This window comes from Hevea brasiliensis, unplaced genomic scaffold (genome assembly GCF_030052815.1).
Source record: "Hevea brasiliensis isolate MT/VB/25A 57/8 unplaced genomic scaffold, ASM3005281v1 Scaf7, whole genome shotgun sequence".
Lineage (NCBI taxonomy): Eukaryota > Viridiplantae > Streptophyta > Magnoliopsida > Malpighiales > Euphorbiaceae > Hevea > Hevea brasiliensis.
In genome coordinates, this window is record NW_026615250.1 from 1,373,236 (window position 1) to 1,442,692 (window position 69,457).

Here is a 69,457-nt window from a genome sequence, read left to right on the forward strand (position 1 = left end):
ATAGTTTTGGTTATTCAATGGTTGCCAGCATTACGAAAAGAAAATCAATTTAGTTACTGGTGCATGAATATATTCTTCTATCATTGGCAAGCATTCTAAACTTCGCAACACCCAACCCAAGACAAAGAAAAAGGTTTTATCCAGTTCTTGTTTTACAGAGAGGAAAGTCTAAAGATAGTCAAATCCCCTGCATTTCCACTCAAAGCAGCTCTCTCGCACGCCAAACCCATAACAAGCCCAAGACTCTCATCATTGCACTATACAATGGCTTCTATACATTATACAAACCAAAAAAAATGAATGCACATACTGAGACATATAAAGTATGTTAACCAAAAGTTTGCCCATCACATCCATGTTACATGATGTGCTGAGCTCGAAGTCACAAAGCATACAATTCATACACAAATCAACCCAAGAAATTAACACAATTCAATGTCAAATTCTACTAAAATTTAATCAGAAGACACCCGTTGCTTGTTACTTAAAAATTTGCCAGACATGGAAATGGGAAAGAAAAAATATAGAAACTTCACATAAAAATCAAAAGATATCACCATACCTTTTCCTTTTCCAACATTTTCCAAGTAACCAAACTCTAGTCATATATAAGAGAAGGGTATAAGTATGTACTATATTGAGAGAGAGATTATGATTCTTCATACCAGATTTCCTGTAGCAGACGAGATAAAAGATTGGAACCGAGAAAATTGTAGCTGGTACAGCTTTGCGAATCGTTTGCACCTACAGTCTACAGGCCACAGTCTAGACTTAATGGGTATGATTGGTTGCTTCGTGTGACATACTCCAGTTTTGGAATAAGAATGTCCCAGATTAAGGTCCTTTTCTCCCTTTTTTAGGTAACTAATTAATAAATAATTATTATGTTTGTAATTATTATAAGCTCATTAATTATATATATATATATATATATATATATATATATATATATATATATATATATATATATTATTTAATATTATATAAATCTAATAGCAAGTATTTGATCTAAAAGTCACTGAAATCATTCTTATACAAAAACAAGCTTACAATAATTATAACTTTAGGATATTATACACTCAGTCATATTATTTTAAATTAAATTTAATATATTTTAATTATAAAAATTTCAAAAAAGTCAAATTTTTTAAACTTTTTTTAATATATAAAATATTTAAAAAAAAAAATAGATTGAAACCACAATCCTGAACTTGCCATTAACGTAATTGGCTTGTAAGCAAAAATTTTTCTACATGATATGTTATGATTTTGGCTACAAGATTCTAACAAAAGATGGTAAATTAGTTATGCTATTACTACAATAATGAAATGCAAACTCGAAACCCTGGAAGATACCCACTCAGAAAGCTATTTGTATTTAGCTTAACGCAAGATCCTAAACAAATAAAATGCTCTTCCCTTTACTTCTTAGTCAAAATCTTAGTAGAAATTCAGCAAAAGACTTGCATTTTGCATTATGCTTTCCAAGTTGTCAGGTCTTGGCACCTCACACAAACCTGAAGCCAGACCAGACATTTTCTTCTGCTCATGGTCTGGATCACCATCAGCGGTTTTCTCTGCTTGTTCTCTCATTTCTTTCCCATGGCTCATTTTCTTGCTTTTGAAGACTCTTTGATAAAGAATGAAAGAAGGAAGAAGAAGAAGAAGAAGAAGATGCATCTTACGTTATGGGAACTACGTGTACTTTTAACTTTGCATCTTAGCCCTTGAGGCCTAAACCATCTTCCCAGTAAACTTTTAACCGTTCACAATAGCAACGATGGAGCTTTGACCAAACCCATTAAACAGCGAAGGAGTTGTGATTTAAACAACATTTATAGAGTGTTATGCTATGGGATTTCTGACAGGCTCAAAGTCTCCAACCGAACTATTCTTCCCATATTATTACCATATAGATATAAGTGTCTTCAAAGCCTTGCCTAAATGAATTACAACAGCATCCACAAGTGTTAACTGATTTCCACATTCTTCAAACAAAAGAAATCATATATTTCTAAACGATTTCTTAAATGAACTTCTCATCGACTATGGGCATTTAGCAGAAGCATTAATGGACAAAGGAAAAGCAAAAAGCCCCTTCAAATAAGGATCTGAATCCAAAAACCACAAAAAAAATGTGAGGTAATAGAAAATCCCATCAATGATCATTTTCTTTTTCAACAATATTCGTTTCTCTGTTTCTAGTTTTTTTAATTCAGCCTAACTTTATCATCCCATATTTAAATGTCTTAAGTTACAGCTCAAAAAGGTACACAAAATATCCCATCCTCATCTATATTCCTCAGGCAAGCGGTATCCGGACATGACTATTTTGTCGGCAAACATTTTGCCGGTCTTGGGCATGACATGCCAGTGCAAAGTCAAATTGAATTCTTTACCACGAAGATTGCTCCCCTGTATTGATAAAATTGTTTAGATATTTAAGCATGCAAGTGAAAAGCCTATGCTGGCTCAACTTGCATCGGCATAGCATACACAAATAAACGACTTCATGAGGGAGTATACCTGGTCAACAAAACGATATTTGTTTGCAGTTTGGATCCAAAAGTTTGCATGTTCTTTCGTTGGTATGATTGCATCCCAAAGTGAAACCTTAAGCACAATGCAAAACAAGTTAAGCAGTTGACATAGTCTGTGTAGAAGACCTCAAAATTTTCCAAACAGGTGAAATGGACTTCCCTAAAGATGCTAATGATGTATGTTAAAATGGAAAAATGGATAGGAAACTGATTCTAGCCCCATTATTACCTCACAAATACAAAATTGAAACAGAAAATACTTAGTTTCAGGACACAGGTACCTGGTTCAAGGAATTTTTTGGGGTTTCATACTCTGCAGCTACAAATACAAAAACCTGCAATACATGGGAAGATTATTACTATTTATGTTTGAGCAAGCCCTTAATGTGAAAGCATTGCACCTTTTTAATCAGTTTTCTAAAATATTTTAAGAAATTCCAAAAAGAAACCAATGCATCATGTATACCATTGTGATAAAAAATAATTATACTCATGACATGGGCAACAAAATTTTGATGTATACATGTGACAAGGTTGGACATATTCATGTTCATGGTCCCAAAAGAATGTCTGAATCATAAAAACATGCCAGAAATTAAACAAATGATTTCAACCAAAAAAAAAAAATTGCCAGAATAAAAGTAGAGAAACTTTATTACGAAAAGGGTATGTTCAATAGTAAAATGATTGCTCAATGGGATACTTGGACAACCTACCTCTGCACACAAGCCATACAAAATATAAATACAATATCTCTGACTCAAAATGACTACAAAATCATACTCCCTCAATCCCATTTCACGTTTGTTAAGATTTTTGCATAAGGATTAAGGAAATGATTAGATAACCTCATTTTTATTACTATATATATATATATATATATATATATATATATATATATTAATAATTGACTAAAGCACCCTTGTATTTAATTAAGATAGAGAAAGGTGATAAGGGAAAGATAAATACGTTGGAGATAACAATAGACAAGGGTAAAGTTGGAAAAAAATAATTAATGCTTCCTTGATTTTCTGAAAAAGTAAATAAAGTGGGACAAAAAATTTTTTTTAGAACATTACTTGAAATGAGATGGAGGGAGTATAAAAATGGAAAACTAAAAAGATTTTTCATAAGTCATACCTGCTTTGTGTTCCACGTAAACAAAGACTGTAAATCAGCTGTTATATTCATTGTGAGGCTAACCTGCATTAAATGAATAGCAACTTGATCATCAGGATATCAATAACTAGAATAAAAAGTAGTCTTCTACAAAAAGTACAAAAATAGAGTTGTTAAACTACATGAACATATAATGCGAGATGGTTGACACCACAACACTATCTTAAAATAGGTAAACTCAACTACAAGAAACAATTATGAGAGGGGCCCTTTTGGAAGAAGAAATTAGACTGTCTATGTCCAAATTGCATTTAAAATACTGCAAATGAGTAATTTTTCTCACTCAACATTCTTCCCCAAATTCTCATTTTCAAAGCTTCTTTCAGTTGAAACTTGAAAAGGAAAATTTAAAGCAGCTGAACCAAAAATTATTGCAATAGGAGTAAGACAATTATTTGAACTGGTATAGGTTTTAGACATTTTATAAATTGATAAGAATTAACTAAGAAAATGAACAAAATGAAATATGTAATAGACTATTGGTTCGATATTACAGAAACAGAAGAAGACTTGAACTTTAAGGAGCCAAATAATATATTGGCTTCTATTTACCCAGATTTAGTTTTGTATTTTTTTTTTCCTCAAGACATTCATGCATCAAGATGTATAAGTATGCATATTTTGCTTTATCAAGAATTATTAGCTATCCTTTCTGATTAGGTTTTCTGCAAGTTCAAACTAAGATAATATAGTTATGGCTTCTGGGCATCAGAGAAATCAAGCAGATTAGAGCAGTGAATAGACAGTCAAACCATTTGATAACCAAAAAATGAATTCGACCGAAGTAATTAGAGATTGCAAAAAAAATAAAAAATAAAAATCTACTTTGTTCAAGAGAGTGAATTACTAAACAAACATAAAAATGAGGTGAGGAACTTCCGAACTCTGAACAGCAATATGAAGATCTGTGCTGCTGAGGAAAAGAGAGCAAGGTGGAGGGGATTGACTTTCATTAACACTAGATGACATGTAATAGTATGAAATCTTAATGTGACATTTGAATGGGTACATCCAAAAACCTTTCAATTTCAACACAACAAGCAAATAAAGATGGCCAAATTGGAGACCGACAAAGGTCAAGATATTTTCTATCTTCTACGATCAAATATTACATTATGTTATTCGGGTCTGATACACCTACAGATCAATACAAATACAGGAAATTGAATTCAGTACATTACAACAGTTAAATGGCAGTTGACCCAGAATTTGGAACCTAATCTATATGCATAAACATTTAAAGTGTTACAACTTCTAATTAGGTAAAACTTAATCCGAAGTCATCAAAATTAACAATCAATTGTAAATTTTACATAAAAATTAATAATTGCCTACATTTTTTATTGGCAATAATTCTCTTAGAAGAAAGAAAAAACCATAAATCTACAAAAAAAAAAAAAAAAAAAAATTCAGCTCCTTTCAAACAAACAAAAACCTAAACTTACCTCATCATTTCCATGCGGCTGCTTTTGAAACCAATTGATATTCAATATCTACAGTAAACAAAAAATACCAGTTAGGGTTTCAAATTCCAACAGATCCAAAGAATCGTACAGATAAAGAGTGATGACCGACCTGGATTTGGGAAGTGGGAGAGGGAGAATTAAGGTTATCAGAGAGGGAGGCCATGGCACACATTAGCGCGAGGATGGTGACGGAGAAAGTTAGCAAAGCATTAGCTCTGTACCCAAAGGAATGCATGATTGCTACTTCGATGTCGTATTGGCGAATAAAAAACCAGTTGCTAGCTCGCCAAAGCTAGTGGTGATTTATCGGAAAAGTACTTGTGTATCTTGCCGTGTCGTCGTTGTTCTCGTCAGTGTTGACGTTTCCGGTCCGAGAAGAGAGAACGGGGCGTTTTGTTTTGGGGTTTTGAGGAGCGCATATTACAGAGTACACTCGGTGCATTATTTTATTAATGGAGGAGCACCTAATAATAAAATTTGCCTTCGAGGCGTGTCTTGTGTGTGTGACTCGGATTTCGTTGCTGTTTTATCATTGGACGGCACACGTCAATTCTTGTGGGCCCATTGCTGACATGGCCATCTTAGTCAAATCTTAATCAAATATTAATTTTTAATTTTCTCCGTAAATGATTTAAAAAAAAATTCTCCTTAAATACATATTTAAAATTTTATATTTTTCACTAAACGATGATATGTCCTTTCAGATACACACTGGATTGTGGGTTATATGAAAATTAAAAAATTATTAATATTATATAATTTTAATGATATTTGATAAAAAAAAAAAGTAATGATATCTAGTCTATTTAAAAAGATTTACATTGTAAATTTTAAAATATATTTTTTAATTTATAAAATATATTATATTTACATAGTTTTATATTTTTAAATTCTATTTTACAAGTCAATAAATACCTTTTTTTAAATAACTTATCACTTTTTTTTTAATTTATCATGCTTGTATATATTATTATCTCTTATTTATATTTTTTTAATTTTTTTTAGCCACTTAAGACATATTTGGAGTCAATATATAGACTTATTATTGTTTTATTCATTTAATTTTTATTAAATTTAAATTTAAGACTTCATAAATTTAAAGAATAAAAACTTTTATAAACTAATAAAATTATTTCACTTCATCTACGATTCATCAGGCAGACCTGCGGTTGGATTGATAAATCTTTAGCAACTAGTATTACTGATTAGTTGTGTGTAAAGAAATTGATAAACCAATCAACTCGACTAATTTAAATAAATTTAAATTTAAATTAATAGTTTTATATATTAATTTTTATCTAGTGCAACCGTTTGAGGACAATAAATCGATTTCAAAAGATGTTTAGTAAACACGTAGAAGTGATTTATTTGATCAACCATGATCAAGTATATATATATAGAAAATATTTTAAAATTTTGATTATAATTTATTACTATTTTATTCAAGGTACTAAACTAGTATTTTCATAATAATGATATTTTACTTTATGAATGTTATTTTTTCATGTATTATTATTACAATTATTTTAAATTGTTATTTGTAATATTGTCTTTATTAAAAATAAATAAAAGTTAATTTATTAAATTAAAATAAAAATAATTAAATTTCTTTAGAGTATATTTATTTTTAATATTATTAAAAATATTTCGGTGATTCCAAGTGCCACGAACTCCTAGGATGACAGGCTTTCAAAAAGAACCGGTGGCACTTCATTTGGTGGTTGGAGGAAGGAGAACCGAATGGGGAAAGTTTGAAGAAAAACATATGGGTTTTAAGCTTTTCGGTGACTTTTTTGGCAATCCGACCGTTGAATCGAAAATTCGAGATCACCGATGGACTCAGGGTGACAAAACCTTCGAGATGGGATTGGCTCTGCTTCGATCGGACACCGTTTGAAAAAGGCGATCATCGGACAGTTCAGATCGCTCGGTAAGATTTTTGGACTTTTTCAATTTTCAAAAATTAGAAATAATTTTATGATAATTATTAATAATTTTTAGGCTTAATTTAGGTGTAATTTGATCGATGATAACTCACCGATTCCCGAGATTGAGTTTTCAGCCAAATTCGGCTGCCCGGCGTCCCGTCCTAGAATATGATCAATATTACAGTCAATCCTACCGTTTTTAGATACTTCGAACACGTTTCAAGCATCAGAATTGACTTAGTTAAACCCGAACTCTAAGTTTCCTTATTTACCTAATACCGGATTTTGAATAAAAATCTATAAAATAATCGTGGGTGATTAGAAAATTATAATTCCTTTTTCAATGGTCTTATAGCATCGTTAAGGATCGCAGGGTAAAATTTTAGAATTTTTAGAGCTAGTTTGAATGACTTTTACAAAATATCAATTTTTAGCCTTATAATTGAATTGTTGGACAGTGTGAGTTTTACCTAGTTTGAAGGGTTCAGGGGGGGCCATGTATTATTGTTGAGATGTGGATATAAGATTATGATTTTAGAAGTACTGTTTGAACTACTTTGCAGGTTGAGTTGGTCCTAAGTGTAGAGAAAACTCTGCCAGATTTTTACCATAAATTAGGATGTCTTTTGACTCTTTAAAGTTTTCTTTTAAGTTAACTATGATAAATTTATAATATAATTATTTAGGTAAGCTGGGTTAACCTTCCTCCTCCGCTTAGCCGCCGCAATGACTTTTAGTGTACAGTGAGTAGATATTGATTTTATTTATAACTTCAATATTATTATATATTCAAAGCAAGCTCATGCATCACATATAAATATATGTATGTAGATAAATATTAGACACACTCTATGTTGCATTTTAATTGATGAAATTATTGTGAGTATCGCCTTAGGATAATTTAGAGCTATGTGCGTTTGTCAGCGTGCGTGAGGTGTAGTACTGGATATGGGTAGGACGGGTAGATCGGCTTGAGCTAGTCTCGCTTGGGGCTCAGTCCTTTTTGTGATATGTCAGGGTGAGTACGACTTTGAGTTGATCTCGCTAACCTCCGTATTTGGATTATTAAGAAAAAGTCCGACTAAAGTTGATCTCATTGACAGATGTTGGAATTAAGAGAGCTGTATAGGGGATTAGCTCCCATATATATATATATAATTAATTGATGTGATACAAGGGTGTGTGAGTGCTCTAAATTATTCTTTGTGTGAATATTGTGTGAATATTGTCTGAATTTGATTGACTTCGATGATGTATGTTGCATTTCATCCTTAGGGATGCATTAGTCGTAGATAGTTATAGAAATTTTATTTAAAATCAATATTATACTTTATGAGTCGAACGTTCACTCCTATTCACTCTATTTTTTTCAAGCCACAGGAGGTTTTATTTTTGAGTAACCTGCCTCCTTCCTCACAGGTTTAGTTAAAGAAGTTTAATTACATTTTCATTTTTCCTTATCTTCATTCTAGAACTCTGTAGGTAACAGTAGTGTAATAATTATTTGGTTTGTAATAATTAAATTATGAGGATTTAACATTAATTATATGAATGTGTGTGGATATATGGGATGTATTGTTCTGAGGACGAGGGAGCTAAGCTCCCATTTAATTATGTGACTGATTGGGGATTGTGATTGTGAGTTGAGCTCTCTAACTGTATATATTTGATATTTATAGGTCTGGTGAGCTAAAAACTCCCCATTGGATAGTCCAGTTTATGGCCGGACTCTGTTCAGTTGTTTTCTTGAAATTGAACTGCAAGTATAGGCCTTAGAGTTGGGCTAAGAATAATAGGCTTACTACGGATTTTTGGGACTTTATTTCAACCCAAGTCCTAGTACTGGTCCGACCCGTGAGATCGGATCGTGACAAAGAGCAAAGATGGCCTTTTATTTCATTTCATATTATACACTTGTCAGAGAAACTCCTACTAAGCATTTAAAGGAGGAGTTGCTTTTCCAATTCCCATATATACATATATATTCTATGGATTAACTGGGTTATTGCGATTGGAACAGCTAGTCTTTCGATTCAACAAAGAAGAGCTAAAACCAACCTTCGAGTTATGAAGATCAAAATGAACAAGGTTTTCTTCCAGCTGGTGAGCCCCTATAACAATTGAATCTGCAGGGTTCAACCCTCCATCAATAAACGCCAAACATGATATAAGTGGGTGCACCCGCACCACTGAGTTTGCACCAAAAAGTGTCCACGCAACATTTTGGTCGCCAACTACAAGATCAACCTTAGGGAAATCAGGGCCAGCCGTGGTGTCTGAAATTCTTCTCGGGTCGAAGCAGACGCTGAAAGCTCCAACAGGTGGTGCTCCACCTGATTGCGGGTGCTGAATGGAGAACTGACTAGTGAAAAGTTGAGTGAAAGCTTGGAAAATGGAATGTTCAAGAACTGTGTTTGGAGTTATTGTGCTTATCTTGGCTCTACCAATGTTAGTTTTCAATGGAACAGTTTTCTGGTTTACTCATTGATCTCACTCGTACACAATACTCTCCTTGTCTCCCAACGCTCAATGGTGTGTAGCTCATCTGAGGGGAAACATTAGGAAGCAAAGTGGAAGGATCATCCCCGAAGTAAATGAACCCAGGGCTTCTATAGGAGGAAGTCAAGCACAAGGCAAAATTTGGCCTGAATCCAAAGTGGGAAGCAAGTTGAGTTGGTAGAGCAATAGAAGTATGCCCTAATCCAACTACTCCTTCAACATAATCTGGTAAGCCATTTTTGAGTAGTGTAGGTGGTGCACAAACAAAGAGGAATTGAGGCACTGTGACCACTGGACCACTTGCAGAAGGATTAATGGAGGACTTAACTCTAATGGATCGAATTGAGGGCACATCTTGAGCTAGCTCACCCGTGTTAACTTCTTGAGACACAGGGTTCCCAGAGGTGAGAGCACAGGTGTTGTTATGGCACCCTGGTTTAACTTTAGGGGAGGTGCACCTGTGACAATTGTGACTGTTGGCTCTAGAGCACTGAGTAGAATGACAGCGAGGGGCGTAGTATACCGTTCATCGCATTCCACAGAAAGGAACCTCCCATTTAGATCAACCAGAAGTTTTAGTTGGACTTGTGGGGTTCTCTTGAGAACGCTTGCCACATGAAGATTTGTTATGCCATCTTTGCGAACAGTTAACACCAGTTTTCGTGCAGGTGATCTGTTTGAGCTGCTGATGTAAAAGGGTTCACTGCTATCAGGTTCAGATGCAAAGACAGCAAAGGAAAAGGTAAAGAAGATGAGGAGAAAACGAAGGGAAGATGAATAAGAAACCATTGTTGAAACAAAGAAAGGTTGAAAAAGAGAATGTTTTGATGAAGGATCATTAAGCGTGTTATGTGTGTGTGTGTGTGTTTTATAATGCTAGTGTTGCCAAATGCGACATATGGACAATTGGACATTTTGGGTGTTGGTATATCCTCTTGTCAAATAAACCATATAAGCTGTGGATTTGGGATCTTGTTGCGTGCACCGAGTGACAATCTGATAGAGGACATTCACATGAAAAATTAGGCGGAAGAGAGCTAAAAGATGAATATGATCCCATGCTTATGAACAAAAGAACGGAAAATAAATGAGTTGCAGGTGTGAAGAACCAGATGTCGATGAGAATTGGGAAGAGCTTCGCTCGCCATGCACTGTTGGCGAGAATGGGCTTGGCTTTCATACGGAACTGAGTCTGTGACAAGCCTCGATAGCATTTGTATTTTTATTTTTTGCTTGGACAAGCCCATCTTCACGGCTTCATCCCTTTGTGTTGGCTAATAATTTGAGTGGTACATATAAGAAGTATAATTTTTTAAATATTTTTAAAGTACTATTATAAAAGAATTATTTTAATTATTAAAAAAACACGCATACCTGATATTTTTTAAATTGAAAAATTCATAGTCAATGATGTATAATTGATAAAAAAAATTAATAAATAAATTTTGAGAAGTTCAAGAACTTCATTAGATAATGAATTTTAATATTTGCTTCGATTTTCCATTAATTATAAATGTTAGTTTTTAAGATATAAAATAAAATTTTTCTCACTTAAATATGATTTATTATAGATTTAAGATACAAAATATACAATGAGACCTATTTATTAAATAAAAAAATTTCATATATTTATATTTTTAATTGATAATAGATTAATTTAGGCAAAAATTTCACTGTAAACATGAAGAACATAACATCAAACGAAAAGGAGTAACTTTAGTTCTCCAGTTGGATCTTTTTAATTTGTGTAAGATCATGAAAGTAAAGGGACATACATACATACACACTCATATATATATCAAATTCATTATGTAAATAAATATAAATAATTTATATTTAAACTCATGATGAACCTAATATAGCGAAAAATTTTAATGGATCATTATGCATACGTAGTGATCAATTTAAGATGTGCAATATCATCAAGTCATTAAAATATAATTCGATCACATATTAGAAACTCCAACAAGAGGCTAATATACATTTTTTTATTATAGTTAGGGATTATGTATACTGAAATTCTCTTTCCAAACCATCTTAGAAGAGCTAGGATACGTTTTATCATACATACAAAATTCCTTCCCATTCTATGGAGTTGGTTTGGAGTTGAAGTTGGCACAACTTGTCCTTTGAAACAACAAGGAAGAGCTAAAACCTAGCCTTGAGTCATAAAGATCAAAATCAACAAGGTTATCTTCCAACTGGTAAGCCCCAATAACAATTGAATCTCTTGTGTGCAATCCTCCATCAAGAAACCCTAGACATAACACACCCGGTTGTGCCTGCACCATTGAGTTTGCACCAAAAATTGTCCAGACAACACTTTGGTCGCCAAGCACAAGATCATCAATCTTAGGAACTCCAGGGCCAGCTATTGTGTTTGGAAATTTTCTTGAGTCGTAGCAGACGCTGAAAGGTGCCACAGGAGGTATTTGGGATATGTGTGAGAGCTGATCAGTGAAAAATTGAGTGAAAGATTGGTAAATGGAGCGCTCAAGAACAGTGTATGGAGTTGTGGTGCTTATCATTGTTCCACCAATATGGGTTTACAGTGGAACAGTTTTCTGATTTATTCTCATTGATCTCACGTCTATATAGTACTCTCCCAGTCTGCTTATCATTAACGGTGTATACCGCATCTGTCGAGAAACATCAATTCCTGGAAACATATAAGAAGGAGCATCACCGAAGAAAATGAAGCCGGGGTGTTTGAAGGAGGAAGTGAAGCATAAGGCAAATTTTGGTTTGAAACCGAAGTGGGAGGCAAGTTGAGTTGGTAGAGCAATAGAAATATGCCCTAGACCAGCTACGCCTTGAACATATTCCGGTAACCCAATTTGCAATAGCCTAGAAGGTGCACAAACAAAGAGGAAATGAGGCACTGTGACAATTGGACCAGGGTTGGACTCGTCTCTAATGGATTGAATTGAGAGCACATCTTGAGCTAGCTCACCCATGGCACTTTGGTGAGAGACAGGGTTCACCGACATGAGTGCACAGGTGCTGTTATGGCACCCAGGTCTCACCTTGAAGGAGCATGTATAACAATGCTGATCACTATTGGCTCTAGAGCATTGAGCAGAATAGCAGCTAGGGCCATGGTATGTTGATGACACGTAGTTTTGGTCACAATTCACCCATAGGAATCTCCCATTTAGATCAATAAGAAATTGAAGTAGGGTTTGTGGGTTTCTCTTGCGAATGCTTGCCATATGAAGATTCGTTGCACCATCTTTGCGAGCTGGTAACAAAAGATTGTCTGGCTTGAAAAGGGGTTGATTAGATTCAGACAGAAAGACGGCAGAGGCAAAAGCAAGGAAGAAGAAGATGAGAAAATGAAGGGAAGAAGAAGAAGAAGAAGAAGAAGAAGCCATTTTTGGAACCAAGAAAGCTTGAAAAAGAGAATGCTCTGATCTAGTACTCGCTGAGCATCTATTATAAGTCCGTTTTATAGTGCTAGTGTTGCCAAATGTGAGAGATGGACAATTGAGATTTTGGGTTACGTTCATGCATATATAGGTGAAGATTTGGGATCTTTTTTGCTAAGAATGTGCAGTGAGTGACTTCCTGAGAAGAAATTCACTGATAAATTAGGCTAAAAGATGTGTATCAGAGCACAAGAGCAAGAGAAACGGAAATGAGCTGCAAGTGAAAAGAAAGTAAGAAACAGTTGTCGATTAGAATTGGAAAGAGCTAGGCTTGCCATGCACTGTTTTTGCAGTGCGAGGCCCGAATGGACTTGGGTTCTATAGTGAACTGAATCTGCCAACAAGCCTATATAACTTTTAATTTTGTTGGACAAGTCCATCGCCTATCTTAGCCCTGTTGGCATTGAATTTCAAAATCGTTTCTGAAAAAAAAAAAGCATTATTTTATGTTGTTAAAAAAATTATTTTATTATTTTAATACTTATATAATTAAAAAAAATACTAAATCAATTTTTAATCCCTATAAATAATATATTTTTTTCAGTAACAACTAACCTTTCTCCTTTTATATCAAGTAATTTCAATTCTACAATCAAGCTTAAACCCCGCCATACATTGATTTCAGTTTGATTCCGAGCTAGAATTGTTGGTTCAGTAAACCTCATAGTTTGGATCTATTCTACTTTGAAACGATTTTGATTCATAATGGTTTTGATTAGAAGTGATTCACCCATTTGATGCATTGTAAAATATAAATTTATAAGATTTAAATTTATAAAGCATCATTTATTTGGTTTTTAATTAAAAAAATAAAGAGACGTAATATAAATTTTAAATAAAAAAGATAAAATTTTGAATCGGACTGATTTTGATTCAGGTTCAATAAGGGGACTAGAACCGATTTTCCTATACTCTAGTTTCAAGTCAGTTTATGAACTAAAATCATTGATTCATTTTAGGTTCGATCGAGTTTGATTTAGGCTGATATTGATCTAATTCACATTTCAAATAAAGAGATAAATAGGTCAGTCATATTGTGTCATTTTTAACATTATAAAATTTCATGTCAAAATTAAAGTTAAAATAAAAAATAATAATATATTTAATGGATGATATGTAATATTGAAAAATGAGGTGGATCTTAATGAATTGTGAAGCCAAAATTGAAGTGAGCAGATAATGGTTCATGTATATGTAAGAGTTGCATTGATGGAAAGATATATATATGTAATGATGAAAATATATTGAGTGGAAGATGAAATATCAATTCATTCAAGTGGTGCAATCATAACCCCCCAAAAATAAATAAATAAAATAAAATCTGAGTTATAATTAATGTGGAGCAATCAATATCAAGCTTATCAGTATCATAATTATATATATATATATATATATATATATATATATATATATATATATATATATATATATATGTTGTTTCTTTGCTTTTAAACAAAGTCTTTCACCCTTGAAATTCAAATTTCTCTAATCAATAATGGCTAGATATATATATTAATAATCACTAGAGAGTCGATATTAATTGTGTTGCTTGCACATTTGAATATAAAAATGTGATCTTTCGGATCTCATATCAGTTGTTTAGCTTACACGTGAATGTGGATTATATGGAAATAAAGATTTCATTAAAATTATCATATTTTTAATGGTGTTTCATTTTCGTCACTAATTTACGTGTGCACGTGTTCTATTTTATATCTGACAAAAAAAATATAAAAGTGTAAAATAATTAAATAATATATAAATTTTAATTATTATTATTATTTATTAGTCTTGTAAACTTCTTTATTTTAGATAATATTTTTTTTTATGGTCAGCTCAAAATAATTCTCATTAATAGAATCAATTATCTTTTTATTATTATTGATTTGTGAATATTAAGTAAATTTATAAAATAAATAAAAGTAGTGAGATAGTTAATTGTTATTTTAATCTATTCTTTTTTTTTTCTAATTATATAAATTTTTGCTTTTTTTTTTCTTTATTTCATGTATGAGTGCTTATATTTTTGTGTAAAAAAGTATATTTTAAAATATTAAAGAAAATTTCTACAGAACAAAAACATTAAGACTTTTTAAATTTTTAATATCAATTTTTATTATTAAAGTAAATAAAATTTAAATTTATTAATACTATTATCAATTATAATTTCTAAACTTTTGTCCAATATATTAAATATACAATCCTTTAAAGAAAATCTCTACGCCCACCACTAATTAAAGGATACCACATCGGATTAACAGAAATTAAATTAACATTTATGCTTTTATTTATTTTGTGTAAAATATTTTGTAGATAAATAAAAATATTTTTATTTTTTATTATTTAATTACTATATTAAATTAATAAGATATATATATACTTTTAAATTTTAATAAAATTATTAAGATTCAAAAAATGATTTTCACCCATGGATTTAAAATTTTGAATTGGATTAGATATTTTGACAATGACATGGTATTAAAATAGATTTTACACTTTAATTATGTGTTGTCAATTTTAGCCGTCCTATATTCATTTTTAGCCTTCCTATATTACATAAGCTAGACTTCACATTATTTCAATTCAATAATGATTTTATAAGATAAATTTTAATAATTATCTTTAAATTTTAAAAATTATGACAGAATTATCTTTAAATTTAAAAATATAATATAAAATTTTTTAAATTTTTAAATTTTATATAGTATAATTTTTTTTAATCTTATATATAATAAAATAATCTAAAGTGATAATAATATTAAAATTTATTATTATTATTTGAAGATAGAATTTTTCTAACCAACTCTTATATATCTTATACTATATTATTTTATATAGTTGATATTTTTCTATAATTAGTCTATAAAAAAATTATAATTAATTTTATTACTATTATATAAAAGAAAAAATTATTTATGATATTATTATTTAAATTATATAAATTAATTATTAAAAATTAGAAAAATTTTATTATATAAAATTTAAAATTTTAGAAAATTTTATAATATATTTTTAAATTTATGAATAATTTTATGATGGTTTAAAAAATTTATGGAAAATCCTTAACATTTATCCTGATTTCATTGTCGTGGGACGTCAATAATTTGATTGTGCGTTTAGTAATTTAATTATGCCACGTGGTACGGCCTAATAAGTGTGCCGGTTCAATCGCAATTCCAATCGTGTCCTCTGTTTCGTCTTGTTATTGATTGGATTATGTCACGTGGTAAAAAAGCCTAACACTTGTCAAGAAGGGTTTTGATCCCATATGAAAAAAAGGCTTAGCATGCAAGAAAATGGCAATCAAATCCAATATTTTTTAGTATTTAATTTGGAATGTGATTGGACTTGACAATAGCCATTATCGGATTTAAATTTATTTATATTAATGAAATAAATATAAACTTTAAAGAAATAGAATTTAAATAATTTTTATAGGATTGTTCAATTTTCAAATATAAATTTTCAATCAAAATATTTTATATAAATTATTCATTTAAATTTTATAATAAGATAAGTATAAATAATTTATAATAAATTTTAATTAAATTTAAATGATAAAATTATTAATCGAGTTAGAATTAATAATCCAAACTCTTATAGAACCAGATTTTGCAATTATACTAAATATTTATTAACCACTGCACTTAATTATTTGAGGTTTTAATTCATGGCGGCAATGGCCCAATTTAAGCGTAAGGAATTATATGACAATTTGGTGGGTGGAATTGGAAAGGTCCAAAAAAAAAAAGTTACTGCTAGAACACAAGGGAACACATCACAGCATCAATCACTTTCAAGAGTCTCTTGCTTTTAGTGAAACTGATTAATCTTTGCAATTCAAACGTTCATATGATTAAAGTCATTGGACGGTGACGGTAACCATACTCACCTAAAATTTGAAACTGAGGAAGATTAGATTAGACCGTCCAGAAGGTAAAAGGTAAAGAAATAATATTACTATCAAACAAAGGGGTTTGAAACAAAAATTACAACCTATTTCCAAGTTCCATCACATAGGTAAAAGGTAATTTTAAAACCTTACACCCTTGTATAATCCCCCCATTCCAAAAGCTCATATCCCAGATAAGCTAGAACATTATTAAAACTAGTCTAGCAACTTCACATTACACTGCAACTATTGGCATTTTCATCACTGAAGAAGTGAGTGTAGGGATCAGCCATTGGATGTGGTGGCATTGGCGGCGGCGGCATGTAATTAACAGCCGGTTGCGGTCTGGCATACATCATTGGTTGAAACATATCATTCCCATTTTGCCTCTGCTGATTCATCATCATTGCCATATATTGTTGATTGTAAGGGTTGCCTCCTCCCATCATCCCTTGATAATAACCACCATTCATGGCTGCTGGTGGTGCAGGCAGTCCTTGCACTGCAGGAAAATTACCCATTGGGCGCATCTGGGCCATCTGACCCATCTGGCCCATCTGGCTCATCTGACCCATCTGGCTCATCTGGCTCATCTGACCCATGTTCTTGGCACCACCACCACCACCACCACCCCTATTAACATCAATTTCATGGTATCCATTTTTCATTTTGTTAGAATCATGGACCCTATCGTTTTTGCCTCCACCTTTCTTGGCCCCATTGGAATTATTGTTTCCAGCTGAGCCACCATTATTGAAGCTCTTATCAGTACTACTTTCTCTTCCATTTTTACTCTTCCTCCCAAAACTCAAGAACCCTCCAATCCCACTTTTGCTGCCATTTTTATCTTTACCATCTTGTTTTACACTCCCTCCCTTGCTATGACCATTCTTCCCATCACCACCACCTCCACCTTTCTTTCCTCCATTCCCGTTCTTCCCATCATTATTGTTGCCTTTGCCCTTCATGACCAAAGGTATCTCAAAATCATCACCACCTTTCTTGGCATTTCCTCCTCTTCCTCCTCCTCCTCCTCCTCCTCCACCACCACCACCACCCTTTTTAGCATTAAGCATAGGTCCATTAATCATACCATGAGGGCCATGAGCTCCATGACCATTGCCCATCATGGGCATCATTTTGTTAGGCAAATGATAACCCTGACCCTGACCCTGACCATGTCCATAACCATGACCAAACTCCTCCTCCTCATCATCATCATCAAAATCATCATCAAACTCGTCAAATTCGTCATCAAATTCATCATCAAAATCATCATCATCACTTGCATCAATATAATCATCCTGCAAGTTGAACTTGACAGATTTCTGGTCTTTATGAGGTGGCATCTTTAGATCCTTAGATCCTTTGAATTGTTGCATTTGGTGTTGCCCTTGTTGGCCTCCTTTTCCACCCTTTTGAGATTTGTTATCTTTGCCATTCCCAATTTGCATGTTCTTGAATTGATTGTTGACAAGATTTTGGTAGTTGTTGAAGCCCTTTGGAGCTCCCCATAGCTCTGCATGCTTCCCTGACTTCTCAAGCTTCCTTATGAGTTTTGCTGCGTCAACATTTCCTGTCACAGTTACCTTCCCTTGCTCTGCATTTATTGTTGTATTATACACCCCTGGCCAAAACAAATACTACCCATGAGGAAAAATTCAAAATCTCACTTAAATTTGAAATTAAAGAAAAAAAAAAAGATATTTATGAAGCACGGTATCATATCTGCGACTGTTGAATCTAGCATTCTGAGCTCATCAATTGTTCTTTTGAAAAAGTATGGTTAGCCATAAAATTTTTAATAGACAACCAAAGAAATTCGAAATAATGTTATTCCTACCCAATTGGGAGGCTACAACCCAAATCATTTTGTTTTTTCAGAGATGTTCTCCAGAGATTTACCAGATACTAGTTTAAATTTAATTAATCCTCACAAAATAATTAACAAATTTACACAACAGTAAAGAAAATCTTGCAGAAGGAATTATCAAAAGATAAGGAGCATACCATCAACTTTTTGCAGGAGTTTCTTTATTTTCTTCTTACACCCATCACAGTGACACTGTATATTCACTTTCAGAACACAAGTCTGCTATGAAAACCAAACCCCAAAAAAAAACCATAAATTAGAAGGAAAATTCAAGAAATAAAATTACATAAATGTTCTTAAAACCACATAACAAGAAATGAAGAGCGTTCTTATTAACTAGATTTTGAAGCACGAAAAAGGAAACAAAATGAACACAAGGGGTTACCTGCATCTTCATTATCTCTTGTTTACTCATGTTTTACAACAGACTGAAACCCAACAAAAAATTCTCAAAGCCAAAAAATGAACTGGGAAACAGAGCTTGACTTGAGAGAGAGAGAGAGAGAGAGAGAAAGAGAAGAATGAGGTGGTTGCTTCCAAGCTTGGAATAAGGAAGAATGTGCTACAAGGTTTCAAGAAAAAAAGAGGCTAAAGAAGTTGTTGGTGGGCATTTAACACTTATCTTTTAGCTGCCCCCTACTTCAGGGTTAATATTGCAACAATTTTAAAACTTTTTCTGTTTGAGAGAGAGAGAGAGAGAGATTGCACAAGGGGCAAGGTATCATAATGAAGGTCAGCTTGAGCCTGAACCAGTTGGAGGTGGCTTTATATTAACAAAGATGACCTGCTTACAGTTTAAAACTCAAAAACGGATGCTAATAATCATAATTTTTAACATTTAATAATAGTGATCATATCACTACTACTATGAGACTGAAAAAGACTAAAGCCTAAACCATATGATGAAGGTGTGGAGCTGTTGTTTTGAGATCACTGATGGACTGGGCTTAACACCCTAACGCCATTGGGCACATGTCTTCACACTTCACATTACCATTTTATAGTGGGCACTGCACTAAGGGCTTGTCGTCTGTCTCAGATGTTGCTTTAATTGAATGACACCAAAATCATTTTATGAAATATTGAGTCTAAATTTTAATAGAATTATTTAATAATTAAAGACATATTACTCACACATTAAGTCCATAATTAAATTCCATTCTCCAATACTTTTAGGGAATGGTGGGATAGAAACCCACTTGAATTTGAGAGTAATCCATTTAGATAATAATGGTAGAGCCAAGAGATGTAATTCTAATGGATAAAGTTCAATGCAGTAATAAAAATGTCATGTTGCTCAAAAACATTAAGCTCCCAAAACAATAGTTAAAGTGAGTTTCTAGATGAAGAGATAGTGGAGAAGATTATTTTAGCATCTCTGCTAACTAGTTGTCAATGACCCAATGATGGTATCAAGAAGACAGTATTACCCTTCTTGTGTTAGAGCCAAAAGCAAACCAATGTGAAGTCAAATTTGACATTATACAAAGAATAGTTTTATTTATTATTGGATTATTAAACTAACAATCGAGTATGTTATTTTATTTAAAAGAAAATTAATAAATTAAATAATAATTTATGAGCTATACACTATTACTCATTAAGATGAGAGGCCAAAATGAAAATAATATCAGATTTAAATTTTATTTTATTTTTTTTAATTTTTAAAAGTGAAAAAATAAATCAACTTAGCTACTGGCATTTATTTTATAAAGCATAAAGTAAGATTTGAAATCTTGTGTATGAATTAAAATTAAAATAGTCTTAGACTCAATTCTCAAAGCAAAGATTGCCCTTAACCAAGAAGGAGCAAGTTGGTCATTTCAAGAACTAATCCAACTTGTTATGGCATAAAAACAATAACTTGGGTCCAAAAAAAAGAATTAAAAAAGTAATTGAACAATGATTTTCTCTAAGTTTGGACCCCATCTTTGGAAACCAAAATTATTATTTGTGGACCTTAAAAGCCTAAAACCTTGCAAGAAATGGTGTCCTTGCATATTCTTTTTGTGTTCCCTTTGGCTTGTGGAAGATGTTTGAATGAGGACAAAAATTGACCCCCACAAGAAGCCACAATCCCTAAAATATCTTATGAACTTGCTTTATGGTGGGCAGTGTGTAGTGATGGCTGTTAGGTCTCAAATTGGCTTTTGCAGTCCAATCTTTGACTGTCTGATGAAGCCTTTATCCCTTGGGTTTGAATCATTGGTTCAATTATACATAGATATATAAGCACCGTCCATTGTTCTATACTTTTTTTTTTTTTTCTTGGAATCCTTGGGCTTAGAGAGGTGGCAATTACTGGAAATCTTATATTACTGAAGTACCCACCTCGAAAAAATCAAAGCAAACTCACCTTGTATGGTTTATATTAATTAATTAAACAAAATGTTCAGTGAAAAACTGGTGCATATAATAAACTATTATCAAATGGGTAAATTGGAAAATCAAGGGGGGTAATGACTTGTCTGGCCATGGGCTGATTCAGATTGAAATCGATCCTCAAACCATGAATCAAATTAATTGGATGTGAATCAAAATTATTTAGTTAAAAAAAAATAATTGGACCGTTGGATTTTAATCGGACCCAATCAAATTAAAACTATGACCAAAATCAAAACTTTAACTATGATTCTGATTTAAGTTCACCTTTTTGATGAATCAAAACCGACGATTCTAAGTCAATTCAAACTGAAACTGGCCGGTGACTAGCTCTGGTCATGACGCCAGAGTTTAAATCAAGCGGTAATAACTCTAATATTATTAAATCAAACTATTGTCCACAGGAAGCATCAATATATATATATATATATATATATATATGATTTAACAAATTTTATGCCATGGATTAAGCAATTATGCAGTTTGGTAGGCCCTTGCAAACAGTTCAGATGAATTGATTATCACAATTCATCATGTGGCATAAAGAATAATACAACTGTAAAATTCTTAATTACACTTAATTATAATCTCCCCTTCAAAACCACACCTCTTAAACTTGCTTTTCTTAAAGAGTGCACATGCAGGCCTTTGATTTTTTGAATTACTAATAATGACTATTCTTAGTAAATATATTCTGATAATTGAAATTTTAGTACATAGTACAACTCCAGGGATGCAGATTTCTGTAAGGACCTGACAATTACAGTTCTGGCCTTCTGGGTCCTCACTTCTCAGCTTGAAGATAGGACTTGGACCCTTAAATTTAGGACAATTTTGACTCCTCTATCCCTGATATAATGGTGGTTGGTGACTGCCATGGTTGAAACTTGGATTATAGATTTGATAAGACTCGCTACTTGTTCTGCAACTTCTAAGGTCAATCCAGCCTAATTTTGTAACAGATTTGGGTGTATCTTTCTTTCTAACTATTGCATTTTCAAGATTTTTCCAATCATTTTGAGTGAGCAAACCTCAAACTCTGAAGTCACCTCACAAGATTTGCTGCAATGAGTTCTAGTTTAACAGTGATCGAAATCAAATAAAAAAACACACACACACACACAAGATTGCTTGTTCTCATTAGAAGCAATTCTTGATTTGCTTTTCAAGATGCTACAGTTGTTTGTCTGCTTTTAATTATGATAAAAACAAGCTTCTATTAATTGGAAATAAAAAAGGAAAAAAGTAAACAAGAAAAACAAAAGATTTAGAATCATCAAAAACCAAGCTATTAATTAAAGCAATCCTGTGAGTGGAAAGAAACCTTATTTTTAAACATGACTTTTACTTTTTCCCCTGTAAAGCAACCATGCAATTGAGATATGGACCCATTAATAAGAGAGGAAGTGACAGAATCAATCCCAATGCTTTTCAAGAATCAAGATACTGCTGCTGCTGCTGAGTGCTGGCATGAAAATCGAAGCCAATAGTTAGATCTGTAATCTAAAGAACAAGATCAACAAAGATTCAAATTTCTGAGGGAAAAAAAAAAGTGATAGTTACTGATCCCTTTCACTTTCAGACAGTATTTTGAGACCAAAGACCTCACTTTTGTCCCCCTCTTTATGCCACAATACCTTGAGTCTTCACCTGTACTTTAGACATTCTAAAGCACTTTCGCCTCATTGCTTGTATTACAAATATTCCTTCAATAAAGAGAAAAAGAGAGACAACTTGAACCATACTTATGGAAAATGACCTTCACAATAATGCATTTTTATTAAAATTTCAATTTTTCTTGTAACATACCAAGAAGGAACTATATCAACCTTCTGTGTATAAACAAGAATTCCATGTCAAATTATACTTGGCCTCTCATGGGCTGTAGCTGCCATTGAATACGAATCTTGGCTTCAAAAGTTCTTATGAGAACAATCTGCATCCTGTTACCCTGTGGAATTCTTGGTGAGGGAACGAATCTACCCCCCTGATGTAGGAGGATGATCTATAAACACGAAAAAGGAGACATGTCAAGTGGAAGGAATTGCTTATTTATGACTATGAAAATTAAAGGATCACTTAAATTGTTACCTTCGCTAATCTTGATCTCCACAAGTTCCTGGATGGTTTGGCGGCATATTGGGCACTTAACACTGCTAAAAAAAAAGTTTATGCATCTAAAGATATATAAGTGAAATGACAGTCTACAAATGGTGACTCAGAAGAACCAGAAAGTCCGGTTCAAAATCGAACCGAAATTGATCAAAATTAACTTTCAACCAGATAAAAATCGAACTTTTTCTTTAAAAAAAAAAAGATAAAAAAATAATTTTAAATCATTAGATTTGATCAAAACAGAACCGAATAAAAAACGAAACCAAAACCTAAACTTTGAACTGGAACTAGTACATCTACTTAGTAGAATGAAATAAATTATATTCCAATAAACATGACAGATATTAAGTGCATCCCAACATCCTGAGGTCAAATAACTCAGTCCCAACTAGATTTAAACATTTAAAACACAGTTAAATTGTCATCTTAAGCTCTTTATGGCTTCAAATCCTAAATGTGGCCATTTGAGATTCACCTGTAAAACTAGGACAGCACTAATAAGTCCACATTGATGATCTATTGATCTTCATTCACTCATCAGAAAAGTAAGCAAGCCAGTGTCTCATGTCAGACAACCAATGCAAGCACACATCTACTGATCAAAATCAGATCAAACATGGCTTTTTTGGAGGCTAATTGTACAAGTAATAAAAATTTAACGTCCATAGAGAAGAGTAATAATAAGAATATATATGCTTAAGATCAGTATTCTATCTCACCATATGTCGACAAGGCAAAAACAGCTGTGTCCTTTGGCTCAGTCATGCAAATGACACATTCTTTCCCTGACACATGGGAATTGCCAAAGCCATAAATTAATCTCACGTAGCTCATAGTGAATCCCATCAACCCACAATATTTGCTTCATTATTTTCACTTGAAAATGGCCCTTATTATTCTTGTCCAAGACTGCTTGAGTAATCTGTGCATGAGGAGACATGGTCGGCAGAGGCTGATCATCAGGTTCTGCAGCTGCAAAGAAAGAAGACAGGCACGCTTCTGCACAGATAACAAGGGGGAACATATCTTCCTCTGTTGTGGGCTTTGATAGGTGATCCAAGCCCAAGTCAATGCCAGTTCCTGATGGCTGACAGAATTTTTGGCCCACTCCTTTCATGAAGTGAATTCTCCTTGGCTTATAGATTTCATGGTACAGTTGCACAAATCTACAGTTCAATTTTGAGAAGGGTAATAGTAAATAGTAATCAAAATCCCCCAACATATAAAGCTTGAGAAGTAGTCCAAGTCTCCCTGTATCCATATCAAATAAAGTTTGTGAACACAAAGGAAGCATGTCTATATTGGAGAACTCTCAAATCCAAATCCAACATTTTCAGGTAAAAATTATTTGAATCTGAACTACCTCAAGATCCTACAACTAAAGTGGGCATCCCAATGCATGAGATTAGGATCCTTTATCATATGTAGCCTTCTATCTCCTTGTTTTTCTGCAACGAGGTTGTCCACAGCTTGAACCCATGAAAGAAGCAACTCTACCGTTGCACCAAGGCCCACCAGCATCCACTCAGCCAGCGCCACCCTACAGTAACAACTAACAACCCAATCAACGTCTTCCTCCGTCACATAACAGCTAATGGACTTGCATCTTCATCTATCCTACCACTGCTACAGGTCCACCACAATCACCACAGAAATACCATCACAACAACATCAGTCCAAGCTCTATTACTACCACCAAATGGCCATCACTCAAAATCTCAACTTTACCACAGCACAGTCAACAGTAATGGAAGAGGAAACAGCACCATCAGTTTCTGCTATCATTACTATCAAACAATCACACCATTACTAATAGGATAACACATCCAAATCATAAATAAAAATTCTTGTTTGTAGGTTTATGCTCTCAGAATACTATTAAAAAACTACCAAGAACCTCAATTAAAAAACTATCACATTCTACAATTAACTATTCAGGCATAATGTTTCATTCTAACTAGAAAAAACTTATCTTTAATTGCCAAAATGCTTCATTATAAGTCTTTGATATGCAATACACTACCAAAAGATATCGATGGAGGGATGTTGAATTAAACTTGGAAGAAAACTATTTGCTTTTACTTATGTTCATTTGAACTCAAACTCTTTCTACTTCTCAATTATAAATCCCTTCAAAAAATGATTTTTTTTTTTTTGGGAGCAAGTTATGATCATGAATTCGTCACTCGCACTTGATTTGTACAAACAAATGATAATGGATAATACTACAAGGAAGAGGGAGTTAAATTAACTATTAAGAAAGGCATGACTGTTAAATTGGGAAGGGTGATATGGAAATGGTCAAAGAACTATGGACACTAAAGTAGGAATTTTGATTTAAACTAGACATTAGCCCACACATTGTTCAGTAAAGTTCCTCATTGTAAATATATTTGAATTCATGTTCATAATATTCAAATATAGATTTTTTAAATAAAAAATAAAAATTTTCATATTTTTATTATAAATCAAATAATAAAAAAGTGTACGAAAAAGCTATAACATGAATAAATAAATAATCATGAGACTATATTTTTATAATTTTTAAAATTAAACATATATAAAAGTTAAGAGTTTTTAATTTCATAATTATATAATTGTATGAAAGAAACTAACATAATATAGTCAATAGATGAAAAAGAGGGCTAAACAATTTAAATGGCTTTATTAAAAATTTTTGTTTTAGCCCAATAACTTACTGATTTGATTGATATTCTCCTATCTTTTGTATCTAGCATTGCTAGTTTTGGATGTTCCTTGTTAATTTCTTCAGCAAACACAAGTAACAACCTGCAATCAACAAGAGCATCAGAAGTGAAGGAAACCAAATGAGAATTCAAATTCTTATCATCAACCACAAGCCTTACAGTATCTTATACACATTGACATCATTCTAGATTTTCTTGGCATGACTATGATCAAGACAAGGAGGCGGCGGCAGCGCCTGTGAAGGAGGAGGCACTTGCAGTTGCACTGGCACTGGGCGGCCTGCAGTAGATAACGATGAGGGACCTTCCCACTAGTCAAAGCACTAAAAAAATCAGGACGAGGCATAAATAAATTGTGGAAACTGTAGGACGAGAAAGGAAATGTGGTGGGACGAGGCGGTGGCGGGACGTAAGGGGCATGGGCTGCAAAAGCATAACTAGGAGGCGGAGCCGGCGATGTTGGTACGGTGTTGGTTGAAGAATTAGAAGGGAAGGTTATTGGGTTGTTCTATGTAACGTGATCAGAATTGGTACCGGCGATGAAAGCATTTATTGTTGTAGCAGAAGAAAGAACTTGGTTATTTGGAGCAGTGGTTGAAGTAGAAAGGACAGAAGGGTTCTGGGTTTGATCGGGGTGGTCATGAAGGAGGTGGAGAAGAAGCAAAGTAACGCGTTTTCTTCAACAGTATTGCATTACTGCATTCTTTTTCTTGACCAGCCATGAAAAAGACTGAATTTTTTGGAATTTATATCAACTCAAAATGCTGTCGTATTGCTCATAGGAAAGGGTTTCCAATTTTTTTATTTTTCCGGACACGGCCCCCGAAACGTGTCATAGCGTTCTACCGTTTCCATCTCAAAACGTTTCTGAAATGGAGAAACGCCAGTTATTGGAGAGTTCCTGCTTCACAGGTCATGCAGGCAAGCTCTTACAGTATAGTTTGTGCTAGATATTTGGTGCATCTTATTCTTAAGGCATGTTATAGTATTACCACTACTACAATTTTCACACACACCATTCATTTATTATCTAATAATAAATAGGTTACTTAGGGAAATTTTGCAAGAAATGTATCTCATTAAGACAACAATTGTCTGAACATGCCATAGCTTTGGATACCGGGAAGGGATTAACCGGTTCTGATCATTGTGCAGTTTCAGGGAGTATATATGAGACTTTGCCGCTTCATAAACCTCTAATTGTAGTGATGAATGATAATTTGATGGAAAATCATCAAAGTGTACTTCCAGAAGAACTAGCAGGGAGAAAGCATTTCTATCGTACTAGTCCTAAAACGCTCCATCATAAAATAGCAGATATGGATTTCGAGTCTCTTATTCCGTATCCTGCAGGTGATGCAACACCTGTTGCCAAGCTTATACATAGGTTTCTAGGTTTCCCTGATGATTGATTAACTATATAACTGTCAATTAAGTGGAAAGCCAAGCATATGCACTGTTCACACTACTCTTTCTGCGTACTACCAAGTTGCCTTATATGATGAGACGTAAAGTAGTGCTGTAGCCTGTAACTGTAATGCCTGTTTAGCCATCCAGTGAAAGTTGGAATCGAACCACTACATTTTTCTGTAAACCTTTGTGTAAAAATAATTTATTATATGACATATTGTTGAAGCTGCATGATTTTAACAATGAATGGAAATGAGAAAAATTGGAAATCAGATCTGCAAGTCCATTTGATTTTAAAGGTAGAGAATTTTGGCTATTTGGCATATTGAATGTATCAAAATCCAAGCTTCTGCAGTTCAAAAATTCACTAGTATATTTTAGCAAAAAGTTTAATGATATGATTGATATCATCAATTGTAAAGCCCTTGATTGCTTAGGTAGGTGACCATCACATGATACAAGATGGTGATAATAGTGGCTTTTAACAGTGTCTTCTATCATTAATTTGCAGGTGGTCCTGCTTAAATTTATTTCTTCTCCTTATTGCAGAGTAGCTTCTTCTACCAAATAGTGAGAATGGCATGACCCTTGTGACTTGCAGATGGGCATTTGTACCTCCATATAGTAAAGGGTCCACAATTCCCTGGTGGGGGAGGGACAAATGAGAGATATCAGACAAAATCCCAGCCTAGGTAGATAGTGATATTCTACTCTTCTGGAGCAGGGGATAGGGGTCATGATAGTGATATTCTACTCTTCTAGAGCAGGGGACAGGGGTCATGTCTCTGCTATGTCATCCTCAATGGTTAATAGGGTAAGAAGGGAGAGGGAATTTTTGAAAGTAAAATGGAATAGATAAGGATTTTGAGAATGTTTCTGTTACATTGCAATTTTGACCGCCAATCTTACGATTAGGATCATGAAATTTGGTACCCTGCAGGTAAATGAAGGGTCAGGCCCACTAGGGTAATGCCAAGAAAAAGAAGCTGGTTTTAGAAACATGAAAAATCAGAAGATATCCTAAATTAACTAATTGACTTGAAATGTTGGAATTCGAGTCTGGAAAGCTCATGTGATATGTTTCAGTGATGTATGGAGATTCTGATTTCTCTTAATTCTATCAATATAAACAATCTGACAAACAACTTTATGATCAAATTAAACTTTCGCTGAAGCTAGTTGTTAATATTTTGTGGGAGTAGGATAAAAATTGGTAAAAAGCATGAAAATTTATGATCAAGCAATAGCTTATTATGAGAGTCTAGTAATAAATTTCAGCTGCTTTACCCAATGAATGAACTCATCTAATCTATTCCAACTATGATAAGAAGTCATTTTCCACAAGTCCACAAACCATAATGCCCCCATAGAATTCTTTAACACTAGAAAATAAAAGTGATTGGCGATGAGTGGAGATGTATGAAAAATTGTGGGCAATGGTTGCTTACTTTTCTGCAACAAAGACAGAGACCACTCTTTGGAAAATACAAAAGAAGGGACGAAAGAAGTGCACAAAACACCTTCATTATTCGAGAGAGAGACATGGAAATTTTTAGCCATGAAGGTAATATAACCTCCTAGGAAAGGTAAGGAAGCTCCACCCTCCTCCAACTGCACAAAATTGCATACCCATCTCTCTATCTCACTGTTGATTATTTTCTCCTTTGTTCCTGCTCTTTGTGATCATGGAAACTAGAACCATTGGTGTTGCTGCTGCGGCACCTGGAGGGCCACCCGGCAACCATTCCCTTAAACACCATCATTCTCATTCTCATCTTCTTAGCCAACACCATACCTTACTTTCCTCCACTTCCATTCGTATCATGATCATATCAGGCATCTCAATTGTTGTTCTTTTCCTCATCTTTCTAATTATAGTCATGCTTCGAAGACTCAAATCCGCTAAAAATAGAAGCAGATGCTTTAAAGACAATAATGGTTGTATAAACAACGCCAGTTGCAGGTTCATCGCTCACACCGCCATAGCATTCACTTCTAGCCCAGGTAATTAACCAATTACTACCCATTTTCACATTATTTATTTTTGTTATATCTACCAATTTATAAGAGATTAGGGTACTTGATTTTCAAAAAAATTGTAAAATTTTCATTCTTACCAAAAACTCTGGTTTATTTTGGACCAACTAATTTATTATGCATGTTTCGGATGAATTCTCTGGTTTTACTAAATCAAGAATGGAAAAGAACAGTGCTTTTAATAACCAAAAAACTCCCTTTACTATTTCAACTTCTTTCGTTGAATTTCTATTTGCAAAGTTCAAGCCAATTTTGATCTAGCAATATGCAGCAGATGTGAAGGGAGGTTGCCTATATGGAAGCAATTTGGGTCATAAATCTCCGAGAAAGTATGGAGGAGCCCAAGTTTTCACATACAAGGAGCTTGAAGTGGCCACAGACAGATTCAGTGAAGCAAATGTAATAGGAAATGGAGGTTTTGGAGTGGTGTACAGAGGTATCCTGGCAGATGGTACTGTGGCTGCCATTAAGATGCTGCGTAGGGAAGGAAAGCAAGGGGAACGTGCATTCAGGATAGAGGCAAGTGACTTCATTAATTATCTTTTGTTCCCATTAGCCCTTTCCTTTTGGTTTGTTCCTTTGTTTTATCATCTCTACCTTGTTCTCTAACTAAGTAACTATAGTCCATAATGCACATATTTACTTCCCTAGTCTAACGACTTAGAGGGTATGAAGTCAACAATTTTAGGTTGCAATTTGGAATTTTTTAATGGAGATAAACTCTCCATGGAGATAAACGTATTGAATGCTATTCAATCCTGCACATGGTTGTAGCTCAAAGTGTCATTTTCTTTCTCCTAATATTGCAGGTAGACCTTCTAAGCAGGTTGCATTCCCCATACTTGGTGGAACTACTTGGCTACTGTGCTGACCAGCACTATAGGCTCCTAATTTTTGAATTCATGTCTAATGGTACACTTCAAAAACATCTCCATCACAAGCAATATCAGCCACTGGATTGGGGGACCCGGTTACGGATAGCCCTTGATTGTGCTAGGGCCCTAGAGTTCCTCCATGAACATACAATCCCAGCAGTTATCCACCGTGATTTTAAGTGCAGCAACATTTTGCTTGATCAAAATTTCCGTGCCAAGGTTTCAGATTTTGAATTTGCCAAGATGGGTTCAGAAAAGATCAATGGTCAGACGTCATCAACACGTGTGCTGGGGACCACAGGTTATCTTGCTCCAGAGTGAGTGCTCCACCATTTGTCGTGGATTTCATTTTAATGAGCATATCAAAATGGCAATGCAATGTCAATTGTCACACAAGATTGCACATGGCATGATAAGGTGTCCATATCAATGAGTTTTGGCTCAATGATATTAAGTCATCTCTTTGACTATAAGGTCTTGAGTTCAAATCTCAGTCGGAGTTAAATGGTAATTTCCCCATTACTAGGCAGCACATTATTTTCTCAGGGAAGCAAAAATTCATGCTCAAAGACCTTTTCATAATTGACAGAGAGCCTGATATACATTCCTCAGTTTCAGTGTCTGTCTCTGAGCAATCATAGCTAGCTAATATCATTTTCTTTGTAGTTTGTATAAAATTTTAGTTTACAAGTTTCCTACACTATGCATGAACTGTAACAGCTTATCTTACGAGAACATCATTTTCTGGTCGTGAACTTAGGTCTGCCTCGACAGGTAAGCTGACGACAAAATCAGATGTATACAGCTATGGTGTTGTTCTTTTACAGCTCCTAACTGGCCGGATACCCGTGGACACCAAGCGGCCTCCTGGTGAACATGTCCTTGTCTCCTGGGTTAGTGAATTTAAAATCCATCACTTCCTCTCTCAGAAATGTTACCAACTAGTAACCAGAATATGATACTAAGAACGTAGCAACGTTATAAAGTTCAAGCCTTTAATGCCTGCTATTTAAATAGAAGTAGAAAATGTGTGTTAAATTCCCTGGAATTAGCCAACATTGAAGAGAAATTATAGTGAAATTTATCAGTCGTACACTATTATTGCAGGCTCTTCCAAGGTTAACTAATAGAGAAAAGGTAGTGGAAATGGTTGACCCATCTCTTCGAGGCCTCTACTCAAAGAAAGATTTAATTCAGGTTTCCTCATTTCTATATTATCAACAATTTTGCTATTGAAATTTTTTCAGCTAAAATCCCAAATAATTTTCTGAAAAACATGGGCTCATTGCATATAGGTAGCTGCCATTGCAGCCATGTGTGTGCAACCCGAAGCAGAATACCGGCCTTTAATGACAGACGTGGTGCAGTCACTAATCCCTCTGGTCAAGAACCTCTCTTCCACTGCTTCCTCTAGATTTCGGAATCACATAGTTAGTCCCAGCTGTTAGGGACAGTTCTGAAATTGTAGAATCGTACAACTCTCTTCTGCTTCGCTCTACGTTGTCAGGTTAATAATCAATTTGATAGAACTCTAATCTTTAGAATTGAAACAAAGGTTTTTAGACGAAGCTTCGTGAATAATGACAATACCAACCAGCATGCATTTTGTATTCACTTAAAACCTTTTGGTGTGAAGTTCCTTGCCGATCAAAGACACAGGGGCAACAACTTTTTCCACAAGGCCTCCGCATTTACACAACTGGAACTACACCACAATGCACACAAAAGCCCATGCACAAACAAAAATTATATAAGAACCTCTCCAATTATTTGTGTACCATTCAAAGAGCAATATTAAGTGAATACCTTAATACTGCTTAATACAATTGTTTATGATAATGATGAATAGAGAATCACTGTATTTCCAATCAACATATGTAAAAATAAATTTACATTTTGGCCTAAAAAATCCATTTTAGCCTTCTGATGTACTAATACAAAGTTGTGGAAGAAGAAATCTAGTATACCACTAGTACCACAACTGCCCCTGACATGACGAGAACAGAATATCAGAGACATTTCTGTCTCACAATTCACAACTGAGAATAGATCAACGCTGGAAAAAGAGGATCAACTCGCAGTCATGTCACCAGAGTCCCCCTTGCTAGCTCCTGATTCCACAGTAACACTTGTTTCTCCTGCTTTCTCTTCGAATGATTTATCATTCTTTTTACCAAATTTATCAGCATATTTTGCAAATGCAGTAGACAGGGCTGATTTGACTGTTAGTTCAGGCTCTTTCTTCCTACGTTTGCTTACGTCTTCACCTTCCTTCTCCACATCCGTAACTTCATTCACTGAGGAAGGTTCATTGTCTTTTGGCGATGTTTCTGGAACAACAGGATGGCTGGAAACAACACGCTTGAATGGTTCATGAAAAGTGTCATACAAGCGTTTTACCTGAGCCACCAAACAAATGGATGCACAAATACTAAGAATTAAAACGATTGAAATATTTATTTCTTCAGGCAGAGATACTGCCAAATGCCAGTCTTACAGAAAATATTGGAGGACATCACATGCTAAGGACATCAAAGCAAACATAATATAGGAAATAATCAAATACCTTGCGCTCTCCTATGCCAGGGCAACGAGCTAGATCTTCCATGGATGCATCCATGATATTGGAAAGAGACTGAAAGAAAATGACAATCAGATACAGGACAAACATGGAAAAATAGAACCAATTACATGCTATCTGGGGACTAAAAAGCGGACATACCCCGAAGGTAGACCCAAGCGTGACTACGTCAGTCTTGTTAACATGTCGAACAGTTGTGAGAGCATGGGTTAACTATACCAAAAGAAACATAGTCTCAGCTTAATTAGTTCAAAAATACGATTTAAGCAGGTTATTCAAGACTCCAGGTTGGACAACATAACATAGAATTATATGGGAGACCTCAATCTAGTTTATACCCGTGATAAATAGTCTGTATCCATTTGGCCCTGAATAAGATCTGCAGGCTTGTTTTCATACATTTTGATAGTCTCCAAATAGCGGCCACATTCCTCCAAGCTATAACCAAACACCACCAAATAAATTCAAAAAGTATAATCCTTTTAAGGTGGGTGACTGCAAGAAACAAGTTCCTTATTATTAATATAACAGAATCATTTGCTGCATTGGTCCAAGCCTCTAAATGGAGTTGATCAAATCAACTTCCAAAACACAAAAAATGTACATTAGTGGATATTGAACAGCAAATCAAAAAAATTTGACCCCACTACATTGGGAACTAAGACAAAGAATGAATTGCAATAAATGAAGTATTCTCAGGCTCCTATCAAACTATATCCTGTGTTTAACATATATGCCTCCCTTGCACAATGGGGAAAAATGCAGTTTACCTCCAGGCACATAGCAGTGTACAATCATGAAGTAGAGCTGTTTTAGTGACTTCAAGTAAAGGCTTAACCACATCCTCCTGAAACCAATGACAACAATGATCAAAGTGTTTTTTTAATTTCACCAAGGACAGCAAACTGCACATGTGAATGAGTGGATCCCAATTTTGTTTGTGATGTTAAATCGTGAAGATATATATATATATATATATATATATATATATATGACAGAGAAAGATCATCAGTTAGAAGCATAGTTTACCACATCGACATGACACAGAACAATGCGAAGCTTGTAGTTCTTTTGCAGTTCCCTTATTCGATAATACAGATAGTCAGGATGCAGTAAATGATACCGAAGACTGCATCAAACGGACAACTTATCAAAATTAGCAAAGTTTAGGCATAATTCAGAAAGGCACAAACCAAATGCTATAGGCTGTGATCATAAACTCCAAGACGCAGGTGTTCATAGTCTATATCATTTAAATCAACATTTTAAAATATAATTTCATGTGAAACATAACAAATGAGAAGCAAATAGTGGAAGCCCATAGCTTAAACCTTAGATAGAGGGCACAAGAATTCTGGCCAAGCAAGTAGTCACAAACCACATCTGCAAAAGCCCATCTTACATTTCTGATATGTTTAAGCAACGGATTTCCCTTCTGCAAAAGGGAACAAACTTGCTGAAGGGAAAACCCAAAAAAAATAGAGAATTTAACATATAAAGAAGGAAAAAAAAAAAGCCTTACCTGCCTGTGGCTAACAAGAATTGCATTGCGACTCTGGCCATTCTGCAGAGAAGAAGAAGCAACAGCAGGCGATGGAGACGGAGAAGGCACACTGTATTTCATAATTTAGCCAAAACCACATATAAACAAGCCAAAAAGAACAATTACCCAAGAAAGCAAAAGAGAGTACCTTGCATCATCCGAGACGGGCACAGATTGAGAGGTAGAGGAGGAAGGAGGAGGTGGAGGAGGAGTGTAGAATTCAGAGTTCTTGATAAAAGAGAATGCTTGAGAGAAAGTCTGTGATGGCTTAAATAAAGATTGCGACTTTGGCTGTGAGCTCTGCATTACTTCTTGGTAGGATGGTATTTGAATCACCACCTTCTTAGGGTTAGTTGTTCTGTTCTGCTCTTCTCCCTCCTCCATGTCCTTTGCCCTAATTCCTTTCACCGTTTCAAAATTCAGTTGAATGGGAGACGGAGATTTCAGAAAAATAACTTTCTTGGACGGCCTAAACTTCTTGCAAGTCTTAGACCCAAAAATCCGGCCCATTAGCCCATCATCCTTTGGTCTTAATGGCTAAAATATTAGCCTTTTATTTTATTTAATAAATAAATATTTAATGGTCTCTTTTGTGAACTAATGAAATTAAGATATTTCATAGTTGCACTACCAGTTTGTAGTTTTTTTGAATTTAAAAATTTTAAAAAGGTCATAATATGAATTCTTATTTTTTTATATGTTATAAGACAGACATTTAATCATTTTTATTTTAATAATTTAATAATTATTAAAATAAAAATTTAAACATTATATTTTTTTAATATAAAATTCATAAAGTAAACTTAGTCATTTCTGTTAATAAACCCGTTTAGAGGTTGATTCTGTGGAAGGATCAAGTTGATAATTAATTAATTAATGATTTAATAGTAAATTATTAAAAAAATTAATTATAAATATATAAATTAATTAAATATAACACCTATTAATATAAATAAATATAAATAATTAAATTTTAATTATTTAAAGTAAAACTTTAACATTCATTAAATTATATTTACATAAATTTAATAATATTTTTAAATTTTGTATTTTTAAATTTTATATAGAAATATTTAAATAATATAATACATAAAAAATTTCTATAAATATATAATTATCCTTTTAATATTTATAAAATATTAAGTATATGTAAAAAATAATTATATTGAAATAAAAAACACATTACGAGCAAGTTAGTTCAGTTAATTTTGATTTTAAAAACTTTTTAAAAGATTTTGAGTTTAATTCTCCACAATAATACTAAAAAAATTTATAAAAAAAAAAATTACATCGACTAATCGAATCGGCTAAGTCAACCGAATTACATACATTCCCCATTGTACCAATTTGTAGCTTCTAAAGATTATGAGAATAGGATTCTACAGCAAATTGCATACTATGTAGCCAGGGTATACACAACAAAAGAATTATATGTATGTAAAAATTATACAAATAAAATGTATTTTTTGGCATATAAAATGTAAAAATAGATTTTTGCAAATTAAAAAATAAATAAAATTAATAATAAACAACTTGTAAATGAATTAAGTTATTTGTAAGTGATTCATACTCAATTTTAATAGACTACATATTAAACTGTGAGAATAACAATATTCAATTGGATTAATTTTAAGCAACATTTACATGAAATATAAAAATACTACATTTGTGACTAGAATGAAATATTTAAATTTTATATAATTTTAAATAATACTCTATAATATTTAATATTTTACAAATTTAAAATTATTTAAAAATTAAAATAAAAAATCAGATGAATATTCAATCAAATTGAGAAATGAACTATTATTTAAATTGTCATAATTTTAACATCGATTCAATATGTGCTAACCCATATGAATGTGTCGCTTTACTTATGAAAAAAAAAAATACAATTGCCCAAATTAATAGGCATCAAATTATGATAATATAATTTTGGTGGCAGTCAGATTTACAAAAAATAGAATTTATTTTCTCAAATTCACTTCACCTCTTCTGTTACCCCTTTAGTATAATACATTAATTATGACAAAAATCAATAAACAAATTTAAAAAGGGAAGCATGCATATAAACATTTTTCACATATCAAACAAAAAAAAATTTGGCCTTTAAACCGGGGGCCTATTTGGTTCAGCCACATTATCTGATCCACCCGGTCGAGCCGAAGTCCCTTCTCCGTCATTGGCTGCCACTTTTGGCGACCTTACTGACGATGAAACTCTCGTCAAAAACGACGACGCTCTTGCTAAAAATGGTGGACCAGCACTAAAAACCCATCGGTCCGATTTAGCTCCCTGGTCCAACCGCTCAAGCCGTTTATGCTTCCCTCTACTACTTCCTCCGTCGCCTCCGGGTTTATAGCCGCTCCTTGAACTCCTTTCTCTTGAAAATACGACCATGCTCATTGTCCGGTTCAATTCCCGGTTCATTATCTGCTTCCTAACCTCAACCGGCAATCTCAGAGTGAACCGGTCTGTGTTTTCGCCCGGTTGGATCAGAGAATGCCCAGTGGAGTGTGAACGCGGAAACCTACGTGGCCTATCAGATCTTGATCCACGTGTACGGTTTCTGTTCAAAGTTTGGTTCACGCTCACAACCTCCGGCTCCGGCGCTGCCACGTGCGCATTTCCCTCGTTATCATTATGGTCGCAGACTTCTGATTCTAATTCCACTGCGACATCGTTTTGAGCTTCGAGGTCTGATTCCGGAGGTAAATCGGTGTGTTGCGGCGGCGAGTCATTGGGTTCTGGTGTCAAATTAGATCGACAAACGGGACACGTCGTGTGAGAAGCTAGCCAAACGTCTATACAGTCAGGGTGAAACACATGATCACATTTAGGTATTAAACGCAGCGTTTCATCGTCTTCAAATTCACACAAGCAAACCGCGCATTCCAGCGCCGCTTTCCCTATCTTGAGACCCTTCACTTCGGAGTATACCAAAGTCGGAAATGTCTGGATCACAGCAGGATCAAGCCCACGCGACGCGGCAGCGCGTCGGGAGCGACCACCGTTGGCTAGAGCCCGCACGCTTCCTCCGCTGCTGTTGCCGGAGCAGTGGCGTATGTAAATAGAAAAAAACCCCATTAAGAAGAGCGCAGCAATTAAGACGACGATGATTATAGCCATGGAAGGAGTAACACGTGCATAACCATACTGGTCCCGCGTGTCATCAGGTGTTTGAGCGACGGCAAACGGAATTGCAAGGAGGAAGATAATGGAGAGGGAAAAAATCCCATGTTTATGAGTGGAAAAAGTCATATCTGGAGTTGCTGAATCCCAGCTAAAGCGATCTTGAACTAAAGAGTGAATTTGAAAAATATCCTTATTCTTGCTTTTCAAGTGGCAGCGTGCAGCGGAGAGGGCATGATATGGAGAAGAAGAAATGAGTGAAAGAGGGAGAGAAGGGTAAGGGTCTATAAATGAGAGAGAGAGGAGAACAAGAAAGAAAAATCGGGCAGTGTCGTGGGCATCAAAACATAGACTTTGAAGGATGTGGGATCCACTAGAAGGACTTTCTTCGGTATTTCGTGTCGCCAAGTGAAGGCTTACGGTCAAATATGGTGAGCCACGTGGCATGGTATCTCTTGATTGGGAACGTTCCAAGGAGCAAGGCCAAGTAACGAAATTAAATATACTAATGAGAAAATTACAATTTAGCTTATATATTCTAATGAAATTAGTTATTTAATTTTATATTTTAAAAAATATTTTATTTAATTTTTATTAAATATTTTTATTTTTTTAGTAATTTTTTTTATTATTTATACTATTTATATTATCATTTATTTTTTATTTTTAATAAAATTAATTAGTTAATTTTATATTTTAAAATTTTTTATTATTTAATTTTTTATTTTAATAAAATTAATTAATTAATCTATATATTTTAAAAAATATATTATTAAATAAAAATATAAATTTTATTATATGGATGTTAGATTTGAATTTATTCTTTTTTTTTAATTTTCAATTACTTTAATATTATTTTTATATTTTTTCTATTGAAAAATAAATTTTTTTAATTACTTAAAAATTTAAAGAAATTGATTAATTTTTTTGTGTAGATAATTTATATCATTTTTATCAACAGATAAAAATAAAGAGAGAAGAGAGGGAGAATAATGCGGGTGTAAAGAAAAATAAATATAAATAAAAAGAAATAAGAAAATATAAGAGAGAAATAAGAAAGAAGAGTATTAAGGTAGTTTAAGTATAAAAAATAGTTATAAAACTAAATAGTTAATAGAATCAAAATTTAGAGATTAACTAAATTTTTTTTTTAAATATAAGACTAACTAATTAATTTCAATAAAATAGAATGATTAAATAATAGTTTAATTAGCATTACTAATGGAAATATTGATTGATAGACTAAATAGTTTAATAAAAATAAAATACAATAATTAAAAATATATTTTTCAAAATGTAAAGATCAAATAATTAATTTCGTTAAAATATAAAAATTAATGAATATTTTAGTACCTATTTTTAAAAATAAGGGAGACATACAGAGTTGATCAAACTATAGGGGAATTAAACTCACGAGCCATACTATAAAGTTGTGGGAGAGAGTTGTGGAGTATCGACTACGTCATGATACTTCTATCTTTCTCAATCAATTTGGTTTCATGCCCGGTCGTTCAACTATGGAAGCGATCTTTCTTATTAAAAGCTTGATGGAGAAATATACAGATGGGAAGAAAGATCTACACATGGTTTTTATTGATTTGGAGAAGGCTTATGATAGTGTTCAAAGAAATGTTTTATGGAATATGTTAGAACAAAATAGGGTATCTATTACATACAAGTGTTGAAAGATATATATGAAGGAACAACTACTATTGTGCGCACAGTGGGAGGGGACACAAGAGATTTTCCGATCTCAATTGGATTACACCAATAATCAGCCATAAGCCTTTACCTTTTTACATTAGTTTTAGATGAATTGACGAAACATACACAAGAGAGTATTCCTTGGTGCATGATGTTTGCGGATGATATTGTTTTGATATATGAGACACGAGAAATAGTCAATAGAAAGCTAGAGCTTTGGAGAAGTACTCTATAGTTAAAGGGTTTTAAGTTAAGTAGAACGAAGACAGAATACATGCATTGCAAGTTCATTGAAGGAAAAACTGGTGATAGGAAATGAGTTAGTTTGAATGGAGTAGTACTGTCCCAAAGTAATCACTTTAAATATCTAGGCTCAGTCCTTCAAGTAGATGGGGGATATGAGGAGGATGTTAGTTATAGGATTAAAGCCAGATGGTTGAAGTGGAGACGTGCCACGGGAGTTTTATGTGATCGTAAGATTCTCAATAAGTTGAAAGGAAAATTTTATCGTACAGCCATACGACCAGCTATATTATATGGTAGTGAGTGTTGGGCACTGAAAGAGTCATATGCCTGTAAGATAAGAGTTGCAGAGATGAGAATGTTAAGATGAATGAGTGGTAATACTAGACTAGATAAAGTCCGTAATGAGAGTATTAGAGAAAGTATAGGAGTGGTGTCAATTGAAGATAAGTTAAGAGAAAGGAGATTGAGGTGGTTTGGTCATGTGAAGCGTAGACATACGGAGGCTCCAGTTAAACAAGTACAACATATTAGGTTAGAGGGTAGAAAGAAAAAAATGGGTAGACCTAAATTAACTTGGATGAGAGTAGTACAACATGACCTAGAAGCATTACACATTTATGAGAATTTAACTCAAAATCGTTTAGAGTGGAGAAAGCAAATTCATAGCGCTGACCCCAAATTTTTTGGGATAAAGGCTTAGTTGAGTTGAGTTAAATTTAAAATATAAAAATTTAATATTAATTTATTCTATAGTAAATATTTAAATTAGAATTGATGTATGAAAAAACTAGAAAACTATTGTGTAAAAATATATAATTATCTTTTATTATATATCAATTATTTTTTAATTTAATATATATATATATATCGAGTGAACCGTATGAACTCAAACTTTTTGTAACTGTATTCAAATAAAAAAATTAGTGTTTAAATTTAATTACTTTCTTATACTAACCAATAATTGCAGTAGTTATTTAAGGCTCCATAAGCAGAGTAGGTAAGTTGTTAGTTTTTGAATAAATAAGTAACGGTAGCTATCAATTTTAAAGGCTTCAACTTTTACTAACTATAAATAAAGGGCTGGATTCGAGGAAGGAAGCCATCTAAGATTTTTCCTTTCATTGAATTTGAATTAATTTTATAAAAAAAATTCACAATTATTTCAATGATTAATTACTTTAATTACTAACTCTATATATGTCAATGCCATGAAATAATGAAGGTCCAATTATTAGAGTTGTATAAAGCAAAGTATTTAAATAAATAAATAAATTATTAATTACCTCATGTTATGGTTGGTTTCTATTGGAAGTATTAGATTTTTATTGAATAAAATAACAAATATTTTAATATTATGAAAATGACAATAGGAGATTATATATGGAGAAAAAGTTTGGATAAAATTTGATTATTTACATAATAATATAATTGATCTTGTAGTCACTTAATCCATTTATGATTTGATAGGATAATGTCTATGGGCAGCATTTTAATTCCAAGATTATATCAATTAAGGCTGCAAGCATATGATATGCAATTTTAATCAAGCTCCCTCTGTCAATTCTGGTGGGTAAAGAATTAAATAAATCGGTATAATATATTAAATATTATCACATGGGGTTCAACAAATTATACTTTAATGGTCCAAAATATTTGATACAATTTCTTTTGGATTTAGTTCTCTTGGCATTTTAAGACTTATTTCACTTATTTGATAAAATTAATAAGCCATTCATATCAGAATTTTAATTATAAGCTCAAATCATATGTAAAGCTTATTTAGTATAAAATTTATTTAATTTGGGGGGTAATTCGGTATAAAATTTTTAAATTTTTTAAAAAATATTAAATTTTTATTTGTTTGATTAGTCATATGTCTTAACTGCTTGAAAAATTAAAACTCTTAACTATATAATTAGTACCATTTAGAAAGTTACCTCTTTAGATTCATAAATAACACCCAACTAAAAGAGTTAGATAGACTTCTTGAGGAACAAGATGCCAAAAGAGGATTCATTAGGAAATGGTCAAGAAGTGGGGGAAGCTGCCACCATCACATCACATTCACAAGTTCTACCCATCATGCCAAATTGCCAATATAAGTAGGCTGCAGGCTTTATGTTTAAATTTTATTATTATTAATTTAATTTAATTTATATATATTTTTGTCTACATTTCATGAATTGGATTGGGCACTATTTAAAAATTTTAATTAATTTAAAAATAAATGGAATTAATTTTTTTTTTCATTCTTTATATATAATTAATGTTGTTTGGTTTGCAATTAATCTCCACCTATTTTATGGTAAGACAAAAACATAAGTAGTTTGTTGCATATTAATATAGCATCAAGAATTGTCCATATGAAGCTTTTGAAATACATTAATTATATAAAAAAGTATCAACCCCAATTGAGTTCTCACATGGAAAAGCAAATGGACAATCTTTAAATGTGCATTTTTTAAAGTTTTAATTGCCATTTTGGACATCCTATTCTCTTGCAATTTGCTCATTTTAATTTTACCCTTAACATCAAAGAGCCAAAATAGCAATATAAATTCAAAACCAATGAAGGGTATCTTTGAAATTGCAATAGGAGCCAAAATGACTTTATATATAGCTTTGGCTATTCCAAGCTTATCCATGAAAATTTGAGAGCATATTAATGGAAGCCACCTCTGGTATACCTTCTAGAGTTACAAAGTCAAAAGATTTGAACAATTCAAAGTAATTTAATTGTTAATTGCATCATGCATGATAACATTCCAACTTTTCAATGGTATTTCAAGTTGTCTAGAAGAATTTGACTATTGAGAAACTTAACTCATTTTCATTTTTCCAAAATTTGGCCACTCCTTGACTTTGAGTTCATAGTCACCACAAAAAGCACAATCACAGTGCAAGACTCTTTGATATTCATTATACTAGAAGATTCATTTAAAGAAATTTTCAAATATTAATTTTGCTGAATATAATTTTAAGTATCTTTTAATTAACATATTTAAAAGTTCTTATGATTTTCCAATTGATTAAGAAATATATTAAAAATCTTTTAGTTTCCACAGCAAGTTATTCTTGATGAATCATCTCAAATGCAAAGCTAGGCAAACTCTAGCTGGCTTAGTGTTAAATACAAGAATAGAATTAGAATCCACAGCAAATTAAAGTATTCAAATAGAAAGTTCTATTTCATAGGCTTCATTTCAAAGTCAATCACTTATCACTTGGTGTGAAAAGGACTCTGTCTAGCAAAAAAGAATCCAACTTTGCAAAACTCTTTTCACACTCAGCCTTTGGCCACCAACCAACAAAATTTTTAGGGCAAATTCTTTATAAAGATTTCAATTTTCCAAGATTTTCAGCTTAAGTTTTCATGCAACACTTGAAGGGCCAATAGCCCACAATCATCATGTCCATTCACTTCAAAAACAAGGCTTTTTTGAGGTTCTTGTCCAATCTCAGTAATGGGCTTCAAAACAATAAAAAGAAATTAAGAAACCATCTTGTTAAATTATTTAGAAACTTGCCATCAAGATTCAAATTTTACTAATGATTTTTTCAAAAAAAAAAAAAAAAATTTACTAATGAAAAGTAAAAAAAAGTTGTAAAGGAGATATACCCATCTCTTTAGTAAATTGATCATGGAGTCACATCCAATGATGTTTGCAAAATTGCCATAAGTTTTCTGATCTGACAGCCAACTCCACTAATGGTGGGTACCCATTTTACAACTCAACTTGGGTCCAAAATTAGGACCTTGGGATGTGAGTTTGTAGTCTTGTACACAAAAAATCCTTAAATCTTTCACTGTTTTTGACGCCAAGTTACCCTCCAAATTCAATAATGAAATGGGTTACCCATTTTGAAACCCAAGTCGGGGTCCCATGTGCGTACCTTGGTACCTCTATATGGCTATAGCAGAAAAAAGTGAAACCTTGACCCAACTCCCACAGACCAAATGTTGCAATTGTCCAGCCAAAAGGGGCTTAGTGAGTTACCAAAAGATTGGTTGAAAATATGGGCCCATGGACCACATGGTGGATGGCCCATATTATTTTTCATTTTCCCCTTTTTGGAAGCAAGGAATTCACAGCCTACTCCTCTTTCATGGGTCTATGGAAAATCTCACTCAGATGGGGGTCACCCTCACCTCTCAAAATCCTACATTTCAATCATCTAATCACTCATTTTAAATGTTTTGCCAAAAACAGTCTCTTTATTTTGATTAAATTATCATAAATTTAATTTTTAATCACTTATAGTTGATCGCACAATGGATTTTTACCATGTCCTGGATGTTCTGGTCCTTCACTTCAGAGAACTGAAAATTTATTACAAATAATTCAGATGTTAAATTAAAATTTATTGTTGGGATCATTGATTAGTTAAGTAGATAATTCAAGCTTAGAACAAGCAATTGAATTCCATAAAGTATCATATAGGAGATTTAAAATGGCCTTGAATGCTAATTATGATTCAATTGTTTTGATTACTTTAATTATATATATTTGTTGATAAGCAAAATTTTATTCATAACTACAAATTCAGGAAAAATTTAGCATGATATTATAATTAAACTCAGTTGATAGACTGTCATTTTACTTCCAATCAAGACCAACAGCATGCTAAGTGATAGGTTAATTATATGGGTTGTGTGTCTCAAAACCTATATATGTATAGACTTTTTTTTTTTTTTTTTAATAAAAGCATATATAATCAGACTTATCCAAGTAATCCCACATGATATGAGCCTCCAAAAGTGGGAAAGGCATCATATATTAGCAGTTTGATTGGAGGTTGTGTTGTTCATCTAATAAAAACTCCTCCAACAAATATGCATGTAGCCTCTCTCTACAAGATGATAATAGCTACCCATTGCTCAACTAAATCAATAAATTTTTCTTCTTATTTTTATTATTAATTTTAATTAAAATTTAAATTTTAAACTTTAAAATTTTGAGAAAGTATTGTTAATTTAAAATTTATTAATCATTCTTTTATTTATGAAATTAAGAGTGGAAAAATGAATAATGCATCCCTTCCTTTTGCAATGTCAACTTCAAAATTGGGGCCCATATAAAGAATTTAACAGCCTGGATATCAAAACAATGCTCTCTCTAGCTCCCACTCCCTCTCTAGGCCTAATGTGATATTTGGAAGTTTGTTTAGGTTCAAAGCAACATCATTACTAATCCTAATCCTAATCATGATGAATGATTAGTAATTTTTTGAAATTTATCCTTTTTAACTTTTTTACCCTAACAAGCACTACTTACCTTTTTTATGATTCCAAATGGATATTATTAATATTCACAATTCATAATTTTCGAGTGTTCAATTTATGAAGTCGATAATCTGAAGAATGTTTCATTTTACACGTTCAGTTCTCAAAAGAAATCTGTCAATCATAAAACAGAGATAAAAAAATACCCTGATGAATATATACATATTCGTAAAACTACATATTTCATGTTCTATCATTACACAAGTCCATTAATTTTGTTGTGATTGTAGCAATTAAAATATTCAATTTCTATCAATATTTATCATCATATAATTAAGGGCATGCATCAAATTTATCTAAAATGGATCTCATAATTGTGACCCAACATATGCAAGATAATTATTATAGTGAGATGTTTTGGAAGATTATAACACACTATTGTTTGAGGAACATAGGACCAAAGAGAGGTGTCAGCCATCAAGAAAAGAGGAAACAAATTAAAGTTGAGATCAGTACTTAATATGTATGTATGTGAAGTTGTGTACATGCTCAAAATTGGCTTGGTCGATCCATACAAATGCTACTCACTGCTCATCAACATACCTCACATTTCTAGCTGCGTTCTTGCTGCCTATACATTTCCTTTGCCAGTATGATGCACAAGCACAGAGTCGAGACTTCAAATCATACCAAAAAATAGGACAAAATGAAATTCTTTTTCCTTAAAAATAAGGGTTTAAAAAAAAAAAAGAAAATTAATTAGGAGAAGACCTATCATCTAAGCTATGGTGTGTTGTGTATGCCGACATCGTCCATCAAAGGGAAACCAGGTTGTTTGGAATAAGTGGTTTTTGGAAGCGCCGTTGTTTGCAACTAAGAAATCAGAATTTCTCTGGATTTACATTCCCTGTGAGAGAGGGAATTGAAGAGTGACAGTCCATGAAGCTCCATCATGGAGTGGCCACGTGCACGGCTATCATGCCAACAAATTTTTGTGCTCCTCCAAACACATCATGACAAATTCCACGCTTTATGTCTTGTCTGTCTACTACTGGTTTTATCAGTTACTTGGACGGCTGCACCTGGACCCACTCCACAGTCTATTTTTACCCTTTTTTTTTTTACTTAATAAATTTTTTTTATAAAAAATTATAAAATGCATTCCTTATATTAAAAAATAATATTATATTATTTATATGTGCTTTGAAAATATTTTATAATTTTTTTGTTCACTCATATTTGAGAATTTATTATTTAAAAAAATTAATTATCTGCATAATTTAATTATTAATTAACTCATTAATTTTTTTTATTAAATGAAAATATTATTACATTTTCTTTTCATAATTATTGTTGTTAATAACTTTTTCTCGATCTATTATTGTCCCACTACATCCGACTTCTTGTTGGAATGCAACAAAATAATAGTGAAATTTGTTGATGTCAATAGAATTTCATTCACCTTATTTAACAAGTTAATTAAATAGTTAACCCATTAACAAATTTAAGAGAATAGGCAACTTTATTCCCATCCAATTATAAATTAATCGTACGTAATTAGTACGTAATTATTAAAGAAAGTATATAAAATAAATTTTCTAGGCGAAAATCATCATTTGAGAGTAATTAATTGATGCTTCCTAGTAATGCATGGCAATCAAGTGGCTTGCAAAAATTATTTAGTTTAATAATAAATTATTAAGTGCCATGTAATAATGATATGGGGTTGTTAATTTGGATTCTACTGTATATATGGAGCAAAATTTGAACCATAGATGGAAAACTAATTAATTTAAGCTAACCCATGCATTGATATCTCATTGATATCTTTAATTTTTAATTTTCACGATAATCTATAATTATATAAGGAGCAGTTTAATTAGTTTTTCTCCATTTTTAAAATATAGAAAGTGAAGAAATATCAAATTTAAGTATTTTATCTATTTATTATAAGATTATTTAGCTTTATAATAAGAAATTAAAATGATTACTTTTCACTAATTATTACTCAGTTTATTGTGTCTCCATTAAATTTAAAAATAATAATAATATATAATTCTATAATTAATCACCAATGGTGGAAGGTAAAACCATATGTCAAAAGAACTTTATCCTCCCAATTCCTTTTTGTCCTTTTACAATTTTGAGGGAGAATCATATAAGCCTACCAAACAACAGTACCATTTGGTGGTCACATTTCCTTAGTGTAAGGTACCATAGAGAGAGAACTTTTGGACATATGGGCATGCAATCCAAAGAAAATTATTAAGCCTTAGAAAAGAGGGTATCTCAGCACCTCTGGATATACCCATTAAACCTTGAGAAGAATTTGATTGGATGTAGATATAAAAACTTTTTCCTCTTAGAATCACAGTAATAATAATAATAATGATGATGAATAGCAAAGGTGTGTGTATATATATGTGTGTGTGTGTGTGAACAATATAGCTATCTAGGGTTGGTGGGGCAATAAAGATAGATTTGATTGAGCATTTAGACGACAATGATTTTGCCTGTTTGTTGGAATAAAATCTTGAAGAAAAAAGAAAAAGAAAATGTTTTGCTTTTTGCAGTTGATTTTCTTTTTGAAATTTTTGTTGGGCTAGCTTCTACTGATATACATAGAGAGAGACGTATCAAAGTCTGGTTCAATTAATGGAGCAGCCATCTTTCTTGAAATGCTGTATTGTTTGCTTGCTTTTGGTCCAAAACAACCTACTCAAAACCCATGAAAATTTTTTACACTCAAGAATGAATAAGAGATATTGATCATTATCATCAGACCCCACCACAGCTAAATAGATGCTTTCACATTATGGGGTTCTCTCATTCTCTCCAAAATCTTCCAAACCCTTTTGTTGTTTTTGTTTTTCAGTTTCACATGATCAAGATATGTCAAGAAGATGATCATCAAGAAAACCTGATGAACATGCATATATAGTGGATCATATAATGATTATTTTCGTTGGTACAACACTACAAGCCACAAAGTTTTCTTGTGAAACTAAAGGAACATTTATGTGGGATATGATCATATGTCTCGATCTCCTACACACACACACACACACACATATATATATATCATTGTCTTAATGATATCACTGTGGAAAGTGTTGAGATCAGGTGATGCATGCAGTGACCTCTTTATTCATGTTTTGTGTATGTTCATATCCTTATCTTGGAACAGTGCTTTAAAATGGCATTTTCATAGTTTTGGAAATTCAGCTTGTAATGTGTGCAAATCGAATAAAAAAACGACATGCCAGAGAATAAAAGAGCATTTCTATAGAGAAAAAGAAAGAAAAGAAAAGAAAAAGGTTACCATTAATGACTTTGGCCCATTACCTAGAGTTTAGACATGCTGCCTCTTGACTATTATTGCATGAAATATCCATGAATCTGCAGACTCGCACAGCAGCTTTGTATTATTAGCTAAGGAATAGTGGCATTTTATGGGTGGTGGGGGACAATAAAAATGAACAACTTGGAAAATGAGATTTGTTTTGATTGGGCATTTTTTAATTTTTTCAGCAATTGTGTTTGATCATTTGGAGATTTAACTGTTTTCTTAATTACCGTGCAAAGTAAACAGAGAAAATATATGCTAGCTCTTGTACCATTTTTGATGTAATATTACACATTATGCAGCATTTTCAATGTATGATCTATCATTTCTGATGTAAAATTAGGAAAGAAAATTGAGGATAAGGCGGCAACCATAGTTGAATTTATCTCTGTAATAATCTTACATATTTTCCCAGTTTGTCTTGTTAGTCGTATCCATTGTCTTACCTCTCATCCTCTCCTAGACCTACACTTTGTGTTGTGTTCCTTTCAAAGAATATTGGAATCCAACTTATGGGAAGATAATCTAACAATTATGAAATGGTTAAAGATTACATTTTGACTTAATTGATTAATTAGTACTATAAATTAATTACTAAGACATATATACGTTCCTCATTTTATTAATGATATATAAATTTTTAATTAAATTGTTAGGTAAGGTAATTAACAATTAATTAAGCTAAGGAGGTGCACATATATATAATTATAAACATATACAGAAGAGACAAAGCCTAAAATTAGACCCAAGAGAGGGATTAGCAAATTTTCACCTCCCACCACCAACAGCAAGAAAATCTAAAATCTTGAAATCTGTTTGTTTTCTTTCGCAGCTTGGACTGATACTGACAAAATTGCTGGTAACCCTAGCAAGATTTTATCCCATTTCTTCAACTTCAATATCAAACCCTAGCTCACCAAAAACCCTATTTCAAAGGTTGATTAATTTGCTTCTTTAGAACACTCAAATTGATTAAACCCTTCTAGAAATAGATTTGGTTGACTTCCATATATATATAAAAATGTTTACAATTGTGCCGTTTAGATTACTCAAGATCATTTTCAAATGAATTAGTTATGATGTTTAAGGATTTAATAATGACAAAAAATCATTACTCTACTTGAAATTTATTAATTAATTTCCATTAATATTTACCGGCCTATTGCCTTACATTAATATTATCGACCTTGCCTCAATTATGGTAAATTTAATCATAGTGCATGCAAAGAATTAATTTTATGTGTGGTCTTACAGATGTGTTTGATATAAAGGTAAAAAAATTAAGAATTAAATATTACCCTTATAAGTTTTAATTTTTATCGAGGGTAATTATTAATTTAGTCATTTTAAATTAACATTTAATCTTTTAAAAAAGTAAAACTATTAATGATGTGAAAAGTTAATCCAATCTTTTAAGTATTTAAATAATATTAATTGATGATTAAAAATTACCCTTTATTCATCTTCACCAAATGTCCCCTTAATTTGTACATTTCAGTTTTGGTTTAACAGCAAATTCCCTTACCTTTGGTTTAAAATTTTTTAAGTATTGTAGACTTTTTTTTTTTATTTAAATTTACAATATATATATAAAATATAGATACTTAAATTGTAGAAAAAGAATAAGTGATAAATTTTTATTTTGTTAATTTGCACAAAATATATAATAATTTGAAAATTTAAGAGTTCAAGTGGGAGTTAATTTAATGATTCATGTAATCAAATTGAAGCTAGTCTTTTCAAGTTGACTTAATCAATATAAAGTTTGACTTGAAAATTAAAAAATAAAACTATTATTATTTTTTTTTATATAATTGATTTTGATTGGTACTATTAAATTCGAGATTTCATATTTTTAAAGACGATTCTAATACTCCTAATTAAAGCTAATGAGTAAAATTAATTTTTTAAAGTAAACATTTAATTCAAAATAACTTATAATTTAAATTAATGCTAAGTTTATATATATATAGCCTTATAATAAAAAAACCAAAATTAGTATATAATTTGAATTGATTTAAAAAAAATGTAAAAAATTACTCATAATTGGAAATAATTAAATCAAATTTTCACTCTTACACCATTTTTTTTTACTCTACATTGAACAAGGAAAATTAATAATGCAATTTTGATATAAAAGCATTTTTTTTTTATGTTAGATCCTCTTTAAGATTTTATTAGATGTTAAAGAAACACATACCACTCCATCTCTTACAATAAGATAAGAATCACTCCTAAATATATATATATAATAACTACAGATTCATGAGTACGTATTATATTCTATTATATTATAATGTTGTATTAAATCTAACCTTAAATTAATCATTTTAAGTCAAATAATTTAGGGTCTAAAAATTATTTGAACGGGACTGTTACCATGTTAATGCATTAGGGTATGTAACAAATTTGCTATCCGAGGGTCTAAAAATAAAAATAATAAGAAGCATGATTGGGAAGCAAGGTGATGTGGGTGGGTATGGGTGTCTTGACTGCAACAGGCGATCGTCACGTTATATCCACCAAATGCCAATCAAGAGGACACTGATCATGTTCCCTTCTCTTTTTTATACACATTCACTCTTCCCCTTGTACTAGCTTCAACGATTTAAACGAGGATCAAACCGGTCGGTCAAATGCATGAAGTTGAAAATTAGATTAATAATCGATTTGATTCTATTTAATTTAATTTTGTATATTAAAATTATTAATTCTGTTTAGTAATCATAATTTTTTTTGATACTTAAAAAATTTATATAAAAATTTAAAATTAATTTGATTTGACTATAAAATAAATACTTTATCATAAAATTATTATTCAATGATTAAAAAAATAATAAACGAGTGATCGAAGCATTACTTATCATTAGGTAACTAATAATATAAAAGATAAAGAAAAGTAAGTTAATGATTGACTAATTAGTTAATAATCTGAGGGACATGAAGGCCATACGTATCTAATAAACTTTGAAAAAAACCAAAATTAAAATTAAAAAAATGGGGTCAATCCAAATTGATTAGAACTCTTTATATAATGAGAAGACTCAATCATCATCGAATTTCTTAAACAACCATATAAATTTGATACTTTCAAACTAGAGCCAGTTGGGTCTAATTTGTTTTTTTTTTTAATTATTATATTGGGTTAAAAATTAAAAAAAAATATATTTTATTAACTAGTAGTCCAATAATTATTTTATTTAGAACATAAAAAAATTAATTAAAAATTTCAAAGCTTAACAACCATGATTTTTTTTTTTTTAAATTTTCAATTAAATTTGCTTTCATTTAGGTTAAGAGTCAATAACCCTTACCTGATGGCACCTTCGTTAGTTTTAATGGATTACATTTTTTCAATCACAGCACCACTTACGCCATGAATATGTTGGACTATTTATAGTATGCTAATCTTTTGCATTCTCCATGTTAAAAAAAAAAAAAATTGAAGAAAAATTAACTAACACATGTAAACTCAATTTGATTAGATTAATTGATAACAATTAAAAATTTAATAAAATTTTCTGACGTTATCTTTGATTCTCAAGTTTTCAAACGATTATTGTATAATCTATAGCAAGAAAATATGTGAGATTAGTAACCTAAGCAAGGTTACGCCCAAATCTGTAAATGCTAATTAAAAAGAAAAACAAGTACTTAAAATATGAAAGGAATAGATATTTTATCTTGAATATTGTCATGATTCCTATTTATAAAGTAATGAAAAATTTAATAAGATTATCAAAATTTTAAAAAATGACTTATTTTTATTTTTAATTTTAAAAAATATTATTTATTTATTTATTTTTTAAATATTTTAAAAAATATTTTTTACGAAATAAACAAATTCTTAGAATTAATACGGAAGGTGAGAGCCTGGGTCTTTTTTTTGAGGATGAAGCGAGAGATTTTGCATAGTTGATCACTTGATAATAGATATAATAAAAATAAATAAATTTGGCCAATAATGCAATTCTATATAATTTTAATATTATCTTAATATGAAATACTATCAAATTTTTTGTTACAGTCATAAGATTTTGAAGTAAGGTAATTATAATGTAATCGCGATTGCATTACATATTTAATTATATTATTTAGTAATAAAAAAAATTTAACGTAATGAAATGATAATTATATAACGTAATTAATTATATTTAAGGTAATATAATACTCATTACATATAAAAATAAATATAATCAAATTACTTATTTTGATTCTTTTAATTTATTGTTAATATTATTATTATCACTAATAATTGGCCATCACTGTTATTATTACTACTACTCTTACTTCGTTATCACTATTACCATCACTGTCATCACCTTTCTGTTACCACCATCACTTAATTTACCGTTATCTTAGCCGTTGTTACTTTTACTACTATCTGGCCACTATCATCACTACCACTATCTCGCATTGTCACTACTACCGCCACCTCACATTGCCACTACTACCACCACCACCATTTAACTATAATTGTAGTTATCGCTATCATCATTTAGTCACTACTGTCACTTGACTATTAATTACTGTAACTATTATCATTTATTATTAATATCATAAATAAATTAAATATGAAAATAAAAATTATTATTACATTATACTACTTATTTTTTTTTATTTTACAATCAAATAAAGAAATATAATAACAATTACATTATATATAATATTGATTACATTACATAATTGATTATAATATATCAAGTTATGCTCTACTAAAAGTAATCCAAAATCATTAGAATGGCACGTGATTAAACTGGTAATATAAACTGGTAATATAGAAAATTAAGAATTTAAACATTAAAAATTTTATATTTTAAAAAATATTTTTAAAATAATAAAAATACAAAAGCCCATTTACATATTTGAAATTAGTAAATATTAATTATTTTCAAAATTGATAAATATAGCTTAAAACTCATAAGAGCCAGGTTAAAAAAAAATATATTTTGAAAGTATATAATTGTGTGATGCGTACGTGTGTCAAACGGATGAATGGATATTTAAAATTTTAGTCTGTTCAATTAAATATATATATATATATATATATTTTTATATCTAGTCAACGTTATGCATCTTATTTTATTCTTTATATAACGATCAACAGAAAAAAAATAAAATAAAATAAAATTTTTACCTAATTAAATAAAATAAAACTTTAAATATCTTATTGAACTTTAACATAACTGCACCAAGAGACTTATGCACACATTTGATGCAAAAATAATAATAAAAAAAAAAACTCTACTCCAAGCCTTATATCAAGAGAAAAGTTAACACCAAATGGAGAAATTCAATACATTTAGAGCTCCAAAAACAAGAATGAATTATATATATATAAATGGATAATTCGTTAATAAGAATAATAAGTGATGAGGAACCGGTTGCATCAATTTCACATCAAGAGCCAATAACTAGAGCAATAGCTAAGAAACTTCAAGGCTTGGTGCATGAGCACATCACCAAGTCCAACCTCTTGCAAGTATTTGGTTTGGACTTGGATACTTGCAAGAGGGAAGCCAACCTTGCTGTACATTCCTTTGCATATTTGAGGAGTCAAAGGACCAAGTGGCATCCATCTAAGTTGGCATACATGTGGCAGCCACCTCAGCAAGTCCATCCTAGTTGGCATCCAATGTGGCGTCCAGGTGGAGTGCCTAGGTGACAGCACAATTGGCAGCCCATCTCCACCAACCTTTTGAAGATGCTTTTGTCCATTTTGCAAAAATTGGAAGCTATAACTTAGTCCAAGAGCTCCAGCCATGCTTCAACTATTTATAGGAAAAACAAAGTTACTACTTTCAGCTTCAAGACAAAACATCTCTTTTCAGATTGTCTCTCATTTGTAGCCTGCCAAATCTGACATTCCTATTAATATTTGAACTTTGTATCTATTTTTAGGAGAGATTGGTGTATTAACCAAGACTTGTACATGTCCCATGGTTGTTGAAATGTCTTAGCAGAATACACCAACCCATATTTCTGCCTTCTTTTGTTTCATTTTGGAGACAGAATTCATATGGTAATTTTTTTAGCAAAAATTGCTGGAGCTTTGTTTCAAAGTTCTTCTTAAAACTCTCTCTATTTTTTTTAGCAAATTCTTATCTTGATTTGTTAAGTTTTATTATATGTTCAAGGTTGTTCATTAGCATAGGTGAATTGGTCTTGTTCTTGGCTGCCTTTCTTGGGAATTATATTTTCAGTTCTCCATCTTCAAGGTGAAGGGTTGAAGATTCAAGGGAGTTTCTTGGCTTGTTTTGAAGATAGCCCTTTGGTCTTTTTTCTTAGTGAAATTAGCTACTAAAGGTAGAAACCATTTCATTTGGTATCAGAGCTTAGGCTCTCTTCAAAATAGGTTGGTCATACATTTTGTTGTATTCTTGTTTTTCCTTTCTCCTTCTTTTATCTTCCTTGTGTTTCAGCCTTGAAGGTTCTTCAAGTCCTTGTGTTTTCTAGTGTTTTTAAGAAAATCTGAACATATTCACGGCTTAGTAGTGAGTTAACACTCAATACTACTAATCTTAGGGTATATTAGAGTCTTTCTTGCATATGTCCTTGTTTTCCTAGTTTTGTCATATTTGTGTATTTTTCTACCTTAAACCTTTTCTTCACAACCTGGTTATTTGCATCTTTGTGGCTTGTGAAGTGTGTTATTGAAGTGTTTAGTGTTGGATGTGTAGAGTGTATCTGTTATGTGGTTACATGATATATATATATATATATAAGAACAAAAAGAAAGAAGAAAAAAAAAAGGTAAAAAAAAAAAGGTGCTAAAGTGTATGTTTGAGTGCTGGAATATTGTAAGTTCAACATTTCTATTTGGTGGTTGTTTTTGGGGAGGTATAACCAAACCAACCCAGAAAATTCTAAAACTTTATAGGGGTGCTTTGTAGGTGAAATTAAGCCAGAAATCCAAAACATCAAGGTTCTTTTTGGAACCTCTAGACTTGATTTTTTCTACTAAAATTACGTCTTATTGCTGCCCCTTAAAACAGTTTTACAAAATTCCAACTTTGCCTTTTTTTCGGGTAGAGGCAAAAATAGCAAGCTAATTTCGACTCCAAAGGACTGTCTTCAAAACAAGCTAAGAAACTCCCTTGAACCTTCAACCCTTCACCTTGAAGATGGAGAACTGAAAATATAATTCCCAAGAAAGGCAGCCAAGAACAAGACCAATTCACCTATGCTAATGAACAACCTTGAACATATAATAAAACTTAACAAATCAAGACAAGAATTTGCTAAGAAAAATAGAGAGAGTTCTAAGAAGAACTTTGAAGCAAAGCTCTAACAATTTTTGCTCAAAAAATTATCATATGAATTCTGTCTTCAAAATGAAACAAAAGAAGGCAGAAATATGGGTTGGTGTATTCTGCCAAGACATTTCAAGAACTATGGGACATGTGCATGTCTTGGTTAATACACCAATCTCTCTTAAAAATAGATACAAAGTTTAAACATTAATAGGAAGGTCAGATTTGACAGGCTACAAATGAGAGACAATCTGAAAAGAGATGTTTTGTCTTGAAGTTGAAAGTAGCAACTTTGCTTTTCCTATAAATAGTTGAAGCATGGCTGGAGCTCTTAGACAAAGTTATGGCTTCCAATCTTTGCAAAATGGACAAAAGCATCTTCAAAAGGTTGGTGGAGATGGGCTGCCAATTGTGCTGCCACCTAAGCACTCCACCTGGATGCCACATTGGATGCCAACTAGGATGGACTTGCTGAGGTGGCTGCCACATGTATGCCAACTTGGACGGATGCCACTTGGTCCCTTGGCTCCTTAAATATGCAAAGGAATGTACAGCAAGGTTGGCTTCCCTCTTCCAAGTCCAAACCGAATACTTGCAAGAGGTTGGACTTGGTGATGTGCTTATGCACCAAGCCTTGAAGCTTCTTAGCCATTGCTCTAGTTATTGGCCCTTGGTGTGGAATTGGTGCAACTGGTTCCTCATCATCCTCTCCCTTTTCGAAAGAATTCTTCCTCGAATTGTCATCATTTGCATAGAAAGGAGCAAGATCAGTCACATTAAATGTAGCACTTACACCATACTCACCTGGAAGGTTTATCTTGTATGCATTGTCATTAATTCTCTCTAGCACTTCAAAAGGTCCATCACTCCTAGGCTGAAGTTTTGATTTCCTTTGTGTAGGAAACCTCTCCTTTCTCAAGTGAACCCATACAAGATCACCAGGTTGGAACACCATCTTCTTTCTCCCCTTGTTAGCTTGGGCTACTCTCCTCTCATTCACTTTCTCCATTTGTTGCTTTGCTTTTTGATGCATTTGTTTCACCATTTTAGCTTTCCTTTTACCATCTAAACTAGCATGCTCATTAGTAGGCAAAGGTAATAAATCTAAAGGATTTAGTGGGTTAAAACCATATACAAGTTCAAAGGGTGAATAACCAGTAGATGAATGCATAGACCTGTTGTATGCAAATTCTATGAATAGTATGCACTCCTCCCAAGCTTTCAAGTTTTGTTTAATCATTGCACGTAGAAGAGTGCCCACGGTCCTATTGACAACTTCTGTTTGCCCATCCGTTTGTGGCTGGCAAGTGGTGGAGAAACAAAGTTTGGTTCCTAATTTTCCCCATAAGACTTTCCAAAAATGGCTTAGAAATTGCACATCCCTATCACTAATAATTGTTCTAGGAATGCCATGCAGTCTAACTATCTCCCGAAAGAACAAAGAAGCAATGTAAGATGCATCGTCAGTCTTGTGACATGGTATGAAATGAGCCATCTTGGAAAAATGACCAACAACAACAAAAATACTATCATGGCCTTTCTTTGTCCTAGGTAAACCCAAAATGAAATCCATAGATAAATCTACCCAAGGTTCACTAGCAACACTCAATGGCATGTATAGACCATGCGGCCTTACTTTGGACTTTGCCTTCATGCAAGTCACACATCTAGCACACACTCTCTCTACTTCCCTCTTCATGTGTGGCCAATAAAAATGTTCCTTTAAAATTTCTAAGGTCTTTGCAACCCCAAAATGTCCCATTAAACCACCAGCATGTGATTCTTTAACAAGCAACTCTCTAATCAAGTATTTAGGCACACATAATTTATTTTCCCTAAACAAGAAACCATTATGCCTATAGAATTTATCATATGCACACAAAGGGCAAATGTCACAACCCAACCTATGGGCCGGACCGGCACTAGGACCTGGGCCAGCCTAAAGCCCCCGAGGCCCGTAGTAAGCCTAACTGTTCATTAACCCAACTCTAAGGCCCATTTGGGCCCAATTTCAAGAAAACAAACGGACAGAGTCCGGCCATAAAATGGACTTACCAACGGGGAGTTTTCGACTCACCCGACCTGTAAACACAATATATAGTCAATTGGGGAGCTCAGCTCACCCTCCACATACTCATCAACATAATAATAAATGGGAGCTCAGCTCCCTCATCCAATCCATCAAACATGCATAGCATATTAAGTTTACAGGTCCCAAAATAATAATTTAGTTTACAGACCCAAATCAAATAAACATTTATAACACATGCGGAAATTCTAAGATTTAACAAGTTTATACAAACAGTAATAATTGACCTGCGAGGGAGAAAGCAGGTTAACCTCAAAAAATATCCTCCTGTGGCCTGTAAAAATTTTTGAACAGGAGTGAGCGTTCGACTCAGAGAGTAAAATATCAATTTTAACCATAATCCCTATAACTATCTAAAACTAATGCACCCTGTAGAGTGAAATGCAACATCAATAACATTTTCACATCTTAACATCAAAAAGGTAATTTGGAGCACTCACACACCCTGTAGTATCAATCATAACATATGGGAGCTGATCCCTATCTGACTCTCTTAAATCCAACTTTGGTGCCGAATTACTCAAGCTCGGACTTCCACTTAATAACCAAATCGAGGGTCCCAGCGAATTACTCAAGCCGTGACTACCCCTCGAAGGATCGGGTCCCAGCGAATTACTCAAGCCGTGACTACCCCGTCCTATCCATAGTCCACACCACATCACACGCACGCCAACGCACGACACCGCCTCCAAATTACCACAACAACATCCATGGCACATCAACAGTTATGAATGCAACATAAATCGTGCCTAGAGTTTAACTACATAAATATATGCATATAAGTGATGCATGGGCATGCTTGAACATATAATAATATCAAAATTACAATTAAAATTAATATTTTACTCATAGACTTGACGATGGTCACTGAGGCTGGCGGAGGAAGAAAGGTGTCGGCTCACGACAATTTTATTACAATCATTTAATAAATTTGACTCAATACAAACAAAGAAAAAGACCAATACGTCTAAGTAAGTCGTAAAATCCGCAGAGTCTCCCTATACCTAGGACCTACCCAACCTGCAAAAGGGCTAAAAACGCACTTCTATATTCACAATCCATATATCAACAGTTCAATCATATCACACAGCCCCTCCTGGGCCCATCAAATCAATCATCCATTACAATATGTAAAATTTCAATTTAGTCCCTATAATTGACCATTTTTGCAAAAACTGCCCAAATAAGCTCTAAAAATTCTAAAACTTTGTCTTGCGGTCCTTAGCAATATTACTAAGCTATTGCAAAAAGAATCATAATTTTCTAAGCTACCACGAATATTTTACGGATTTTTAATCCTATTTAAGCACTAGAAAATTACGTAAAAACAAGGTTCGGGTTTACCTTTGCCGATTCCGACTTTGGGAACGCGCTCGGGACGTCTGACAATGGGGGGCTAGCCAAAACCTCGGTCCAATTCGGAGACTTTTCCAGCAGTGCATGTCGCCGAATTTCAGAACGGCCAATCGTCAATTTTCGCGAATCGAGGATACCTACACAAAAGCCCATAACACGGGGGTTAGTACATAAATTTTTCAGAATTTTCTAAGCTCATTTAATGCTCGGAAAAACACTGCGAAGTTCCGTGGGACCCACCGAAAAACGGTGTCGGAAAAATTCGAAATTTATGTCGTTGCGAAGCTCTCGACGAGTGGAGCGTGCTGGTAGCCTCGGTTTTCTCGTGGGATTCACGGTTTTCGAGAAATCTAGCCCAAAAGTCGAAATGGGCTAAAAACTTCCCGAGCAAAAATTGGACAAACCGCTCGATGGATTTCGGCGTTCTTGGTGTCTATGGAAAGCTCTCGCCGAGTAGATGATTTTAGACACAAGACCCGGTCCAATTGGTGGCCGGATCGGCCGGATTTTGGCCGGGAAAGCCGAAACGTCGCGCGCGCAGGGGAGGGGCGTTCGCGCGCGTTTCCGGCCGTTTGGGGCGGCGGCCGGTCGGCTGGGACAGCTGGGAGGCGGCGCCGGCGAGGGGGGGACGCAGGGGAGGCGGCTGGCCGGCGGCAGGGGAGGGGAGGAGAGAGAAAAGGGAGAGGGAACGACGCGCGCGGGGAAGAAAAAGGGAAGAAGGAAAAGGCCGGTCCGATTCGACCGGTCCGATCCGGTCCGGTTCGATTCGGCCGGTTCGATTCAGAATACAAAATTTTGAATTTTTACTCTGCCTCGGGACCGAAAACGAGGTCCAAAAATTTCGAAAAAATTCCAGAAAACTCAGAAAAATACATAGACTCCAAATATATTTTTAGTTTTGCCACGTGGTCTTTAAATTAATTTTTAAAAATCATCAAAGTTTATATTTTCGGAAAATCGAACCCGATTTTTAAAATCCGAAAAATCTCAAAAAAATTCCTAAAATTTAAATAAAATTAAAATACCAAAAATGCTCATAAAAATTAAAATTTTGGGGTGTTACTTTCCCAAAGTCATCATCATTAGCATACATTTCTTTCACATGTTCGAAGCCTAAAAGTCTAGTGTCAAGCATGAAAAGTAAAGTGTACTTCCTTGAAAGCGCATCAGCCACCACATTTTCTTTGCCTTACTTGTACTGAATCACATATGGGAAACCTTTAATGAATTCACTCCACTTGGCATGGTGCTTGTTGAGCTTTCTGCCCCTTTAAGTACTTGAGTGACTCATGGTCACTATGAATGACAAACTCCTTTGGCCACAAGTAGTGTTGCCAAGTCTCAAGTGCACGCACCAGAGCATACATCTCTTTGTCATAAGTGGAGTAGTTCAATGTAGCCCCACTTAGCTTCTCACTGAAGTAGGCAATTGGTCTCCTTTCCTGCTTCAAAATAGCTCCAATACCCACTCCAGAGGCATCACATTCAATCTCAAAAGTTTTAGAAAAATCAGGTAAAACAAGTAAAGGTGCAGAACACAATTTCTCCTTAAGTGAATTAAATGCATGCTCTTGTTCTTCCCCCCACTTGAATCCCACATTCTGTTTTACAACTTCATTCAAGAGTGCGGCTATGGTACTGAAGTCCTTTACAAATCTCCTATAAAAACTAGCCAACCCATGGAAGCTCCTCACATCACTCACGGACTTAGGTGTAGGCCACTCTCTAATGGCTTTTACCTTGTCCTCATCAATCTCAATTCCCTTGCCACTCACCATAAATCCTAAGAAAATAACTTTGTCCATACAGAAAGTGCATTTCTTAAGATTGGCATACAAGTGCTCTTTTCTCAACACCTCGAAGACTTATCTCAAGTGCAGCAAATGATCATGCATATTTTGGCTATATACTAGGATATCATCAAAATATACTACAACAAATTTTCCTAGGAAAGCACGCAACACATGTTTCATAAGCCTCATAAATGTACTAAGTGCATTGGTCAAGCAAAATGGCATGACTAACCATTCATATAGTCCATATTGAGTCTTAAAGGCAGTTTTTCATTCATCTCCTAATTTCATGTGAATTTGGTGATAACCACTCTTTAAGTAAATTTAGAAAATATGCATGCACCATGCAACTCGTCAAGCATATCATCAAGTCTAGGTATGGGATGTCTATACTTTACAGTGATTTTTTTGATTACTCTACAACCCACACACATGCGTATGCTCCCATCTTTTTTAGGCACCAACAGAACAAGTACGACACATGGGCTCATGCTCTCCCTAACATGGCCTTTTGCTAGAAGCTCCTCCACTTGTCTTTGAAGTTCCTTAGCCTCTTCCGGATTGGTTCTATAAGCTGGCCTATTTGGGATTATAGCTCTAGGCACAAAATCTATTTGGTGCTCTATGCCTCTAATGGGTGGTAGCCCATTAGGCATTTCTTCAGGGAAGACATCCTCAAACTCCTGTAATAAGGGCAAAGCACAACTAGGAATGGATGGGTCAAGATTAGAAACATTGGTGTAAGCTCCCTTACAAATTAGCAAAGCCATTGGCACACTAGAAAAATATGCAGTCCTCACATCCTTAGCTTTTGCTAGCAAACTGACTTTATTCTCTCCACTCTTCTCATAACTCTCCTTTTGCCCCGAGCCCTTTCCTTTTGGTTTCACTCTTTTTGAATTTTCTCTCTTCTTTTTCTCTTCTTCATTTTTCCCTCTTACTTTTTCCTCTCTTTCTTTTCTTTCTTTCTCTTTTTTCACTCTTAGCTTGGCCTCTCTTTGTTGTTGCTCATTCATGGTCTGTTTTATCCTTAATTGATCTTCAAAAGCTTGTGCGGGTGATAATGCTGCTAAAGTAACCCTTCGTCCATCATGATCAAAGGAGTACCTATTCCTAAATCCATCATGCGCTGCCTTCCTATCATATTGCCATGGTCTCCCTAGCAAAATATGTCCAACATGCATTGGCACCACATCACACAACACTTCATCCTTATACCTTCCAATAGAAAAAGCCAACATCACTTGCTTGTTCACCTTAATTTCCCCACATTCATTTAGCCATTGCAGCTTGTATGGTCTAGGATGCTTGATGGTGCGCATGCCAAGCTTCGCAAGCATGAGTGTGTTGGCAACATTCACACAATACCATTATCTACAATCATGCTACAAGTTTTATCATTCACCAAGCATCTAGTGTGGGAGAGAGTTGTGGAGCATCGATACGTCATGATACTTCTATCTCTCTCAATCAATTTGGTTTTATGCCCGGTCGTTCAACTATGGAAGCGATCTTTCTCATTAGAAGCTTGATGGAGAAATATAGAGATGTGAAGAAAGATCTACACATAGTTTTTATTGATTTGGAGAAGGCTTATGATAGTGTTCCAAGAGAGGTCTTATGGAATGTGTTAGAACAAAAGAGGGTATCTATTAGGTACATACAAGTATTGAAAGATATGTATGAAGGAGCAACTACCATTGTACGTACAGTGGGAGGAGACACAAGAGATTTTCCGATCTCAATTGGATTACACCAAGGATCAGCCATAAGCCCTTACCTTTTTACATTAGTTTTAGATGAACTGACGAAACATATACAAGAGAGTATTCCTTGGTGCATGATGTTTGCGGATGATATTGTTCTGATAGATGAGACACGAGAAGGAGTCAATAAAAAGCTAGAACTTTGGAGAAGTACTCTAGAGTCAAAGGGTTTAGAACAAAGACAGAATACATTGCAAGTTCAGTGAAGGCCAAACTGGTGATAGGGAAGGAGTTAGTTTGAATGGAGTGATACTGCCCCAAAGTAATCACTTTAAATATCTAGGCTCAGTCCTTCAAGTAGATGGGGGATGTGAGGAGGATGTTAGTCATAGGATTAAAGCCGGATGGTTGAAGTGGAGACGTGCCATGGGAGTTTTATGTGATCATAAGATTCCCAATAAATTGAAAGGAAAATTTTATCGTACAGCCATACGACCGGCTATGTTATATGGTAGTGAGTGTTGGGCACTGAAAGAGTCGTATGCATCTAAGATAAGAGTTGCAGAGATGAGAATGTTAAGATGGATGAGTGGCCATACTAGACTAGATAAAGTCCGTAATGAGAGTATTAGAGAAAAGGTAGGAGTAGTGCCAATTGAAGATAAGTTGAGAGAAGGGAGATTGAGCTGGTTTGGTCATGTGAAGTGTAGACATACGGAGGCTCCAGTTAGACAAGTAGAGCACATTAGGTTAGTGGATAGAAAGAAAAAAAGGGGTAGACCTAAATTGACTTGGAGGAGAGTAGTACAACATGACATAGAAGTGTTACATATTTCTGAGGATTTAACCCAAAATCGTTCAGAGTGGAGAAAGCGAATCCATATAGCCGACCCCAAATTTTTGGAATAAAGGCTTAGTTGAGTTGAGTTGAGTTGAGTGCATCTCCCTCTTCTTCCTTTGCTTGTGCACTTAGTGCACATCTAACCACCAGAATATTACCTCCCACGGCATGCTCTACATCACTAGCTTCCTCCAAAGGAGACATACTCTCACTAGCATCATCATCATCAACATCATCATCTTCTGATTCGATCTCCCCATTCTGCCCCATCACCATCACCCTTTTGTTAGGACATTGAGATGCATAATGTCCCTTCCCAAGGCACCTAAAACATTGGATATCCCTAGTTCTCCCACTAGAGGTATTCTGTCCCTTGCCTTTCTCAGTCACACTAAGCTTTTCTCCACCCCTAGTCTCCTCTTTCTTTTCCTTAGAAACAGCCTTGGAATCACTAGTTTCACCCTTCTTCCAATTCGATTTCCATGGAGCATTGTTGCCCAAATTCATACCTACACCCATTTTGAATGCTTTCTTTTTTTTTTTTTTTTTTTTTTTTTTTTTTTTTTATCTTGATTGCCATATTTAACATGTCATCAAGCTCTACATAGTGTTGTAGCTCCACTATGTTGGCAATATCAAGATTCAGCTTCTTTAGGAACCTAGCCATAGTGGCTTCCCTATCCTCCTCTACATTGGCTCTTATCATAGCCATCGCCTTCTCCTTGAAATATTCTTCCACACTTTTGTTTCCTTGCACCAGCCCTTGCAACCTTTGGTGCAACTCCCTATAGTAATGTTGAGGTACAAATCTATCCCTTATGATTTGCTTCATCTCATCCCAAGTTTCAACACCCCTCATCCCATTTTTCCTTCTTTTAGTGAGCAATTGATCCCACCAAACTATGGCATAATCTGTAAACTCAACTACTGCAAACTTTACCTTCTTTTTCTCACTATAATTGTGACAATAAAAAATAAGATCGACCTTTCTCTCCCACTCCAAATATACATCCGGATTGGCTTTGCCTTGGAATGGTGGAATTTTCATTTTGATCCCACTAATGTTACCATCCACTCTCCTTCTCCCTCTTGCTTCCTCTATATTACCTCTTCTCAAGTTTTTGCCTCCACCTCTTCCACCCCTAGTACCTCTCATCCCTCTCGGTCTATGGTGGTCATCATGTGCAGCAGAGTTGCTGGTCATCCTCTTCATCAAAATCATCATCATTTTCATCCCCCTAATCATCTATAGGTGGTGCATTGTTCACTCTAGATCCCCTAGCCCTATTCTGCCCCTCATTTGTGTTTTGTCTACCATTCCCACTATTCTGCTCAATTCTTTCAATTCGGTCAGCTAGGTTGCTCAATTGTCTACCAATTCTTTCCAAATGTTGAACAAGTACTTGTTGGTAAAAAGCATTATCCATATTAAGTCCACTAGTTTGTTCTTGTGACATTTTTAATACCTGCACAAAACAGTTAGTAAAACAGAAAACAATCTTACAAATTCACTCAATTTTTGATCACTCAAGTGTTTGTACTCAGTTTATAGGCCTTTACCCTCTTGGAGTTCTTGCCACTCGATGCCTTTTTCCACTCAAACTTGCTTACTAAGTTCTTGTTAGAACTAATGCAATTCCAGCAAGTTTAAATCAATTTTTAATATATGTTCAAGCATAAACTCAAGCAAAACGTGTGGAATAAGTGTTTGTTATGACACTTGAAGCAAGAAATGAAGACACTAAGCTCTAGAGCAATGAAGTGAAATAGGAGTCGAAATTAGCTTGCTATTTTTACCTCTCCCTGAAAAAAAGGCAAAGTTGGAATTTTGTAAAACTGTTTTAAGGGCAGCAACAAGACATAATTTTAGTAGGAAAAATCAAGTCTAGAGGTTCCAGAAAGAACCTTGATGTTTTGGATTTCTAGGCTTGATTTTGCCTACAAAGCACCCCTATAAAATTTTAGAATTTTCTGGGTTGGTTTGGTTATACTTCCCTCAAAACAGCCACCAAATAGAAATGTTGAACTTACGATATTCCTGCACTCAAACATACACTTTAGCACCTTTTTTTTTTTTACCTTTTTTTTTTCTTCTTTCTTTTTGTTCTTTTTTTTTATATATATATCAATAAGATAAGTATAATATAATTTTTTTCATAAAACAAAAAAATAAATATAAATAATTAAAATTTTATGTTCAGAGATAATTTGTATAGAACAGAATAATCTAGTAAATGATTATTTTACATTTTGGACAACTAAATAAATCTTTTTTAATATTATCTTTTTGAAAACTTATTATTTTTATGGTATACAAAAGATAATAGAAGAACAAGTCACACTATCAGACTCAATTGTGAAATTAAAGAAGTGTTTGGTTTACCTGTTGGGTGCAACTGATAGCTGATAAACAAATTAGAGTGTTTGGTAAGTTTTAAAAAATAAAGCTGATAGCTAATGGGTAGCTAATATGGTACCCATCAGCTGTAGTTTGTATCAGATTTATTTTTAGAACTGTTTCTCATTAGCTGATAGCTGATTTGTTTTTATTTTTTATTTTGACCATATTATCCTTTTTTATTTAACTCGAAAATTAATATTATTAATACTTTTATATTTTTTATTTATAATTTTAATATTTTAATTAACACATTTCAATTTTATTAAAATATTTTTTATTAATAACATAAAATGTAAAATATTTATTTTTATTTAAAAACTTAAATTAATTATAAGTTTTTTCTTTATCAACAACAATAATTACTTTATTATTTTATCTATATTTTTTAAATTATTTAGTTATTTTTTAAAAAATTTAATTATTTTCTTATTTTAATAATAAAATAAATAATATAATATAATAGATTAATAATTATATTTTATTTTAATAATATAATAAATGATATAATATATTAATTTGATAATTGTATATTTAATTTAATAATAAAATAAATAATATAATATCATAAAATAAATTTATAATTTCATATTTATTTTAATAATAAAATAAATTATATAATATATACCCTTATTAGTCATTTCACATATTAACAGCAACAACTAAATATAATTTTACCAAACACTTAACATAAATCAGCCATCATCAGCTACCAGCTATCAACTATCGACTAACAGTAACAGCTATCAGCTAACAGTTATTAGCTATATTCAGCGGTTAAACTAAATAGACCCTAAGTTAGGTATAAGTCCATGTGATAATAGTAACCGATGTTGAAGGAAAAAAAACTGTAAAAAAAAAAAATATTCCTAAAATTGTTGAATTTAATTAATCTAGAATCCAAACTTTCTTCCAACTTTGATTTTCAGAATTTCCAAATATTTTCCAGATTTATTCAAAGAAACCTGAAAAAATGCTATTGGAGTTCCTTTCCTAGTCTTTTATTAGAAAAAAATACTAAAAAACAAAAAAGAAATTTATATGGGTACTAGGTAAAGGAATTGAGTTTGATGAATTTGATCATATGACATGGGTTGGAGAGATTTTGAAAATTTTGAAAGGCTATAGAAGTGTTGGGGAAGAGAGAAGATGGATGAAAATATGGTCACATGGATTCGCAATGTACATAGTCTGACAGAGCAAAGCGTTACAACTTTTTACGCTTGGGGGTTTCTTTTGGTGGTTGATGACAGTGTAGGAATCTCTGCTTTGGCAGACTTTTATTTTTCACAAATCTCAATGTTTTGTTTTCTAGTCGTACATCCGACCCTATTATTACCAAATCACGAACCCTCTTCTTCTTGTCCCTCTCTTTTTCTTCCCTCCCTCTCTCTCTCTCTCTCTCTCTCTCTTCTTTTAACTCTTATTACAGCAGCTAAACGTTCTTGAAGCTTTAATTAAATCTTCCACATGCACTACCTGCATCTGGAAATAAAACCATCCTCCATCATTCTAATTATGCTAAATATTTAGGCTTAATTAGGTAATCTTTTCTTTTGGGTTAGTTTTTGAAGTTGGATTATGCTCGATTTATTTTCTCTACGATTTTATTTACTAATTCTTTGACGTCATAAGTCTTATACCTTTCCTGCAAGAAAAGAAAAACCAAGTTACTATATATGGTCAATCCCTTTTGACAGAAAATCCAAACTCATTTCAGTTTAAAAGCTCCAATCCTTCGCTAGCATGCCTTGCCACAATTAATACCCAAAAACCACAATGCCAAAACTAAAAACTCACTCGATTTACAACCTGTCTCGAGCATTTTATCGAACAAGTCGTCTGCATCTTCCAAACGACCAGAATCACACAACAGTCTAATTAAAAGATAAGTCTCCAGACTACAATAGCCATATCTTTATTAAATAGAGACAAAATAATATTTTAAATCGTATTTTTAAAAAAACTAAACTAATTAATTTTAATTAATTAATTATTTTATTTCAAGCTTATTAATAAATGATTTACCATTATTTTATCATCACAATTAACTTTAATTGTGAGAAATTCTAATACAATTGAATAAATAAGTTTTTTTGCCTCCCCACCACCCTTTATGTCCCCTTTAATTAACCTAATGGGAGGGGGTTAATAATACACTAGAAAGGGATTAACCCCTTAATTAATTAATTAATTATATACTCATATTTTATTTAATTAATATAAACTGTATTATTAATAAATAATTTTATTATTTATTTTTAATATTATATTATTAATTTTAATTATGATAAATATTAATACAATTAAATAAATAAATTTTATCTCTCTACCATTTTTTTTCCTTTTAACATAGGTGAGAGAATTAATGACTAATTAACCTTCTTAACTGTTGTTATCCCTTTAAAGAATTAGGCAAATCAAAACAAAATTAAGTGGTTAACTGCTAACCCCTTTAACCTCAATTCAAATTCACCATTATAATTAAAGGATGGAGTCATTACAAGCACCTAAGTTAATGGACCTACTATGAAATTAACCCTAACTATTTACATTTTTCTTTTTCTTAATTACCCCTAGTACACTATAAACTCTTTTCCATAATTTTTTTTTTTAAATTAACAATTCATTCATAAAAATTATAATGTAAGTACGACATAGATAAAAAAAAAATACAAATTCCAAAAAAATCTTATGGAACACTATTATTTCGAGAACTTATTAATTTTGTGGCTTGTAAAAGATATTAAATCAACAAATTTTAGTGGAGGAACAAGCCACACTATCAAACTTTATTGATGAAATATTATTACTCATACTTGAATATCCAAAGTTTTCAACTAAAAGGAATCAATGATCTACAACGTATTTTGAATTGCCAAAAAGTTATTAAAACTACAACAAATAAAAGAGAGACAGGATTCCCAGTGATGAGAGAATCAGACTCTAATATTAGGAAGTGAACTGGACACATACGAGGAGATTAATTTAAATCTATTCCAAATATATATAAATTTAGGAGTTCATTAAAAAAAAAGATAAAAAAACTCAATCTAGAGGGAGTTACTTGTGAGAAACTTATTGGTGGTTGTCCAAAGAGGAGATCCAACAGAGTAAAGAAAGAAAGAGAAGAAAGATGATGAATAAAGGTGGAAAAAGGGGAAGAATTCATTTTCACAAATTACTAATAATAAACAAAAACTTTAAATTCAGATGTGAATATCCAAGAATAATAAAGGGAGAAGGTAATTGAATTCAAAATTTTAATTTACTCAGGTTGATAGAATGAATGCTATAAATTTTTAATTTTTAATCACATATATAATTAACCTTATAGAATGTTCAACATTTCCTTTATTTTGTTTATTATTATGCCATTGATGATGAGGTAGGTAGCCTTTGAAATACAATTCACTAACTCTCTCTCTATATATAGATATGTTCTCAATCATGCATGTCAATTTCAAAGAGAATGGAAAGTATAAAACAAAAAAGAAATATATTATTGTATCATAGGAAACATGAATGATATATTCATATAAAATTGTGTCTCATTAATTGAGTTATTTTCTTATTTTTTTTAAACATCATTTTCAGTCAATTATATGGCAGATTTTTCCTTATCTTATCTATTTTATAAAAATGATAGGAAGGGGTGGCCATGGTACGGTTTCGAATCAAAATCAAATCAAAACTGGTTCGATCAAAATCAGACCGAAATCAGTCAAAATCAGAACCGGCTTCAAACTGGACCGAAACCATCCTTCTACGGTTTGATTCAAGTTTATATTTTTTACAAACCGTGAACCGGTGGTTCCGAACCGGATTGAACCTATGATTCCAAACCGGACCAAACTGGCGATTTAAATACAAAAAAATTCAATAAATACTTTACTCTACTCCTAATATATAT

General features: G+C 33.0%; 7 protein-coding genes, 1 long non-coding RNA gene and 2 pseudogenes across 13 annotated transcripts; 2 read left to right on the plus strand and 8 right to left on the minus strand.

The window, feature by feature from the left end:
• Positions 1-2,143: 2,143 nt before the first annotated feature.
• On the minus strand, positions 2,144-5,665 carry LOC110658042 (signal peptidase complex subunit 3B). Its single transcript, XM_021815504.2, has 6 exons — positions 5,295-5,665; positions 5,165-5,212; positions 3,681-3,743; positions 2,822-2,875; positions 2,527-2,613; positions 2,144-2,415 (listed from the first exon to the last, which is right to left on the minus strand). Exons 1-6 carry the CDS (start codon positions 5,418-5,420, stop codon positions 2,290-2,292), a joined length of 504 nt encoding a protein of 167 aa, XP_021671196.1. The 5' UTR covers positions 5,421-5,665; the 3' UTR covers positions 2,144-2,289.
• Positions 5,666-9,022: 3,357 nt separating this feature from the next.
• Positions 9,023-10,684, minus strand: LOC110657984 (gamma conglutin 1-like; annotated as a pseudogene).
• A 1,015-nt stretch (positions 10,685-11,699) lies between these two features.
• LOC110657983 (gamma conglutin 1-like) lies at positions 11,700-13,110 on the minus strand (annotated as a pseudogene).
• Positions 13,111-16,972: 3,862 nt separating this feature from the next.
• LOC110658041 (heavy metal-associated isoprenylated plant protein 34) lies at positions 16,973-19,768 on the minus strand. 2 transcript variants are annotated; one of them, XM_021815501.2, is made up of 3 exons: positions 19,191-19,768; positions 18,943-19,027; positions 16,973-18,559 (listed from the first exon to the last, which is right to left on the minus strand). In XM_021815501.2, the coding sequence occupies exons 1-3, from the start codon at positions 19,218-19,220 to the stop codon at positions 17,163-17,165; spliced, it is 1,512 nt and encodes a 503-aa protein (XP_021671193.2). In that variant the 5' UTR covers positions 19,221-19,768; the 3' UTR covers positions 16,973-17,162. The 2 variants fall into 2 exon arrangements, with proteins under 2 accessions (XP_021671193.2, XP_021671195.2); XM_021815503.2 differs by having other exon boundaries at positions 18,943-19,024; positions 19,191-19,767.
• A 2,559-nt stretch (positions 19,769-22,327) lies between these two features.
• Positions 22,328-24,276, minus strand: LOC110658038 (uncharacterized). Of its 5 annotated transcripts, none has more exons than XR_002495485.2 (4): positions 24,022-24,276; positions 23,279-23,340; positions 22,997-23,192; positions 22,328-22,893 (listed from the first exon to the last, which is right to left on the minus strand). XR_002495485.2 is itself a non-coding variant. In XM_021815500.2 (3 exons), exons 1-3 carry the CDS (start codon positions 24,146-24,148, stop codon positions 23,049-23,051), a joined length of 336 nt encoding a protein of 111 aa, XP_021671192.2. In that variant the 5' UTR covers positions 24,149-24,276; the 3' UTR covers positions 22,328-23,048. The 5 variants fall into 5 exon arrangements, 1 of the variants encoding a protein (XP_021671192.2); XR_002495484.2 differs by having other exon boundaries at positions 22,328-22,652; positions 22,825-22,893; positions 23,279-24,276; XR_009147031.1 differs by having other exon boundaries at positions 22,328-22,652; positions 22,751-22,893; positions 23,279-24,276.
• A 159-nt stretch (positions 24,277-24,435) lies between these two features.
• Positions 24,436-26,741, minus strand: LOC110658040 (uncharacterized). The gene is made up of 3 exons (XR_002495486.2): positions 26,170-26,741; positions 26,002-26,092; positions 24,436-25,089 (listed from the first exon to the last, which is right to left on the minus strand). It is a non-coding gene; the product is annotated as an uncharacterized LOC110658040 (long non-coding RNA).
• Positions 26,742-26,882: 141 nt separating this feature from the next.
• Positions 26,883-27,422, plus strand: LOC131177699 (uncharacterized). The gene is made up of 2 exons (XM_058142806.1): positions 26,883-26,931; positions 27,121-27,422. The coding sequence occupies exons 1-2, from the start codon at positions 26,883-26,885 to the stop codon at positions 27,420-27,422; spliced, it is 351 nt and encodes a 116-aa protein (XP_057998789.1).
• A 1,299-nt stretch (positions 27,423-28,721) lies between these two features.
• Positions 28,722-31,900, plus strand: LOC110658036 (probable serine/threonine-protein kinase PBL7). The gene is made up of 6 exons (XM_058142736.1): positions 28,722-29,424; positions 29,732-29,980; positions 30,271-30,649; positions 31,093-31,225; positions 31,440-31,529; positions 31,628-31,900. Exons 1-6 carry the CDS (start codon positions 29,106-29,108, stop codon positions 31,778-31,780), a joined length of 1,323 nt encoding a protein of 440 aa, XP_057998719.1. The 5' UTR covers positions 28,722-29,105; the 3' UTR covers positions 31,781-31,900.
• A 178-nt stretch (positions 31,901-32,078) lies between these two features.
• Positions 32,079-34,905, minus strand: LOC110658037 (DNA excision repair protein ERCC-1). Its single transcript, XM_021815499.2, has 9 exons — positions 34,605-34,905; positions 34,436-34,526; positions 34,245-34,348; positions 33,943-34,042; positions 33,684-33,760; positions 33,252-33,351; positions 33,055-33,126; positions 32,899-32,967; positions 32,079-32,732 (listed from the first exon to the last, which is right to left on the minus strand). Exons 1-9 carry the CDS (start codon positions 34,838-34,840, stop codon positions 32,403-32,405), a joined length of 1,179 nt encoding a protein of 392 aa, XP_021671191.1. The 5' UTR covers positions 34,841-34,905; the 3' UTR covers positions 32,079-32,402.
• A 1,501-nt stretch (positions 34,906-36,406) lies between these two features.
• Positions 36,407-38,069, minus strand: LOC110658035 (E3 ubiquitin-protein ligase ATL31). Its single transcript, XM_021815497.2, has one exon. It carries the CDS (start codon positions 38,033-38,035, stop codon positions 36,566-36,568), a length of 1,470 nt encoding a protein of 489 aa, XP_021671189.2. The 5' UTR covers positions 38,036-38,069; the 3' UTR covers positions 36,407-36,565.
• Positions 38,070-69,457: the final 31,388 nt, after the last annotated feature.

What these genes read in the sequence shown, in the direction of transcription:
- LOC110658042 (XM_021815504.2), bottom strand. Translation starts at nt 5,420, where the DNA reads ATGCATTCCTTTGGGTACAGAGCTAATGCTTTGCTAACTTTCTCCGTC. An exon ending in CAAAAAATTCCTTGAACCAG is followed by an intron (nt 2,614 to 2,821) that starts GTACCTGTGTCC and finishes ATTGTGCTTAAG; the next exon opens with GTTTCACTTTGGGATGCAAT. An exon ending in AATATCGTTTTGTTGACCAG is followed by an intron (nt 2,416 to 2,526) that starts GTATACTCCCTC and finishes TTATCAATACAG; the next exon opens with GGGAGCAATCTTCGTGGTAA.
- LOC110658041 (XM_021815501.2), bottom strand. Translation starts at nt 19,220, where the DNA reads ATGAGTAAACAAGAGATAATGAAGATGCAG. An exon ending in AAGAGATAATGAAGATGCAG is followed by an intron (nt 19,028 to 19,190) that starts GTAACCCCTTGT and finishes TGGTTTTCATAG; the next exon opens with CAGACTTGTGTTCTGAAAGT. An exon ending in ACTCCTGCAAAAAGTTGATG is followed by an intron (nt 18,560 to 18,942) that starts GTATGCTCCTTA and finishes TGTTTTGGCCAG; the next exon opens with GGGTGTATAATACAACAATA.
- LOC110658038 (XM_021815500.2), bottom strand. Translation starts at nt 24,148, where the DNA reads ATGGGATTCACTATGAGCTACGTGAGATTAATTTATGGCTTTGGCAAT. An exon ending in TTTTGCCTTGTCGACATATG is followed by an intron (nt 23,344 to 24,021) that starts GTGAGATAGAAT and finishes CTTTTTTTTTAG; the next exon opens with CAGTGTTAAGTGCCCAATAT. An exon ending in GGAGATCAAGATTAGCGAAG is followed by an intron (nt 23,193 to 23,278) that starts GTAACAATTTAA and finishes TCGTGTTTATAG; the next exon opens with ATCATCCTCCTACATCAGGG.
- LOC131177699 (XM_058142806.1), top strand. Translation starts at nt 26,883, where the DNA reads ATGGAGAAACGCCAGTTATTGGAGAGTTCCTGCTTCACAGGTCATGCA. An exon ending in CTGCTTCACAGGTCATGCAG is followed by an intron (nt 26,932 to 27,120) that starts GCAAGCTCTTAC and finishes AACATGCCATAG; the next exon opens with CTTTGGATACCGGGAAGGGA.
- LOC110658036 (XM_058142736.1), top strand. Translation starts at nt 29,106, where the DNA reads ATGGAAACTAGAACCATTGGTGTTGCTGCTGCGGCACCTGGAGGGCCA. An exon ending in AGCATTCACTTCTAGCCCAG is followed by an intron (nt 29,425 to 29,731) that starts GTAATTAACCAA and finishes AATATGCAGCAG; the next exon opens with ATGTGAAGGGAGGTTGCCTA. An exon ending in AACATGTCCTTGTCTCCTGG is followed by an intron (nt 31,226 to 31,439) that starts GTTAGTGAATTT and finishes CTATTATTGCAG; the next exon opens with GCTCTTCCAAGGTTAACTAA.
- LOC110658037 (XM_021815499.2), bottom strand. Translation starts at nt 34,840, where the DNA reads ATGGAGGAGGGAGAAGAGCAGAACAGAACAACTAACCCTAAGAAGGTG. An exon ending in TTCTTGTTAGCCACAGGCAG is followed by an intron (nt 34,349 to 34,435) that starts GTAAGGCTTTTT and finishes TCCCTTTTGCAG; the next exon opens with AAGGGAAATCCGTTGCTTAA. An exon ending in CGCTTGGGTCTACCTTCGGG is followed by an intron (nt 32,968 to 33,054) that starts GTATGTCCGCTT and finishes ATTTTCTTTCAG; the next exon opens with TCTCTTTCCAATATCATGGA.
- LOC110658035 (XM_021815497.2), bottom strand. Translation starts at nt 38,035, where the DNA reads ATGCCACGTGGCTCACCATATTTGACCGTAAGCCTTCACTTGGCGACA.